Source organism: Myotis myotis, unplaced genomic scaffold (assembly GCF_014108235.1).
Source record: "Myotis myotis isolate mMyoMyo1 unplaced genomic scaffold, mMyoMyo1.p scaffold_m19_p_7, whole genome shotgun sequence".
NCBI lineage: Eukaryota > Metazoa > Chordata > Mammalia > Chiroptera > Vespertilionidae > Myotis > Myotis myotis.
In genome coordinates this window covers 21,764,043-21,824,990 of record NW_023416379.1, presented here as the reverse complement: position 1 = coordinate 21,824,990, position 60,948 = coordinate 21,764,043, and the positions used below count along the sequence as shown (strand labels likewise).

The 60,948-nt window shown below is 41.3% G+C and overlaps 3 protein-coding genes and 1 pseudogene across 10 annotated transcripts in view; 3 read left to right on the top strand and 1 right to left on the bottom strand.

The window, feature by feature from the left end:
• Window positions 1-2,213: 2,213 nt before the first annotated feature.
• Window positions 2,214-15,609, top strand: LOC118660324 (vascular non-inflammatory molecule 3-like). Its single transcript, XM_036317576.1, has 7 exons — window positions 2,214-2,502; window positions 2,614-2,744; window positions 9,024-9,216; window positions 10,574-10,865; window positions 13,204-13,577; window positions 14,167-14,340; window positions 15,132-15,609. Exons 1-7 carry the CDS (start codon window positions 2,290-2,292, stop codon window positions 15,258-15,260), a joined length of 1,506 nt encoding a protein of 501 aa, XP_036173469.1. The 5' UTR covers window positions 2,214-2,289; the 3' UTR covers window positions 15,261-15,609.
• On the bottom strand, window positions 14,727-14,846 carry LOC118660879 (annotated as a pseudogene).
• Window positions 15,610-19,648: 4,039 nt separating the features above from the next.
• Window positions 19,649-44,725, top strand: LOC118660430 (pantetheinase-like). Of its 7 annotated transcripts, XM_036317847.1 has the most exons (11): window positions 19,649-20,196; window positions 22,185-22,370; window positions 22,627-22,716; window positions 24,856-25,083; window positions 27,807-27,937; window positions 34,318-34,510; window positions 35,142-35,433; window positions 35,887-36,248; window positions 40,836-41,006; window positions 42,635-42,809; window positions 44,042-44,721. In XM_036317847.1, the coding sequence occupies exons 3-11, from the start codon at window positions 22,699-22,701 to the stop codon at window positions 44,050-44,052; spliced, it is 1,581 nt and encodes a 526-aa protein (XP_036173740.1). In that variant the 5' UTR covers window positions 19,649-20,196; window positions 22,185-22,370; window positions 22,627-22,698; the 3' UTR covers window positions 44,053-44,721. The 7 variants fall into 7 exon arrangements, with proteins under 7 accessions (XP_036173740.1, XP_036173744.1, XP_036173739.1 ...); XM_036317846.1 differs by lacking the exon at window positions 19,649-20,196 and having other exon boundaries at window positions 20,479-22,370; XM_036317851.1 differs by lacking the exons at window positions 22,185-22,370; window positions 22,627-22,716.
• Window positions 44,726-55,798: 11,073 nt separating this feature from the next.
• Window positions 55,799-60,948, top strand: part of TAAR1 (trace amine associated receptor 1) — a 7,367-nt gene continuing 2,217 nt past the window's right edge. Inside the window, exons 1-2 of one of the 2 annotated variants that reach the window (XM_036318138.1) lie at window positions 55,799-56,159; window positions 57,155-57,301. The gene's annotated coding sequence lies outside the window, so the exon portion shown is untranslated. Of the gene's footprint in view, window positions 56,160-57,154; window positions 60,322-60,948 lie in introns of both variants that reach the window. The other variant, XM_036318137.1, reaches the window with a different exon arrangement.

The window sequence follows — 60,948 nt, the reverse complement described above, 5'->3', positions numbered from 1 at the left end:
TTTGGATTTCTTTTAATCTCTTTAAGAAGACAAAACATGCATCTGCAAAACTAAATATGAGTATAAGATTTAAATTAAGGGTCAAGATAACAGCAAGCAGTGAGAGACATTCACCAGGACAAGAAAAAAGTGCTAAGAGCATTCAGAAATCTCACTTAGGATTGGAATAGATTTGAGAAAGCTCTACAAGGAACTGGAACTTAGGCAGATGGAGAAAAGGACATTTCAGGGGAAAATGAGCATATAATCATCTAGGTAGAGCAGTACATGAAATGTTCAGAGGTCAGGGAATAATTCAACATCACTGAATAAAGATGTCCAATAGGCAAGTTGTGGAAATAAATCAAGAATGATTTGGATTTGATGAGTTATACATTTCCTAGTAAACATAAGTGTTAATCTCTAACTGTTAAAATAACAAGTATTGCCCTGGCTGGTGTTGCTCAGTGGATAGAGCATCATCCTGCAGACTGAAGGGTCCCGGGTTCAATTCCGGGTCAGGGCACATGCCTGGGTTGTGGGCTCAATCCCCAATAAGGGGCATGCAGGAGGCAGCCCATCCATGATTCTCTCTCATCGTGGATGTTTCTCTCTCTCTCTCCTTTCCTCTCTGAAATCAATAAAAATATTTTAAAAAACCAAGTATTTATCTGTATATTACAAAGTCAACCTGCTTACCCCTCATGGAGCATGGACCACATTTCAGAATTAGCATTTTGAATACACTTGTCCCTCCTTACCCACAGTTTTGTTTTCTGGGGTTTCAGTTGCACACAATTAACTACAATCCAAAAAGATTAAATGAAAAACTCCCAAAAATAAACAACTCATAAGTTTAAATTTTTTTTTTTTTCCTTTTTAGAGAAAGAGGAAGGGAGAAGGAGATAGAAACATCGATGTGAGAAACATCAATCAGTTGCCTCCCTTACAAGCCCTGACCAGGGATCAAATCCATAACCTCGGTATGTGCCCTGACCAAGAATGGAACCTGTGACCCTTTGGTGCACAGGACGATGCTCCAAACATGTGAACCACATGGGCCAGGACAGCAATTCGTAAGTTTTAAATTATGTGCCGTCCTGACTAACATGAGGAAATGTCACACTGTGTTCCCCTGGAGACATTAATCTTCCCTTTAACCAGTGTGTCCATGCTGTGTACATTCTCCACCCACTAGTCACTTAAAAGCCATCTATGTTATCAGATCAACCCAGGGATCATTCACCATCATTGACTAACATGAGGAAATGTCACAATGTGTCCCCCTGGAGACATTAATCTTCCCTTTAACCAGTGTGTCCATGCTGTGTACATTCTCCACCCACTAGTCACTTAAAAGCCATCTATGTTATCAGATCAACCCAGGGATCATTCACCATCATTGACCGTGTGATAGGCTATCTACATTTTACACTGTTCAGATAAAATTCCAGTATTCTAGACTATTAGGCAGTCTTTTCAAAAGAAACTGGCAACTGTGGTTTCTGCTGATATCCTCTTATGATGCAAAAACTCAGGACCTTTGATCAGGAACAAGTGAGCCCAGCCCAGCCGGTGTGGCTCAGTGGTTGAGCATCCACCTATGATCCAGGAGGTCACGGTTCAATTCCCAGTCAGGGCATATGCCTGGGTTGCGGCTCAATCCCCATTGTGGGGCTTGCAGGAAGCAGCTGATCAATGATTCTCTCTCATCAATGTTTCTCTCTCTCCCTCTCCCTTCCTCTCTAAAATCAGTAAAAATATCTTTAAAAAAGAGAACAAGTGAGCCCAGACATTAGCACGTATAGAACTCTTCCTCCTTTTGCCATTTAGTGAGCTCTTAAAACTGGGACTTGCTTTGTACTCTGTTCAATGTCTGTCACAGTTATGAACATAAGTTTTCAACATATTGTTATTATGATGCTTGCCTACTACACTGGTCCTGATATTAGCCCTATTAATGGAAACACTGAACTACCAGGAAAATATATTTTACTAAAAGAAAAGAGCTTTAGACTGAGGTGGACTCATCTGACTGGCTCCTTCATTCCTCCTTTGGCGTTCGATCGCCCTCTGAACATTGTCAACAACAGCGCTGCACACTTGAGTCAATCCAATTGTGTAATCCTGGCCGTCAGTTTTCTTGGGCAACATCTTTTCTCAAGGCTGTCCAATGTGTTCTGTACAATTGTGTAATACATTCGTGAGAAATATAAATAGCTGGTAGCAGGCAGGGCTTTAACATAACATTTTTTCCAGTGATACACAATCTAAGAGTCTGAGTTTATCCAAGAGCACTAAATTGTAGCTATGATTACATCCTATTTCCCAAAATATGTGGCACCTTTTGCCTTCTTTGTCCTGAGTGTTGGCGCGCTGGACACGTTTATTGCTGCAGTGTATGAGCATGCGGTTATATTACCGAACAGAACAGAAACACCTGTTTCAGAAGAAGCAGCTTTGCTCCTGATGAGCAAGAATATAGATGTTCTTGAGAAAGCAGTTAAACTGGCGGCCACGCAGGTATTGCCCTTTTTATGCTGCCTGGGATATTGCAAAGGAAATTTGAAACTCGAAGAGGTGTGAGTGTTCAGAATTGATGAGAAAGTTCTTTGTTCCCTCTGGTTTGGGTAGGGTGCTCATATCATTGTGACCCCAGAAGATGGAATTTACGGCTGGGTCTTCACAAGGGAGACCATTTACCCCTATCTGGAGGATATCCCACACCCGGAAGTAAACTGGATTCCATGTACAGACCCTCAGAGGTAATGTCATTACTCTTTGATTTTTGAACAAAACATTGTGATATTGTAAAAATACCAATAGCAAATTCAGTAAGCTCGCCTAGTGTTCTTGCTGACAAATAATCCATCTATGACATCGGACCTAGATGCCTCTAATGCTTCATAAGGTGTGCCTTCTGGCACATGCCTCCTGATTGGTAAATGACTTGAAATGATGATGATTGGTTGGTTATTTATTGCAGTTTTCTTTGATGAGTAGTATAGTATGTATATGCATGGTTTTATAATAGATGAGCTTAACTGGGTTTCAACGAAGTGGGAAAATTGTGACATCTGGGATTTGTTTATGTTCCAAATTTAAGTAGATAGGTTCACCCATGAACACATGCCTCCTTTGTAAGAATGGTATAAAAGATGAATAGGCTATGCTTTCAAAGAGCTTTAAAAAATATATATTTTTATTTATTTCAGAGAGGAAGAGAGAGGGAGAAAAAGATGGAAACATCAATGATGAGAGAGAGTCATTGATCAGCTGCCTCCTGCACACCCCACACTGGGGATTGAGCCCACAACCCGGGCATGTGCCCTGACCAGGAATCTCCTGATTCATAGGTTGCCACTCAGTCACTGAGCCATGCTGGCCGGGCTCAAAGGGCTTTGGTATTGTTATCATTTGAGACGTAATCGGTATGGTGAGTGGAAACTGCAGTCTTGAAAAAGGAAGTGCTTTTTCTGAGACCACATTCTACCACCTTCTAGCTGAGTGATGTGGGGCATATCACCTAAGTGCTAGACGTCTCTGTTTCTTTATCTGTAAAACAGGGATAATAACATTTCTTCTCCTACTTCCCTTACAGAGTAGACAAGAGTGTCAAGTGAAGAAATACACATGGAACCTGTACACTCTCATGCCCAATCCACTTAGCTATCACTATTACTCTTGCCAACAGAAGGAACAGAATCTAAACGTCTTTGTTTTCTTGTCCTTTGAGAAATTCTAGCAATTATTTATAGTGGTAGTTTAGACTTAACTATCTTTTTTAAAATGGTATAAAGCATAAGAAAGATCTATGAAATAGATCATGTTAGGTGTACTTATTTTTAAAAATAGTTCATATATAATTCCTTTAAATGGCAAAACCAATGTATGAAAAAGTTATTTAATTTGCTAATTTTAAATTTACATGCATCTGTTCAGAACTATATCTATTGCACAAAAAGAGGAACTTAAATAATTTTGACTATTAGAAATTGATTAGAATTCTCCGATGCCGCAACGTGGGAGCTCTACCATGTGAGCCAAATCTCGCCCTGGGATTTCTACCTCTGGCAAAATATTCTCTGAATGTCACAGTCTGTGTTTACAGGAACCAGTAACCATGACTCAATGTTTACTTGATTTTGGAGCTTTTCCCAGAGCAGGAAGGACTCATAATTTGCAGTCATTCAAGAGGCTTATACTAAAACACGCCCTTTTTGCCTGAACTGATTAAACGGACTTTCCCAGGGGAAAGATGTCTGGAAGCCTAGTTAATATCTAACTAATTATTTTTCAGTTGAGAAGGTAGGTGACTGATGAAGCTTTAACATTATTGGTCTTGCAGACACTTATTCAAGACAAATTTGCAGCTCTGAGTTGTAAAAAGGAGAAATCTAGTACTTAATATAATGGTAATGTTGGTTAAAAAAAAAATGACACAAAAAACTATTGTTTCTTCCCTAGTAATATTTATCCTTAAAAGATATAATAGAGGGACCATGTGGTTGTTTTTTCCATGTTGAAATACTATCAATTAGAATACTGACATGTCTCATGCTTCCTTGGGCTTTTCTCATGAGGAGCTAATAGGAAATATTAAAGTACCCTAATTATTTAGCCAATAAAATAAAAATTAAACAAGTTATATAATAATTTTATTAAAGGCCTTAATAGATATGAATGTTGACAATATGCCCTATTTTTTTGAAAATAAAATAAATGGTCTAAAACAATAGTCATAAAGCTGTTCTTTCCATTAAAAGATTAGCTTAACATTAATTGCAGAAGGGCCGAGAGGTCATGGAGAAAGCCTGAATGGCCTCTAAAGGAACCAGGTCTCAGTTTCCTGGGCTGTCTTCTTGTAGTTACAAAATCTGTAATGGCCATTACTCATTTTTTTTTTTTTTACTATATTTTTTTATTGATTAAGATATTACATATGTGTCCTTGTCCCCACGTTACCCTCTACCCCCCACCCCCCCCACCCCCGCTCATGCCCTCACCCCCCCGTTGTCCATGTCCATTGATTAGGCCTATATGCTTGCATATAAGTCCTTTGGTTGATCTTTCCCCCTTACCCCCACCCTCCCCTACCTTCCCTCCAAGTCCCGACAGTCCAATCAATGCCTCTCCGTCTCTGGATCAGTCCTTGTTCATCAGCTTATGTTGTTCATTATATTCCACAAATGAGTGAGATCCTGTGGTATTTATCCGCTCTCAAGTTCCATCCATGCTGTGGCAAATGGTAAGAGTTCCTTTTTCTTCTTCCTCTTCTTAAAGAATACCTTTCAGCATTTCATATAATGCTGGTTTGGTGGTGATGAACTCCTTTAGCTTTTTCTTATCCGTGAAGCTCTTTATCTGACCTTCTATTCTGAATGATAGCTTTGCTGGATAAAGTAATCTTGGTTGCAGGTTCTTGCTATTCATCACTTTGAATATTTCTTGCCAGTCTCTTCTGGCCTGCATGGTTTCTGTTGAGAAATCAGCTGACAGTCGTATGGGTACTCCCTTGTAGGTAACTGACTGTCTTTCTCTTGCTGCTTTTAAGATTCTCTCTTTATCTTTTGCTCTTGGCATTTTAATTATGATGTGTCTTGGTGTGGTCCTCCTTGGATTCCTTTTGTTTGGGGTTCTCTGTGCTTCCTGGACTTGTAAGTCCATTTCCTTCACCAGGTAGGGGAAGTTTTCTCTCATTATTTCTTCAAAAAGGTTTTCAATATCTTGCCCTCTCTCTCCTTCTGGTACCCCTATAATTCTGATGTTGGTACGCTTGAAGTTGTCCCAGAGGTTCCTTACACTATCTTCATATTTTTGGAATCTCTTTTCTTTTTTCTTTTTCGGTTGGGTATTTTTTGTTTCTTTGTATTTCAAATCTTTGACTTGATTCTTGGGATCCTCTTTTCTGCTGCTGGATCTCTGTAAATTATTCTTTATTTCAGTCAGTGTATGCTTAATTTCTAGTTGGTCCTTTTTCATGTCCTCCATGGTCTCACTATACTTATTGAGGGATTCATTAAATTTATCGGCGGTTTCCATAAAATTCTTGAAAAACCTTATAACCGTGGCCTTAAACTCTATATCCAATCATTTGCTTTCCTCCATTTCTGCCATTTGTGACCTGTTTCTTTGTCTCCACATTTTGGCAGCTTCCCTGTGTTGATAGAGTGGCCCTGTGCGCCAGGTGTCCTGTAGGGCCCAGTAGCTCAGCCTCCCCAGTTACCTGGGGTGGACACTCTTGGTGCACTCTTGGTGCCTTGGTTGTTGTAGAATCACTGGGAGGAATTGACCTCCAGGCCAATTGGCTGTGAGAATCAGCTGTGTCTAAAGTGGGAGAACTTCTGTGCTGAAGACACCCTTCTGGGGCAAGACTTGCTTCAGTGGGGCTTTGGTGCTCACTGAGTCTGCTCCCTGAGTGTGTCCCTTATGGATCTGAGGAGTTGCAGTCTGGATGGACCCCCTCTGACCACTGGGTACAGTGGCTCCTGGATCTAAGGAGGTGCTAATTCAGCCTCTGCCTGAGGCCACACAGCAGGAGCCACGAAGAGGCTCAGCTGTGAAGCAATGCAAGCCGCTGCGGGGCCTTGGGCCTTCTCTTGGAAGTTCCAGGTCTGCCTGGTTCGGCTGCAGTTAGGTACATTCACATGCAAAAGCCTCTGCCGCAGCCTGGGTGGGGCGGGGTCTCAGGGAGTCAGAGGGCGGAGAAAGCAGCATGGCCGATTCTCCGCCCGGAGTCGCGCGTCTCAGTGTTCCGGTAACGGCTGCAAGCACCTCTGAGGGAAAGCCGCCCTCAAGTTCGCTTGCTGCCGGACAGACCAGCCTCTCCCCGTATGAGTCCTGGGTCCCCAGAGACTTCCTGGAACCGGAGTTCAGAGCAGTCAGGAGCTTGTGACTCAAAAAGTCAGCCGCGTCCTCAGGTGCTACCCACTTTCCTCGCGCGAGCTCGCGCCGCCGTACCTCTGCACTTCACCTCCGCAGCGCCTCTGGCTCTCAGCGTGCTTTTCTTTCCTTCTAGTTGTGGACTTTACACTCAGCCAGCCTTCCTGTTGTTCTGGATGATCTTTGCTCAGTCCTTTGCGGTAATTTTCAATTGTTGCGTGAGGCGACAATTTCCCGGTGTTTACCTATGCCGCCATCTTAGTTGCTCTCGGCCATTACTCATTTATTGAGCACCTAATTGGTCCCAGGAACAGTACATTATTTCATTCAATTTATGTAGCAGGAATAACTATTTCCATTTTAAATATGAGGTAAAGGGGGGCTTACAATCTCATCACTGGTAATTAGCATGGCTGGAACTCAGTGCAGCCATTTCCATTGTCCATTCTAACGGAATGTCCTCTGAGGGCCTGAACACAATCATATTATATTGGAAATTTCCAGTGACGAGTGAATCCACCTCTTTGACAGCATGTTCTGGTTGCTAAATATTTTGTATTTTATTTTCTGCTGAAATCCTCTACAACTTTTTTTGGTCTTTGTATCGCCTCTATAGTATGTTAATGTCTATGACTCATCTCCAAATTAGAGCCTTCCAAGTACATGAGGCCAGCTGTTACTCCACCTGTTTCATCATCTCAATTCCTTCTCATTTCTAGGATAAATATCCTAGATATTTAATGCTGATGTGAATGGCTTTGACATTACTTTGAAAAGCAGTTTTATAGTCTGTATTTATCTTAGGGTGTGTGTTGCATTGACAGATTGAAGGAACTGAGTCAGAATAGTGAAGTGCTGTTTTTTTCCTGGTCCTTTATTTTCTTACTTCTTAAATATATATATATATATGGTGGCCATATTATTATGACCACCTGATGTTTGTAGGCAAATTAGGTATAATTTCACGCTGAAGTTGCTAGAGGGCCAGATCATTATAAACGTTTGAATAGCACAACATACCTAAGTATCGTTGCTGATCAAATTCATCCTATCATGTTGATGGCGTATCCCAATGGAGATGGCTTCTTCCAACAAGACAATGCGCCATGCCATGGTGCTCGTATTGTGCAGGAGTGCTTTTGAGAACATGAGGGAGACTTTACCTTGCTTAGGTGGCCCCCACAATCACCAGATTTCAATCCAATTGAGCATTTGTGGGATGAAGTTGAAAGAGCCATCAGGCAGCTGGTTCCACAACCATCAAATCTCACAGAACTGGGCAGTGCCATTCATCAGGCATGGTGTCAGATTCCTCGCATCACCTTTCAACATCTCGTGGAATCGATGCCAAGAAGAATTGCCGTAGTCCTAACCGGTTTGGCTCAGTGGATAGAGCATCGGCCTGCGGACTGAAGGGTCCCAGGTTCGATTCTGGTCAAGGGCATGTACCTAGGTTTCGGGCACATCCCCAGTAGGGGGTGTGCAGAAGGCAGCTGATCGATGTTTCTCTCTCATCGATGTTTCTAACTCTCTATTCCCCTCCCTTCCTCTCTGTAAAAAAATCGATAAAATACATTTAAAAAATTGAATTTGTAACCCAGAGCTATTTACATTAAAAAAAAAAAAAAAAAAAAGAATCGCTGCAGTATTGAAGGCAAAAGGTGGCCCAACAAAGTACTGATGGGGTGGCCATAATAATCTGGCCGGTCATAATAATCTGACCACTCAGTGTATATTTCAGTACTAAATGCTGCATTTGTTCTCTGTAGAAGATGATTTATATAGGGCCAGCTATTTACAGTCTCCTAGTATGACTATGGCTTAGATGATAGAAAAGGTCCTCCCCATTAGAAGAGTCTGTTAAATTTCAAGCCCTTCGTTTGCCTTCCTGGGAGTACTTTATAAGAGAAAGTGTGCTTCTCTTTTTCCTCCACCATCTTTTCTGTGCTTCCCTCTCTCACTACAATCTGGAGTTTGGCACAATGAAATAGGTTAGCTTTGATAAAGATGACATTTATATTGCATGCGAGTTTCTTAATCTTTTCTGTTGATTCTTAACCTAGAGCTGTTGTGTTATATGTAACAGGCAAATAAAGTATCACTTTGAAAGTTCAGAAATCTCTAAAATAATAGAAAGTTTAAAGCAATATCTATTGAATTAGGTTTGGCTATGCCCCAGTGCAAGTAAGGCTCAGCTGCCTGGCCAAGGACAACTCTATCTACGTCGTGGCAAATATTGGGGACAAGAAGCCGTGCAATGACAGTGACCCTGAGTGTCCCCCTGACGGTCGATACCAATACAACACTGATGTGGTGTTTGACTCTCAAGGAAAACTGGTGGCACGCTACCATAAGGTGAGGTTTATTTGTGTCTCAGAGAAACTTGATTGACTTCTTCTGTTTGTTTGTGGAATGTATGTATACTTGTCTTTTCAGTGTAGGTGAGAGAGCTGCCTAGAAAACATTTCTTAGTTATTACATTTTAGTTGAAAAATATTTAATTTACTTTGGTTTTGTATATGGGTTTGGAGTTTAAGTTAGCTTCACAAAGTTTTTAATATTCTGGGAGGAAAGAAGGAGAAATGCTCTGTTTTATCCCTGATTTAATACTAGAGTTAGCTTTTGGGCCCAATTTGTTAACATTGAGTACTAAGCTTTAGTCATTCATTCCATTATAACTTTTTTTTATTGCATTACTAGAAAATCCTCACTGAAATTGGCTTAATTCCTCCAAAAAAAAAAAAAAAAAAGAAAAGAAAAGAAAAGAAAGAAAGAAAGAAAGAAATTTCCTTGCTATGTACCTGAAAAAACAGAAATCATAGAAAAGGTAGATCTAGTTTCAGATGTAGACTGTTCTGCAAAGGCACAAAAGATGTCATCCATCTCTCCAGCACTCTTGGTCCTTGGCTACAGTTTTATTTTTTCAGTCTTTTTGAAGCCTCATAGCTGCTCAATGTGAGGCTCACATCCTTATAGCAACAACATCCAGAGGAGAATGTATTTCTCTAAGAAACCCTGCAAAAACCCCATCATGCCTTTGGCTCCAATTAGGCCACATGCCTTCCTGAGCTGATCCCTGCGAGACGGAGGGTGGGCCGCCATACCAGGGAGGGAGCACAGGATCCTTAATGAGAGAACACGCATGTGCACAATCAGGCCACATCAAAACTTGAGCAAAACATGTGCTGCACTCTTGAGCCTAGGCGAAGTGGCATTTTGGAGCAATAATCAGGCTGAAAAAAATTATTAATGGCTTAATAACTAAGGAGGGTTAGACATTACATTGTCTAAATTAATTTTAAACCTACTTCATGTGTATAAACCTAGCAGTTTCATAGGGAGGCATGTGTCAGACTTTGCATGGACAGTGCTGTTGGTATTTAGGTAAGGAGTACAGTGGAAAGCAACAGTCTGGAATTTGTCAGATTTTAAAATTCAGCCTATGATTTTAAGACAGAAACATTCACCTTTTAAATATCATTGTTATATTTTCATTGGCTGACTTGTTGGTTGCAGGAAAATGGGCTTTTTATTAATGTCACAGTGAGAAAACTCATAGACATGGTATACTTGGTATGATTTACACATGTTTATGTGTAACAGTTTTAAATATGTACATCAGCATACATGGGAGAAAGATTTTATGAATATTGATCACCTCTATTTGGCAGTTTTCTGACTAATTTTCTCCTTGTTTGTTTATTGTTAATAGTACAATCTTTTTGCACCTGAAGTTCAATTTGATTTTCCGAAGGATTCCGAAGTTGTGACTTTTGACACTCCTTTTGGGAAGTTTGGCATTTTCACTTGCTTTGACATTTTTTCCCATGATCCGGCGGTGGTGATGGTAAATAAGTTTCAAGTTGACAGCGTCCTCTACCCCACGGCGTGGTACAACACACTGCCCCTCCTCTCGGCTGTTCCCTTCCATTCGGCGTGGGCCAGAGCCATGGGAGTCAACCTGCTTTCCGCAAACACCCACAACACCAGCATGCACATGACAGGTAACTCACACCTGTCATGCACCAAGTGGCAGTGACAGTCTTAGAAGGTCTTCATTGATTTTGCCGGGGTTCTTGTTCCAGCATCTAGAAGGGTTCAGCAATCTGGAGAAGGGCTGTGTGTAACTTAAGAAAGAGTCCAGAGACGAAGCATAATTTTGAAAGGCATTATAGGGAGTCAGAGGAGCCTAGCTAAAGAAACTAAGATCGCCTCCTCTCAGGACCCCTTGCTTTTTATTGATACAATTTGTCCTAAGGCAAGGTAGAGATATACACATCAAAGAGTAAGGTTTCCATATACACAAGCATTGTCAGATTGGGGAAATTTGCCTACGGCTGTTCAGGTGTTTGGCCAGTAGGAGGCAGTAACATGTAGATTAAGATGCCCTGAGCTGTCTGGCAGCAAGCAATCATTTTTGCATCCTTTTCAGGTTTGGGGAAATGCCCTTCAGCCATTCCAGATTCATCCCTGCTGTCTGGAATTGGCTTCAGGCAATTTTCAAGACACACTTTTCTTTAATGATTGTTTTATTAGCTCTAATGTCACAAAACTAATAATTGCACAGGTTTTCTATACCAACATCCTTAAATGGAAATTATGTCTGTGAGCAAAGAAGGATGCAAACATTATATCTCAATTTCACTTGAGGGGAAAGTGGAGCTACAGAGAAGTCAAGTCACATAAAAAACCAAAGCCAGATCTAAAGAATGTTGCAGCCAGCATCCATTAGCGATATTGAAACAAATCTTGTTCAGGTGAAAAAATTCACTGTAGACTTGATCAGGCTTTTAGAGTTTATCTTTTATACAAGGCAGGGCAAAATAGGTTTATAGTTGCTCCCATGGAAAATAATACAAACCTAGATAATAAAAAGGCTAATATGCAAATGGACTGAACAGTGGAACAACCGAACAACTGGTCACTATGACGTGTGCTGACCACCAGGGGGCGCACGCAGACCATGGTGGGCATTGGCCACGGCAGGATGGTGGAGCAGGTGAGCGGGGGCGCCAGACCAAGGTGGGGTGCTGGTCGCTGTCATCGAGGTGAGCCTCTGGTGGTTACTGAAAATCTTTGCTCCCACACACCACAGTCCCACCCAGTGCTCACGCCCGCTGCCGGTGCCCAGCGCTGGCCCCAATCTCTCAGCACCATCAGCAGGTGCGAGTGGCAGCTGCTGGCTCTGATGGCCCCTTAGGGCTTCTCCACCTCCCCCTGCTCCTGAGGGGCAATCAGAGCCTGCAGCCACCGCTTGCACCCACTGCTGGCGCTGGGCCCACTCGCACCCGCTGCCAGTGCCAGAGCCTCTGCTTGTACCTGCTGCTGGCGCCTGGCGCTGGTCCCGATCACTTGGCACCATCAGCGGGTGCGAGCAGCGGCTGCCAGCCCTCATCGCCCCTGAAGGTTTCTCCACCTCCCCCTGCTCCTGATGGGCGATTGGGGCAGCAGCTGCCACTTGCACCTGCTGATGGCACCAACCCCCACTTGCACCTGCTGCTGGCATTGGCCCCAATTGCTCTATGCTGTCAGTGGGTGCGAACAGGGCTGGCGCCATCAGCGTGTGGGAGCAGCAGCAATGGGAGCAGGACTGCCGATAGACAGGGGACCTGGGGCTGGGTGGGGGCATGGAGGATGGGCCAAGACCCGCCCCTGTGCCCACTGCAGCCTCATGGCCCACAGTTCCTTTCAAGGTGAATGAATTCGTGCACTAAGCCCCTAGTAACTAATAAATAATAATCTATAATAATCAAAACATAATATGCTAATTAGACCAGACGTCCTGCTGATGAAGCCGGGGCTGCAAGGAAGCCCAGGTCCCGGGTGCCAGAGGGAAGCCGGTGCTGGCAGCCAGGGGAAGGAAGGCCTACTCTTGCACGAATTTCGTGCATCGGGTCTCTAGTACAAGAATAAACTGTTTCACATACTCACAATTATAAACTTACTTTTGCCACACCCTGTAATTCTGTGTTCAAGGTAAGGTAGGTTTGTTACTCATTGATCCAACTAAAGAATTTCAAACAAATAAATTAGATAGGTCAGTGGAAAGCTGAACTTATTCTTCGTGTTTGGGGATTTTTCTAGTTTATTTTTAAATTGGCTAAAAAGAAAAGTAGCTTAAGTTAAAAAAAAAAAATAAAGAAGCCATCTAAGTCAAATGACAATTTCTGTGTAAGCAGTCACAGAGTCAAATTATGCCAATGTAATCGCTATCTCCTTGCCTATCTTGAAAATCCTATGCTTTCATAAGTTTGTATTTAATTTCTTATGGGAATGATTCTATTAGTTTGTCACAATGCACAATTTGAACACAATATTTGTATTTCTTTATGTCACCAATAGGGAGTGGAATCTACGCACCTGAAGCAGTCAAGGTGTATCACTATGACATGGAAACAGAGAGTGGCCAGCTGATGCTCTCAGAATTGAAGTCCAGGCCTCGAAGTGATCCCACCTTCCCTGCACCTGTTGACTGGAGTGCTTATGCCAAAGGCATCAAGCCATTCTTGTCTGAGAAGTTGGATTTTCCAGGGATGATTTATTTTGATGAGTTCACCTTCACTGAACTTAAGAGAAATGCAGGAAGTTACACAGTGTGCCAGAAAGACCTGTGTTGTCACTTAACTTACAAGATGTCTGAGAAGCGAACAGATGAGGTGTATGCACTAGGAGCCTTTGATGGACTGCACACAGTAGAAGGCCAATATTACTTACAGGTAGAGATGCTTAAATATGTTAGAATGGCTTCTTTATACATTTTTCTTCTAGGCCATCATTGCATTCAAGAACAGAGGAATTAGTTTTCAGCAGGCCAGGTTCAAGTTTTAAAAGTGCAAATTTCATGCATTCTCTTTTTTGGTCAGGTTACTTTAGGGAAGTATTTTTAAAACTGTCTTTTACTAGAGCCCAGAGTAAGAAGTTCATTTCACAACCTGACCCAGTGCAATCAAGATGTGTGACTACATGGAAATTGTTACTAAATATGAAATATTTAATTGAAACAAACATTTATGAAATAATTCAAATTAGAAAAGCTATACTTATGTGCAATTTTAAATACTCTGATTTTTAAAATTCTATTCTATTCCATTCAGCTTCACTGATTAAAAAAAAAAAAAAAAAGAGCTAATTCTGACCCACAAAGTTGATTTTAGGATTCACTAGTAGATTATGACCTATAATTTGAAAAACTGCATAAGAGGCAGCCAAACCTAACATATATTCCTCTATCCCTTGAAATTGTGCTTTTTGCTGAGAAAATACTTCCAAGATTTCTAACCACTTCTTTGTTCTTTGCCTACATAGATATGCACGTTACTGAAGTGTCAAACCACTGACCTGAGAACTTGCGGGGAGCCCGTGGGGTCAGCTTTTACCAAGTTTGAGGAATTCGCTCTCAGTGGCACATTTGGAACGAGTTATGTTTTCCCACAACTCATTCTCAGTGGGAGTCAGCTTGCCTCTGAAAGTCATTATGAGGTAGGAGGCTTTCAGGATGATAAATTTCTTTAAACAGATGGGGTAGACTGGCATAATGAAAATCTTTAAAATAATGGGTCAGTATTGCAATATTGCGGTTCCCATTATACAAGCAATGCTTTAAAAACATGTGGAAGCTATGATATGGAAAACAAGTGTGGTTCTAGATTGTCTGTAAGCTATGATGGAGAATTTGGCGTTCCTTTTTCCGCATAAATATGATTTTGAGATCCAAGGCAACCATAAGGTTATGGAGAAATAAAAATATTGATTGTGGATGGTGGCTGGCAACTAATGTCCTCCTTATTTTCATGGCGTAGAAGGTCCATTAAATAAGGCGCCCACAACTTCTTTATTTCTTTCTTTCTTTTTCTTTTTTCTTTTTCCTATGTGGGATGGTTGATATTGAGCCTGCAGGGAGGGAGTTAGCTCCAGACTTCTCCAAGTCTACATTTCTTTGCCTCCAATTTCACAACTTACTTCATGGGCGTGTTCTTTTGAGAAGTTGTAATAATGATAGTAATAATTAATACTTTCTATAGTGTTTCATGAGTTAAAAGAACTCTTTTTTATACATTACCTTATTTAACTCCTGTACAATTGATTTATTTGCTACATTTTCACCCAAGGTTCCTTTGCTATTAGACCTCTGGATCTGAAACGTGTGTCTTCTGACACCGAATCCTGCATGACTTTGCTATTTTATGCTGCTTTTAGAGTGTTGTCAGAAAGGCACGTGGGCTGGAAACCAAGCTCTGCCTGGGGATTAATCCTTTGCTTTCTTTGATCAGGTTTCAAGAGATGGACGTCTGCAGAGCAGAAGTGGAGCCCCTTTGCCTATCTTAGTCATGGCCCTGTATGGAAGAGTGTTCGAGAAGGACCCTCCACGCTTAGGGCAGGGACCAGGGAAATTACAATGATCTCCTTTTACCCGCTCCCTTTCAGGATTAGCCTGGCAAAGAAAGGGAAAAGAAAAAAAGAGAGAGACCCCTTAGTGTCTGTTTATGAGATGTCATAAATTTACTGAAACAACAAAGGAATTTTTAAAAAACAATAGATGTGTGAACAAAGCTCTTTCTTTGAAAAGTGAAGCCATTCATTTTTATAGCTTCAACTAGTATTTCTGAGGCAATAGAGTATATTTTATTGGTGTGCAAAATAAATTTTTTCTCATGAGAACCAGTTCAGGCTGCATCATAATAATTAGAGGCTTTATTTTAAAAACCAAAAGAACAAAATAAAAATAGTTGTATTGAGTCCTATGGCAAACATATGTATTGTTTATGTTGGGGATGGGGAAACTTTTCTCTTTCTCTCTTAGTTTTTCTGGCTGGTGTTACCAGACCAAAGGAGTCTGTTTGCCTACATACATCAAAGACCAATCAAAGAGGAACAGGAGTTTGCAGCCAACAAAGTAAGGGTTTATTAGTCGGGGAAATGGCTCCAAGCCATTTCCTCAACTAATAAGTAAAATAGTGCTCAAAAACCTGGCTTCCTGAGGATGGGTTATATAGGGGGAAATCATCCATCATGGTGACTAAAGGAGTTGTAGTGTAGGCTCGACTGATTGGTTGGGGCCAGGGTAGGGAGTAGTTGATCATTGTACATGTCAAGCAGGGCACGGTTCTGTCTGGTTTGGGAATATGTGATCAGCAGGGTTGGTTAGCTTTCATAGGCCTGTGGTTGAAACACAATTGAAGTTAAGATGTTATCTTTAGCGTGACAACACTGTTTCTGTGGCCAACATATCTACAGATTTGTTCCTAAGATAGTTTGATGCTGACCAGAATCTGATGTCCTAAGGCAAAGGTTGCCAACCTGTGGGTCGCGACTCCTTTGGGGGTCGAACGACCCTTTCACAGGGTCGCCTAAGACCATCAGAACACACATATATAATTACATATTGTTTTTGTGATTAATCACTATGCTTTAATTATGTTCAATTTGTAACAATGAAACTGGGGGTCACCACATGAGGAACTGTATTAAAGGGTCACGGCAATAAGAAGGTTGAGAACCACTGTAAGGGCTTAATGATTAAAGAAAGGAATGAATGTGAACAGAAAGGAAAAAGGATCATGTTAAAGAAATGAAATTTCTGAGCCCTTATACTGGTCAAATAATTTAAGACACACAGTAAATTAACAGGAGAGAATCAAGTTATTTATTTATTTATTTATTTATTTATTTATTTATTTTGATTGACTTTAGAGAGGAAGAGAGAGGGAGAGATAGAAACATCAATGATGAGAGCGATTCATTTATCAGCTGACTTCTGCACGCCCTACACTGGGGATCAAGCCTGCAACCCAGGCATTTGCCCTGACCAGGAACCAAACCGTGACCTTCTGGTTCATAGGTCAGCGTTCAACCACTGAGCCATGCTGGCTGGGCAAGAATCAAGCTTTAATAAATGCACATGGGAAATTTACATAAGTATGAAAATTTCAAAGACATAAAGCAAAATGAGATATATATGCCACTCAGAGCTAAGGAGGGAGAAGTAAGGCAATTCACGGGGAGATGAAAAGAGTTATTGTTTATGATATTGATCCATCTTGAAACAGTGGGTCACAAAGAAGACACTTTGCTAGATTCCTCCTGTCAATTACATCTAGTTTATATTAAAACTAGAGGACTGGTGCATGAATTCGTGCACCAGTGGGGTCCCTCGGCCTGGCCTGAGGGATTGGGCCAAAACTGGCTCTCTGACATCCTGTGAGGGGTCCCAGATTGCGAGAGGGCACAGGCCAGGCTGAGGGACCCCACCGGTGCACAATCAGGCCAGAGAGGGATGCGGGAGGTTGGCGGGACCGTGGGAGGGCTCCAGGGCATGTCCAGCCCATCTTGCTCAGTTCCAATCGGCCGGACCCCAGCAGCAAGCTAACCTACTGGTCAGAGCTTCTGCCCCCTGGTGGTCAGTGCACATCATAGGGAGCAGTTGAGTGGCCTTAGCATATCATTAGCATATTACACTTTGATTGGTTGAACTGTCTACTGGATGACCAGACACTTAGCATATTAGGCTTTTATTATATAGGATATAGTCATCTGTGATGATAGCTCTCTTCCTGGAGCAAGTCCTTGGACTAAATTATTTTAGGAAATAAGGGGGAATGTTGTAGGTGGTGGGAAAGGCACCAAGTGTCTGACCAGTGGGGTCAGATCAAATTGGGTTCAGCAACCTTAGTACTTGGGTTTGTCAAGGAAGATTTCAAAGTCCAGCCCAAACTGTAAGGTTTTAAGGCAGAGATTTTTGGGGAGGTCCTAGGGAAAGATCCTAATGGACTATTCAGCAGTTTCCCAGGTGTGTCCTTTCAGGATTGTGGTTTCCAATTGAGAGGAGTTAGTTTAAAACGCAGGCAGATAGGGCAGGGGTCCAGTGGAAAACAAAGGTAGGTGGAACATAGGCAGGGGCAGACATGGCAGTTTGAGCCAGCCTAACCACAGGAACCAACCAAGCAGAAATAATAAAATGTTTCTGGACTCAAGGTGAGAGGCATGTGAAACTAGGGAGGGCCTGCAGCAACAAGGTGTATGAAAGCATAGAAACAGAGAAAGTTCAGCATAGGAACAGAGGAAGAACACATAGAAACGGGAAGTTCAGGTTCATTGCTGGGCAAAAACAATTGAGGGAATCAATCAGGTGACGACACGGATGGCTATAGAAGCAGGCTTGTAGCAAATATATACCCCTGGACGACAAGGGTTTAATGGGAAGCCATAATTGGTTCCCATCCCCTTGTGGGGAGTTTGAATCTGCTTATAATAAGTTTTCCACGCTTAAATCTTCTGGTCCTGTTGTGGACGAACATTCGTGAGAATAAGACCACCGACTCCAATTAGGTCTTAAACAGCAAGCGAGGATTTATTGAGCTGGCCAGTGACTACAGTTACAGCACCCTGCTGAAGCAGAGGCTGAACTGCAGTGCAGACTACAAGAGTTACATTTTATTATTAAATTCTGTGGGGGCCCAGAGAAAAATGTGTCTTTCAAATTCTGGGTCCCCAATAGGGAGGAAACTCTCTTTATTTATACTTTTCCCAGTTCTTTATTTCCAGTCCTTTGGAATGAGACTTCCGGGCCTTCTGAGAAAGAAGGCCTGTGTGCTGGGAAGGGGCCATGAGACCATATCTCAAGGCCTGGCCTGATGTCAGTACCTTCCTATCTATGTGTTCTAGGACAGAGAGTACAGCATGACCCGTCTGGCCAAAGCACCAGATATGCAGCCCAGCACAGCCCTCATAGGTCATTCTTCAGCGTCACAAGACACAACCCCGGGAAAACACCTTGGCTCACCGTTCTGCTTATCACACTGACTGATTGGCCTGCACCAGGGCAGTGGGTCATTATTCAATGCAGCTGGTCTTAATGTCAGCCATGGCTGGTTTTGTTGCTTATCTTGGCCTGGAGCAGAAATACAGAGACATAGGGAGGAAAGGTCAGGGGGTCCAAACCACATGACCAGTGATAGGGGAGGAAAAGTCACCCTGGAGGCAAGGTCCCACCCTACAATTGATTGTCCGTTGCTAGGCACATGGGGCTTTCCACCCCATGACCTTCTGTACCTGGCCCAGCATCCTTGCTCTGCTCCCAACTGTCTAACTGCCTACAGCAGGAAGATCAAAAGTTTTTCCTGAGCTGTCCGAGTTTTAATAGTTTTCAGCTTGAAATAATCTGTGTGCCAGAGTGACACATCTTGGAGTGACTCATTCTGAACCCCTACAGTTAGAATGTAAACAGCTTTATCAAGTAGATGAATGTCAATAAAAAATTGATGCTGTTCTAGCCATTAAATATTAACACTGTGGACCCAGAGAATTAACATTCGTTTGATGTGAACCCTGGAAAGGAATTTATTTGCTGAGATTGGACTTCCTTTGGTCAACTGAGGGCCCCAATTTTTTTTACAAAAAATATGTCTTTATTGATTTTTAGAGAGAGAGGAAGGGAGAGGGACAGAGTGAAAGAGACATCAATGATGAGAGAGAATAATTGATTGGCTGCCTCCTGCATGCCCCCTATTAGGAATTGAGCCAGAAACCCAGGCATGTGCCCTGACAAGGAATCCAACCATGACCTCCTGGTTCCTGGGTCGAAGCTCAATCATTGAGCAACACTGACCAGGCCGAGGGTCCAAATTTTATAAATAGTAAGAGCCAGAGGGAAGACAGGGGAGGGTGGGTGGAAAGTGATCAACCAAAGAATTTGTATGCATATATGATAACCTATGGACACAGGCAATAAGGTGGTGAAGACCTGGGGTGGGGTGGGCTAGAAGAGGTCAGTGGGGGGAGGGACATATGCAATACTTTCAACAATAAAGATTTAATTAAAAAAAAAAAAGAGCCAGTGATTTGCTGACAGGAGCACCTCACATACTCTGTATACACAGAAGAACCTCAGACTGAACTCTCAGCTTCCCATACTATGCCCACTGTTTACAGGTCTGAGTCAACCACTGCAGGGAAACCCTGGTTTTAACTTTTTATCAACAGATTGAGACCTGCCCTGTTCAATAAAAGCTGCACGATTTGAATATCTCATTTACATAAAACAGATGTAATTGGCAACATGGGCTGGAATGTAGAAAAGGAGTCCTCCCCTACATCTTGGGGAATGCAATTTAGGTTGCTACCTGAGTCCGTGTCTCCCAGTGGCAGCTGCTTTCGAGATAGGCTAGTAAACCAGGGCAAATGGAATAGGGAAACTGAAACAGTTAAACAGCAGTTTGCAGCCATGTAGAAAATCTAGGTGCCAAGCAGTTTGCACCCATCCAGGAAATCCTATCTCCCCTAAACCAAGGACACTGAAGAGTAAATGGTTTGCACTCCCCCCCACTTCCCAACCAGAAGGTAAGTAACTTAAATCACCCTACTCAAGGGAGAAAGCAGAAATCCAGTTAGTGCCATTTACCAACCACACCCAAGGACGGATGAAGTTAAGAGAATAAATCTAACTTTGGTACATCAGCACAAAGCTGATGAATATTCTATTGAGATCCTCCCCTAAACATCTAGCCTTTTTATCATTTTTAAAAATATATTTTTATTGATTTCAGAGAGGAAGAGATATAGAAATGTCAATGATGAGAGCAAGTCATTGATCGGTTGCCTCCTGCACACCCCACACTGGGGATTGAACCTGCAACTGGGCCATGTGCCCTGACTGGGAATTGAACCGTGACCTCCTGGTTCAGTGCATAGGTCGACGCTCCACCACTCAGCCAGGCCAGCTGGGTTAAACGTCCAGGCTATAAACCCCCCCCACAATGAAGGTCCCAACGTTTGCTATCCCTCCCATGAGTACACCTGCATCTTACCCCTCCCCCTCACCTTCATGCATCTCCTAAGGGACCCCACGAGGCTTGCAACCAGGGCAGCAACCAACAGTGGCATTTCATCCCAAGCAAACTCCCTGATTCTGTCCCCAAGGCCCCCCTTTCTCTGACTCAGTGAGTCAAAGCATCTCAGTTTAGAGCCATTTTCTCACAGAATCCCCCTCCTGATGAGGGGAAGTGGGAGGGGGGGACGTAGACCAACGATTAACACCAAAAGTGCCGGGAGCGCTATCAAAGCTTCGAAATGGCCTCCAGTTCTAAGTCTGCTTTTATTAGTGATGATGATATTGCTAAATATGTCAATGCAGTAAAGGTTTCCTTAAGTTTTTGAAAATGTAACTTCATTTATTTGTGATTCATAATTTGTTTCCTAAACTGCTGTAAAATCAGCAAAAATGCCTTGGCAATTTTAGCAATTTTAGCATAGTTCCTAGGATATTGATTGGCATTCAAAGGGTTAAGGCTGTTCTGTAGTGAGCCAGTGCCCCTGGGCTGTGACCTTCACAAGTCCTACTTTCCTCTTGAGACAGGAAGGCCAGGAGGTTTCAAATTTTAAGCTATTCCCTCCCCCCCCCCCCTAAACCCCGTAAATAGTTTCCCTAGAGGGCAGGCTTTTGATAAGGAGAACAAATGCTCAGGGTGTTGCAGAAGACAAAAGAAATACCAAGCATGAGTCCTAGAGAAAGGGAGGGACCCCATTTATTAACACTAGTGGACTCCGGGAATACTTTCCAAATCAGAGTGAAGTAACAAGCAGAGGCTTCGCTTTTTATAACCTTCTGGGGTCTTTGTCCTGCAGATATGGTTCTGCCCCCTTTCATATGGTTCCTCCCCCTTTCATGGGCTTACAGGAAGGCCCCCCGCCCCATGATGATCTGTTCTGGGGCCAGCGATAATGACCTCCCCCCCCCACCCCAGGGCAGTGCATTGTTCACAGTTTTTATGGCCTGACAGGCCTTGCAAAGACCAGTTTCCTCCTCAAGGTCTTATTTCAAAGTGGGTTAATTTCTGTTCTTTTAGGAAGTATGAGGCCAGAGGTGTTTTGTTTTGTTTTTCTCAATTGTTTGCCCAGAGAATCTGTTGGGGTTCTGGAGGTAAAACTCACAAAAGTGTGAGCGTTTTCCTAACACTAAATTCCCCTCGTTTTTTAATTCTGAAGTTTATCCACACTGAGCCTCTAGCAATTCATCAAGGACAGTTGAAGTGGTCATACCACTGTGGATGAAAAGGGGTTCTATGGAAAGTAACCTCCCGGGATGATCTTAAATTCCTAACTGGGCAGGTCCCGGTGAGTAGTCACACCCTACCTTAAGCAAGACCTGCCCACTGTTTCTGTGAATCTAGGTTAGCATACCTTTGAAATGCCTCCTTTCAGACTCAGCTAGTACATGCCCAGAAGGCCATAAGTAAAACCGCCCTCCAGAGAGCACATGATCTCATGAACTATCCTGTAATCCAATCCCTGCCTTGCTTTCTCCTGCCTTCATGTAATCTTCCTTTTAGTTCCTCCTAATTCCAAATGCGTGAAAGGAAAACCACAAAGCTGTCATTCATCGAAGCATTTGAGATCTTGCTTCCTGGCAATTGTCCTCAGTTTTGGCTCAAATAAACGCAGAAAAAATTCCCTACAGGTTTGGACATGTTTATGTCAACATCAGTACTGGCTCCAAAAGTGGACTTTTGCTCCAGGTAAGCCTGTCTCTCTAATTTTGGGGCCATGGTTTGTCTTGTGACCTCAGTTCTCTGCTGGATCTAAGAAAAATGATTGATTTTTTTCGGTTCAGCTTTTTTCTTGTTGTGAAGATGGGAGAGGCAACTTTCAAGCTCTTTGTATGTCAGACTGGATACCAATGGGAGCTTCTTACTATAATTTTTAACTTACTAACATTAAACAAATAATTTTTAAACCTTTTGTAGCTCATGGCAGTTTTAACTTTTATTTCAGAACTTCCTTCTATAAATTCTTATGTACACATTCATCTCACTGTGAAGTATATGGATCCCCAACCACCTGGGAATGGAAAACCAAAAGGAGGTCAGCAAGTAGAGTCAGCTAGGGTTTGCCATAGACTGAGGGGGGCGGAGCAGTCACAGCCTCTTGGTTACCTTGGTAACCACAGAATAAATTTATTATAGCACTGAAGCAAAAAACTCAGACATATCCATTTGCAAATTGAACTATAATAACACCATCCAAAATAAAATATAAAAATAAAAGGGGTAAGCATAAATAGTTCTGTAAATATAAAAATATTATACTTAATTTGCACTGAAACAAAATTTGCCTACTTATTCTATATCAAAATCTTTAAGCTCCCCCCCCCCCCATTTTCTATTATGCTCTCTTCCAACTACTTCTATTTCTCTCTTTAGTTCTTACTCTTATTCTCCCTGTCATTGTTTCTCCTTCCCTATTAACCCTATGGTCAGCCGCCTCTAAGATGGTCCCCAATGATCTCTGCCTCATTCATGCATGACCTTGTGTCAAGTGTGGGCTGGACCACCTACTGACTTGCTTTTTCAGAATACAACTGAAGTGATGAGGTGACACTCCGCGTTAGATTAACTAAGAGACTGCGGCTTCTATCCTGGGAGGGTTCTCTTGCTCTCTGGCTCTTAGGGCAGCCAGAAACAAGAGTGTGAGCAAGACCTGAAGCAAGGAACTCATATCTCTGGGCAACAGTCAATGGGGACCTGAGGCTTGCCATCAGCCACATATATGAGCCTGGAGCTAGGAAATTAATCCTTCCCAGCTGAGCTTTGAGATAACTGCAGCCCAGGCCACCAGCCTGACTGCAGTCTCGCGAAAGAGGCACCCAGCTACATCACCCCAGATTCTGGACCCACAGGAAATAGGAGATCAGACATGTTTGCTGTCCAAAGCCACTTTTATATAGCAATGACCCTTTTGTATCCCTCTTTGTCCTGGCTTCCCCATTTTGAGGAAACTAAAGTGAACAAAGTGTAGCATTTAGGTATTCATATTCTGCTAGTGATACTGCTATCAAAATTGCAAAGTAATTTAGTCTTCAAATTATTTACACCTATAAAGTTCTAAAACATGAATTCTAAGAATTCCATGCCGAAACCGGTTTGGCTCAGTGGATGGAGCGTTGGCCTGCGGACTGAGGGGTCCCGGGTTCGATTCCGGTCAAGGGCATGTGCCTGGGTTGTGGGCACATCCCCAGTGGGGAGTGTGCAGGAGGCAGCTGATCGATGTTTCTCTCTCATCGATGTTTCTGGCTCTCTGTCCCTCTCCCTTCCTCTCTGTAAAAAATCAATAAAATATAAAAAAATAAATAAAAAGAATTCCTATGTGGAAGTCCTAACCACCTGTACTTTAGAATGTGACCTTATTTGGACATAGGATAGTTTTAGATGAAATTAGTTAAGATGAAGTCATTCTATAGTGGGCTGGGCACTAAAACCGGTGACCACAGTTTTTACAAACAGAAAATTTGGACTCTGGTGCACACACACGGGGAGAAGACAGCTGCCTACACAGCGAGAAGCCCAAGTAATCCTGTCCTCACAGCCCTCAGGAGTGCAATAAGGAGTGTTTTATAGAGTGTGTTTACATTATGTCTATGATGTGAAGCCATCATGTTTTTTTAACTCTAGATATGGGGCACGGCTACAGTGTTTTGGCCAGGTTCAAGTCTTGGACTAATGAAAAAACAGGGTCCTCTCATTGCCATGTGCAAGTCCCAGCTGGAGGGCAGGGTCCTCCCAGCACAATTATAGCTAACAGCTACAGCTGTGAGCTTGAACCTATGGTCTGAACACGTGGCCCATGTGCCTTGTGATAGAGTTCAGGTGCATGTAGTTGAGTGAGGGTGAAATTCACGAGAATGCTGTAAACAACTTGATCACGCCCCTACTCTGCCTCGTGGCATCTGCTATAAAATAAAGACACAGCTTGTGGGCGCTGGCGCTGTCTCCTCATCAGGGAGCAGCGTCCCACCAAGACCCAGCTTTCATTCTCTTGTCTGTCTTTTCTCAATCCTTTCACAACCCGCCCGCCCCCCCCCCCCCCCCCCCCCGCCGCCCCAGGATCACCTTTGGCCGTAACAGCTAGATGTTGTGATTTGTCTTTAAAGCACTAAGTTCTGAGAACCATGTGCTTCCTTGTAATTTCTCTGTATAAACAAGGGCTTGCTCTGTTTTTCAACAGTCCTTGGACTTCAGCATGATTACTTCTCAGCTGCTGACTTGTGTGGCAATTTCAATTTTCTGTGCCTTAAAAGCCAGCTCCCTGGACACCTTTATTGCAGCTGTTTATGAGCATGCAGTGATTTTGCCGAATGCCACCCTGGCACCAGTGTCCCGTGAATTGGCATTGGGGTTAATGAACAGAAATCTGGACCTTTTGGAGGGAGCGATCACATCAGCAGCAAAACAGGTACCTCCTCTTGAGTGTGCTGGCTTCTATGTAGAGAGTGGGGTCCCAAGAGACAGAGTCAATTACCAGGGTCAATTAAATATGTGTCCGAGTATGTATTTGCATATGTGTTAATGAAACCGGACAACTAATGGGTCCGGGCTGCCTGTCACTACTTGAGCCAATTAAGCAGACACAGGTTTTGTTAATGGCAGAAATCAGGTGAGCGGGAAGCGACAAACCATACGCACTCGGAGATTCAAAAAAGGACTGTTCATTCCAATACTGCCGGCAGATGGGGGAGCAGCCGGTCATTCCCCAAAATCTGCTCTGCTGCCCCCCATAGGCCAGCTGCTTATATAGGGTAGGACAAAGATTACACAGGGAAATTGGACTATAGGCATGGGGATGTAGGAAGCTGGGGGGTTGTGGGGTGGGGGTGGGGAGGACTCCATTGTTTGGGTAACAAGGTTGTTAATCTTTCCCTGAGAATAGACGGCATTCCAAGGTTGACTCCCAGGTCCCAAGGGCCTACAATTCCCAGCCAGGTCAGAATGTCCTTTCTTTAACCAACACAAGGCAATCATGGCTAACAGAGCATGATCACTATGTCCCACAACCATAGCCAGTCCCCAGTATTCCTTTCTTGCCCCTAACAGGTTGAGTCATATGAGCATTTATTCCACAACAAGCTGGCAGTATGGGAGAACAGTAGGTCACCCACAAAAGTCTGCTTTGCACCCTTCCATAAACCAGCTGCTTCTATGGGGTAGAAGGACAAAGATTACATGGGGAAGTGGGCAAAAGGAATAAGAATGGGTATGCAAAAGGAACAAAATTGGGTATTACAGGCGTGGGGAAGTAGGCAAATAGAATAAAAATGGGTAAAATGATTACAGATTACTGGCAATGTGGACTAGGGGGTGGGGTGCTTCCAGGATCCCATTGTTTCACAATAAGGCTGTTAATCTTTCCATGATGATAGGCAGTTCTCAGTAAAAGGAGAATGGGTTCCATTTCTAAATTAACTCCCATGTCCCAGGGTTTACTACTCTCAGCCTGGTTAGAATGTGCTTTCTCTGTCCGAACAGACCAATCACAGATAACAGAGCATGGTTAATAGTACTGCCCCTAACATTAAAGTAGGTGAAGACATATATGTCAGGGTAGCCAAGAACTTTTGTTTTCCCCAAATTATTAGAAAAAGGACATTATTAGTTCCCTAATAGTGAGACAAACTTAAGAAAAGAACAGCTTGGTTATCATTCAGGGGCAGCACTCCTTTGAGAAACTTGCTGTAAGTTCAACAACTTTGTTGCTCTTTTCTGCTACAGATGGAGGGTGGGGGATAAATGGGTCAGGGGTCACGTGCTATTTTTAGAGTATTAGCCGCCTTGGTGCACTTTGTTCTCTTAAGAGTGTGCAGGGTTTTAGGTGAGTTTATAACACCAAAACAAACTTAAGTTGCAAACTACTTAACTGTATGTATTATATACTTCAAACTTCATTCTAATTACAAGATACTTCATACTTCATAATACTAACACATGCTAATGTATGTTTTACATATGTATACAATCCATATAAAGCTATCTATTATATACTTCATATTTCATTTTAATTAGATAAAAGTATATGTGCTTTCTATCTATTATATACTTCATATTTCATTTTAATTAGATAAAAGTATATGTGTTTTATTATTGTATTTTTTATTCTGTATTAGTTTCAGGTGTACAGCATAGTTGTTAGGAAATAATGTTCTTTACAGAGTGGTCCCCCCAATATTTCAAGTTCCCATACATAGTTATTATGATTTCGTTGACTATATTCTCTATGCTATAATTTGCATCTTTGAGACTATTCTGTAACTACCAATTTGTAAAAAGTATACTAGTATATGCTAATGCATAGTAAGTCCTTGAGTTAAATGAAAGGTTTAAGGTTAAGTATGTGGTTTAAATAAGATATTCATAACTCAGGTATAGACAGATATGTGAAATGTCATGAAAGTCAAGGATATATACATATAACATATCTATCAATACACATTCTTATGCATACAAAAATCAGCTTCCAAGATGACTCTCCCACCCGAAGGTGCCCAGGTTGTACCTCTAGCCCCCCCCCTGAGAAGCAGGAATCATGTTTGCAGGGTATACAGCAGGGAAGGCTGGAGCAGAGGAAAAGAATTTGAATTATAAATCAATTCCATACACTCAGGTACAAGAGTTGGTCTAAGTTCAGGGAGGGAGTGATTTGGGGAAGAGCTAGGTTTATAGTTAACAACTGCAATGGGTGTCAACTTGTGAGTAGCCTGGAAAGCTATTCATGCTTAGGAAAAAAAAAAAGAAAACATCTATAATAATAAAAGCATAATATGCTAATTAGACCGATGTCCTTCCAGAAGAAGTTGGGGCTGTGAGGGAGGCCCAGGGCCCAGGTGCCAGAGGAAAGCTGGTGCCAGCAGCTGGGGGAAGGAAGGCCTACTCTTGCACAAATTTTGTGCATCGGGCCTCTAGTTATAAATAGAGAATGATGTCAGAATTGGAAAATGCAAGTAGTTGGGCAAAGAAAATAAATTATAAGAGTATAGAAAACAAAGGAATAAGATTGAAAGGGAAAAACATACACCTGAAGGTGGTTTGTCAGCCACTCACTTCCTCAAGTCCTCTTGCAGGCAGGCCCCTTTTTGGTTGTTTGCTTATTTGAGAAATATTTTAATTAAGCTGCATGTTTAACAGGGTGCACATATTATTGTGACTCCAGAAGATGGCCTTTATGGCTGGAACTTCAATAGAGAATCTATCTACCCATACCTGGAAGATATCCCAGACCCTCAAGTGAACTGGATCCCTTGTAATCATCCCAACAGGTAAACAGACAGACTTAATAAATGCAATCATGAACATGAGCTTACTTCACTTGGGAAAATTTTGCAGAAGATCATTGCATAAGATCCACTATCAATTCTAAGTTTCAAGACAGCTTTATTATTTTTCATCTCATTTGGAAATATTTAATAGAAAAGTAACTATGTATTATAAAATCACAGAAATCAGTGCTGGAAGGTAACATAGAAACCATCAAATCCACTGAGGGGCTGGATCTGGTCATGGGGTAGGCAGCTGGTTAGTGGGAGAATCAGATCCAAACTCTAGTCTTCTGACTTCTTACTAGTGAACAGAAAAATTGTTTCCCTGTTGTGTCTATAATTTGAAAAATATGTGAATAAATAGCAAAATAGTCATGTGTCAGTTGAGAATTTCAAAATTTTCTTTCTCATCCATCAGATAGTTAGTTGATGTGGTTAATGCATACAGAATCCTTAAAGCCTAAGCTAATTGTCAATCTAGTAGGTGATGTAGCAGAATGTTTAAGTGGTTTAAATCAAGTCTAGTCCAAAGAAATATGAAGTGTGATGAAAGTAGCACTGTTACTTTTAATATAAGCAAAACAATATCTGATGCACCTAAGAGATTCATGTCAGTTAACTCACTTATTTCCAAATGCTAAAATTCTAGGAATTTCTCTTTTGGAATTGCTCTCAAAACTACACAAACTACTGTAACTGCTTATAGAGCCATCTTGATTTTGACCAAGTTTAATATTATTTATCATAATTATCTACTCACATTTCATTGTATCATAACTATTTCATATTTTTCCATTTCTAATGCTAGAAATTCAGTTTCTAAAAGCCCCTCTGTTATCACTTCCATTATAAAGTAACTTTATTTGGTTCTTTTTCTTAATCCTCACCCCAGGATATTTTTTCCATTGATTTTTAGAGAGAGTGGAAGAGAGAGGGAAAGACAGAAACATTGATGTGAGAGAAACATATTGATTGGTTGTCTTCTGCACAAGCCCCGACCAGGACTCAGGCTGGGGAGGAGCCTGCAACTGAGATATGTGCCCTTGACCAGAATCGAACCCGGGACCCTTCGGTCCGCAGGCTGATGCGAGGCTAAGCCAAACCAACAAGGGCTTCACTTGGTTTTTAATGGCTCTTCCCTAGAACCAAATTTCCAAGAGCCTCCAGAAAATCCCCATTTCAAAAAGTCTTGTTTTCTATTTATATTTTTCACCAATTACATCTCCGTTCCTTGCCTTCATTCAGTTATTGAACAAATTTTTTGAGAACCTATTATTTACAGCAAGCATGTCAAACTCACGGCCCACGGGCTGCATGCGGCCCACAATGAATGTTTTTGTAGCCCAGCCAATATAACGGTATGTAAGAAACGTTTTAATAAAAATTTCGTAACTGAATTTTTATAATATCCTGTTACACATAATTATTAATAATGAACTACACATTCACTAATGACTGATTACTATAATCGTGTTGCATCCATTTCCCTTACATGCCTTATGCGCAGGCACACCATTTCTCTCCACTAATACTAGCAGCGAATATTTCAGCAGCTGATGGCCATGTCATTAGTCTTGGACTAACTTGTTTGGTGCCCGCAAAAGGAAATATTTCACTTGTGGAGAACAAGAAAAATAGATTAATTTGCATTATGCTTATTAATTTGTGCAGTTATTCAGTGTTTGGTAAGTTAATGTTCAAGAAAAAATAATTTTTATTAAAATGTTCTATTATTTTATGTAAATGATTACTCATTTATTTCAGCCCTTTGTTTTCAGCATGTCTCTATTGAAATACAGCTATGTTCCTATGAAAATTGAAGCTTTTGTTTTTTTGCGGCCCATATAAACTTAAACCTTGTTTATTTGGCCCATGTTAGCTCTTGAGTTTGACATGCTTCATGTACAGGTACTATTCTGAAAAATGGGGTGACAAAAACAGATTAAAAATATATTGACCTGGAAAGATTTGATCAATATGTTTCAAGTGGTTCAATGTGTTATATTTATTCCTGTGCATTTCCTATAGAATTGAAGCAAATGATGGGAAAAACTATCAAATGGTCACATATAAATGCATTAAAATAAGTTTTTAAATGTGTCCTTGTATCCGTGATCTTTTACAAGGATATATTTTCAGGTGATTGCTACGGTTTTGTACTAATTTATAAATTTAATGGTCTAGATTTGATACTCAAAGAAAGCTTTTGTTACTATTGCCAGCAGATGGCACCACGTTTTCATTCATTCAACAGCTCTCCTAGTCTTAGCTACTCTTCAATAACCTAGTAGTAACCATTTTTAAGCTATTTTTGTGTGGTGCCAATACAAAATAAATATGGATAGATATTACATATTCTGAGATCTCACTTTTCAAAATTGCATTTTAATTCCTTTTCTGGGACAACTGGTAATATGATAAAAGTAAAGAAATTAAGCATTAACAAATGTTCTTGTATTCCCATCTTTCCATACTGGCTGGCACCATTCTAGCCCAACTCGTGTTGTCTCTAATCTCAACCATTGAAATAACTTCCTAATGGTTTCCCTACACTTAGTCTCTAACCATTCTAGTCCATTTGATACTGTGATGTCCTATTAAAGAAAATTCAGATCCTGTTACTAGTCCTCAAAGCATTGAATGGTACCTCCTTGTCTATTAAATTTGGAACAAGTTTCTTAGCCTCTTGTGCAGAGTTCTATCCCTTATGACTCCAAATAGGCAAAGGGTCTAAACAGACAGTTTAAAAAAAAAAAAAGAAATTATCTTTATTGTTGAAAGTTATACAGATGTACCCTTTTTGCCCCCATTCACCCTTCTAGCCCACTCCTTCCCCCGATGCCAGGCCTTTACCAGACTATTGTCTGTGTCAATGGGTTATGCATATATGCATATAAGTTCTTTGGTTGATCTCTTGCCACCCACCCACCCTGCCTTCCCTCTGGTTATTTGTATGCCTTATGATTTTTTTTGATAAGTGGACATTTGAATCTTACAATGTGATAACTGGAAATCAAAACTTCTTCCTTCCCCGGGGTTTTGCATCTCTTGTTTGTTTGTTTTGATTGTTACAAGCTGTTTCTGTGCTGGGCATAAGCTTGAGGTGTAACTTAAGGTCTTCTGAGGTCTTTTGTTAGCCTGTGCCTTTCCCTGGGCATGTACGGTGACTTTTTAAATTCTCCTATACATGCGATTGCTTTTTTATGTCCTAGTCCTTAAATGTCTGGTGCCCAAAAGGGGGAAAAAAAATAAAGACTGTATAAATTCCCTAGAAGTCACTAGCAACAATGCATGAGGGGTGCAGCAAAGGCTGCCTGCCCCCGAGTCTGCATCTCTGAGATCAGAAGCAGTTATCGATGCTCAGAACACAGATTCCCAATATTTGGAGGAAAGGGGCCTTATTGCTCACCTTGCTCCCACAAGCTGCCTGCAAGGTGCTCCGGGGACACCTGCATGGCTGCCTGCCCTGGGGGCTGGGGGAAAGATGGGTCATGGGTAGTCACTGCTGAACCAGTGTTAAAATAGACTGAAATTAACTGCAATTTACCCTGGAAGTTTCAAGCCTTCAAATAAACTGCAGAGTTCCCAAGTATTATGTCAGACCAATTCTGCAATTGTTATCTAAGTAGAGGAATAGATTCTTGGTGCTTCCAACTTTGCCATCTTCCTAGAATCCTCGCTCTAAGTTGACCTTCTTTCATTCAAAATACTTTTTTTTTAAAATATATTTTTTATTGATTAAGATATTACATATGTGTCCTTGTCCCCACGTTACCCTCTACCCCCCAACCCCCCACCCCCGCTCATGCCCTCACCCCCCCGTTGTCCATGTCCATTGATTAGGCCTATATGCTTGCATATAAGCCCTTTGGTTGATCTTTCCCCCTTACCCCCACCCTCCCCTACCTTCCCTCCAAGTCCCGACAGTCCAATCAATGCCTCTCCGTCTCTGGATCAGTCCTTGTTCATCAGCTTATGTTGTTCATTATATTCCACAAATGAGTAAGATCATGTGGTATTTATCCGCTCTCCAGTTCCATCTATGCTGTGGCAAATGGTAAGAGTTCCTTTTTCTTCTTCCTCTTCTTAAAGAATACCTTTCAGCATTTCATATAATGCTGGTTTGGTGGTGATGAACTCCTTTAGCTTTTTCTTATCCGTGAAGCTCTTTATCTGACCTTCTATTCTGAATGATAGCTTTGCTGGATAAAGTAATCTTGGTTGCAGGTTCTTGCTATTCATCCCTTTGAATATTTCTTGCCAGTCTCTTCTGGCCTGCATGGTTTCTGTTGAGAAATCAGCTGACAGTCGTATGGGTACTCCCTTGTAGGTAACTGACTGTCTTTCTCTTGCTGCTTTTAAGATTCTCTCTTTATCTTTTGCTCTTGGCATTTTAATTATGATGTGTCTTGGTGTGGTCCTCCTTGGATTCCTTTTGTTTGGGGTTCTCTGCGCTTCCTGGACTTGTAAGTCCATTTCTTTCACCAGGTAGGGGAAGTTTTCTGTCATTATTTCTTCAAAAAGGTTTTCAATATCTTGCCCTCTCTCTCCTTCTGGTACCCCTATAATTCTGATGTTGTTATGCTTGAAGTTGTCCCAGAGGTTCCTTACACTATCTTCATATTTTTGGAATCTCTTTTCTTTTTTCTTTTTCGGTTGGGTATTTTTTGTTTCTTTGTATTTCAAATCTTTGACTTGATTCTTGGGATCCTCTTTTCTGCTGCTGGATCTCTGTAAATTATTCTTTATTTCAGTCAGTGTATGCTTAATTTCTAGTTGGTCCTTTTTCATGTCCTCCATGGTCTCACTATACTTATTGAGGGATTCATTAAATTTATCGGCGGTTTCCATAAAATTCTTGAAAAACCTTATAAACGTGGCCTTGAACTCTATATCCAATCGTTTGCTTTCCTCCATTTCTGCCATTTGTGACCTGTTTCTTTGTCTCCGCATTTTGGCAGCTTCCCTGTGTTGATAGAGTGGCCCTGTGCGCCAGGTGTCCTGTAGGGCCCAGTAGCTCAGCCTCCCCAGTTACCTGGGGTGGACACTCTTGGTGCCTTGGTTGTTGTAGAATCACTGGGAGGAATTGACCTCCAGGCCAATTGGCTGTGAGAATCAGCTGTGTCTAAAGTGGGAGAACTTCTGTGCTGAAGACACCCTTCTGGGGCAAGACTTGCTTCAGTGGGGCTTTGGTGCTCACTGAGTCTGCTCCCTGAGTGTGTCCCTTATGGATCTGAGGAGTTGCAGTCTGGATGGACCCCCTCTGACCACTGGGTACAGTGGCTCCTGGATCTAAGGAGGTGCTAATTCAGCCTCTGCCTGAGGCCACACAGCAGGAGCCACGAAGAGGCTCAGCTGTGAAGCAATGCAAGCCGCTGCGGGGCCTTGGGCCTTCTCTTGGAAGTTCAGGGTCTGCCTGGTTCGGCTGCAGTTAGGTACATTCACATGCAAAAGCCTCTGCCGCAGCCTGGGTGGGGCGGGGTCTCAGGGAGTCAAAGGGCGGAGAAAGCAGCCATGGCCGATTCTCCGCCCTGAGTCGCGCGTCTCAGTGTCCAGGTAACGGCTTCAAGCACCTCTGAGGGAAAGCCGCCCTCAAGTTCGCTCGCTGCCGGACAGACCAGCCTCTCCCCGTATGAGTCCTGGGTCCCCAGAGACTTCCCGGAACCGGAGTTCAGAGCAGTCGGGAGTTTGTGACTCAAAAAGTCAGCCGCGTCCTCAGGTGCCACCCCCTTTCCTCGCGCGCGCGCGCGAGCCGCTGTACCTCTGCACTTCACCTCCGCAGCGCCTCTGGCTCTCAGCGTGCTTTTCTTTCCTTCTAGTTGTAGACTTTACACTCAGCCAGCCTTCCTGTTGTTCTGGATGATGTTTGCTCAGTCCTTTGCGGTAATTTTCAATTGTTGTGTGAGGCGACAATTTCCCGGTGTTTACCTATGCCGCCATCTTAGTTGCTCTCCGCAAGGGATCCAAAATACTTTTTTAATGCCTGTTTTCTGTCAGGCATGGGTTCAGTGAATAGGAGATGTGTGTGTATTTGCCCCATAATAGCTATAAGATGTAACATACAATATATGATTAACACGTGAATGCATACATGATTATGAATGATGATAAATGCTATGAAGAAAAAAATACATGGCCTGGAGTGTTACTCTAGAATCATTTTCTACAGATGAATTCCCCACAAGCATGTACTTCCTCTGAAGTCTCTTTTTGTTTTAATCTTTCCCTTCTACCTATGTCATTTAGAATTTATTGTGTGTGTGTGTGTGTGTGTGTGTGTGTGTGTGTGTGTTGCATAGTAGGTTCAGGCCGCTATCATCCTGAGTTTTATTAAAAGCTAAGCTTGATTTTTGTTTTCCTCTTCCAATAACACATACCAGATTTGGCCACACCCCAGTGCAAGAAAGACTCAGCTGCCTGGCCAAGGAAAACTCTATCTATGTTGTGGCAAATATTGGGGACAAGAAGCCGTGCAATGCCAGCGACCCCCAGTGTCCTTCTGATGGCCGTTACCAATACAACACTGATGTGGTGTTTGACTCTCAAGGAAAACTGGTGGCACGCTACCATAAGGTAGAATTTAATGCAAGTAGTTAGTAAATGCATAACAAATTAAAGTGGACAATAGGGGGAAATCCTTATTATTGATAAGAAGCATACTTTAGAAGCTGAGTAGAGACAAAGAAGAGAAAGTAAAGATTAGGTGTGTGTGCATTTAGGAACAGGAGTGTGTTGTTGGGAGTGTGTGAGAATCAGTAGGACCTACCTGCATTGAAATATATGTCATCTTTTGGACTTTCTCCTTTTAAAGACATGCTTTGGCAATGGCTCAAGGCTAGAATGAAAAAACACTTACCAGATAGACTTGGTTTTAACAAGAAGGAAGCAAAGAAAGTCCTTTATCCTCAGAAAATCCTCATTCTTGGCAAATATGTGTTATCTATTTCACTCCTACCTCTTGTAAGATTCAAGGTCTTAAGAGATAAGGATTTCCTTGTACATATCTAAAAATGTGGAGATTGAACCAAAAGCTCCTATTAGCCGTAGTAGTCTCAAGTTCTGCACTCTTTCCCTATGAAGCTGATGGTCATAGATGAAATTAACACTGCCGAATCAATGTGCACTTGTACTTTTTCAGACACAGTGACATCCAAGCAACTTCTAAAAAGAGATTTACCCCGTCTTTGTCTTCTGTTCATTGCAGCAAAACCTTTTCTTGGGTGAAGATCAATTCAATGTACCCAAGGAGCCTGAGGTTGTGACTTTCGACACCACCTTTGGAAGGTTTGGCATTTTCACATGCTTCGATATACTCTTCCACGACCCTGCTGTGGCCCTGGTGAAAGACTTCCATGTGGACACCATACTGTTTCCCACAGCGTGGATGAATGTTTTGCCACATCTGTCAGCTATTGAATTCCACTCAGCTTGGGCTATGGGCATGAAGGTCAATTTCCTTGCATCAAATATACATCACCCCTCAAAGAAAATGACAGGTAATGTATAATTGTTAAGATTCACAAGCTTAATGGAATCCAAAAATAAAAAAAAAAAAAAAGAAAAAATTCTTTTTTAACTAATATGTACTCCTTAAACACAGTGTTTTTCAACTCCTAATTTTTGTGTATCTAGCTGGTGACATGCTGTAGAATTAATCTTCATATAAATTGTTTTCAGATTTATTTAGTTTTATTCAACTTGAATAACACCCTTTTTCATTTTTCCCCCAAATTCACCACTTCTTATGTGACAACTCTTCTTGGCTTCTTGGTGTCAGACTCTATTGGATTTTTATCATCTGTTGTCCTTGGCATATTTCACTGAAGTTAGTAAAAATACTAGTATATAACTTAGAGGAAGTAAAATGTTAGTGTGAGTTTAAAATAGTAACAACTGTTATTATTTTCACTTTTCTGTTTCAAATGTGATTTCCAACTTATCGCTTCCAGGAAGTGGCATCTATGCACCTGATTCTCCAAGAGCATTTCATTATGATATGAAGACAGAGAAGGGAAAACTCCTTCTCTCACGATTAGATTCCCACCCAAAGCACCCAGTCATGGTGAATTGGACTTCTTATGCTAGTGGAATAGAAGCATTCTCAATGAGAAACAAGGAGTTTAAGGGCACTGTCTTTTTTGATGAATACACCTTCTTGGAGCTCAGAGGAGTCACAGGAAATTATACAGTTTGTCAGAAAGATCTCTGTTGTCATCTAAGCTACAAGATGTCTGAGAAGAGAGCAGATGAAGTGTATGCCCTAGGGGCATTTGATGGACTACATACTGTTGAAGGGAACTACCATTTACAGGTAACGTTTATTTGGGTGGCAGTGGAGTTACCAGATAAAATATAAGATACCCAGTTCAATTTGAATTTCAGGTAAACAATGAATTGGTTTTGGTATAAGTGTGTCCAACTTTGGAGGATATGTGTACCAAAAATTTTGTTGTTTGTCTGAAATTCAAATTTAGTTAAGCATTGCCAACTTGCAATTGTCAATGTCAGTCTAATATTAAACTGGTTGGAAAAAGGCAGAACATTTATTTTGCAGTACCAATGTTTGAAATGATATAATAGTCACATTGGAGACAATTTTAATGGGTAAGTAATGTCTGATATTTCTTACCTGAACAAAGTTAGCCATTTTCCCAATATGTTCACTAATGCCTATTTTGTTGAATACAGCTTAACAGTAAGTATGTCCTGGAGACATATGAAGTTGATCTCTGAGATGTACAGTGAAATAGTTTATTGCTGAAAAGATTCAGCTATGAAGGAGGAACTATAATAGTCTTACGTGATGGGACTCATAAAAAAATCAGACTTTTTGTTCTTCCCATTCTGGTCTTATCATTCGTGATCTGGTCTCCAATCCTTTTTTGCCCAGATTATTGCAATATCCTGAGACTGAAAGCCCTTTGAGTGATGGAACTGCCCCCATGGTGTAACATTTTGTTTGCTATGTGATAGGCACTCTACAATGTTTGTTCATTTTGACAAAAAATTATCAAGTGCCTACTACATACCAGGTATATATTCTGTGTTTATTATATGAAAACTAGAGGCCTGGTGCATGAAATTCGTGCACAGGTAGGGTCCCTAGGCCTGGCCGGCAATCAGGGCCAATTGCTGGCCTGGGCCTTCTTTCATTCCATGATGCCCCCTGGTGGTCAGCGCACATTATAGTGAGCAGTTGAACTCCCGAGGGGACAATTTGCATATTAGCCTTTTATTATATAGGATGAATAAGTCTAGACCAGTGGTTCTCAACCTTTCTAATGCCGTGACCCTTTAATACAGTCCCTCATGTTATGGTGACCCCCAACCATAAAATTATTTTCATTGCTACTTCATAACTGTAATTTTGCTACTGTTATGAATCGTAATGTAAATATCTGATATGCAGGATGTATTTTCATTGTTACAAATTGAACATAATTAAAGCATAGTGATTCATCACAAAAACAATATGTAATTCTATATGTGTTTTCCGATGGTCTTAGGCGACCCCTGTGAAAGGGTCGTTCGACGCCCAAAGGGGTCACGACCCACAAGTTGAGAACCGCTGGTCTAGACCCTCCTCATGAGGAATCTTCCCTGGATCCCCAATTCAGGCTAAGTACAGCTCCTTAGTATTTCTACAGCAAAATGTGCATTCTCTGTTCTATCAGATGCCAATCTGTACTGAAGTTATCTGTTCATTTCTAGGTAAAAAAGTGTGGGAGGGAACTCTAGGTGGAGTGGAGAGCATGATCAAGGGTGTAAATTTGTGAGAGAACAAGGTATGCAAGGAAGAGCAAGCAGTTTGGTGTTACTAAGGCATAACCTAACAAGTCAGGACCGATGGAAGAAGAACCTAGAGCAGTGGTTCTCTACCTGTGGGTCACGACCCCTTTGGGGGCCGAACGACCCTTTCACAGGGGTCGTCTAAGACCATCAGAAAACATTAGGAAGGTTGAGAACCACTGGTCTAGAATGTGCCAGGTTCTGGCAAGAGTGGCTGGTTGAATGTGATGCTCTGACAGAACAGAATGCATGAGGAGGAGCAAATTGGGTAGCAGTGGGCACTGCTCAGTTTTGCTTGGGCCTTGTTGGTTTTGGAGTACTTAAGGTACATTCAGCTGGGGCCATCCATGAGGTTGTTGAATATATGGGTCTGATGCTTATGGCAGACACTGTATTTAGAACTATTGTTTTGAGAATCAGCAGGATAAAGGTCTTGGTTAAACCCACAAGGCTGAATGGTGTGAAAAGGTGACTTACATAGCCTGTAAAGAACCGTGGTCTAGGGGTGGAACCTTCAGAGCTCCAGTGTTTGAGCAGAAAATGGATAGAGAATTAGGACCTGCAAATAGGATTTAAACATAAAGGAAAACTTAGAAAGAGAACAATCATGGACAGGAAGGAAGTAGAGACCTAGGAGGAGAAAATTGTTAAGTGTGTTAATGCAATATGTTTAACATTACTGACATAAATAAGTGCAATTTTGGTAGAATTTCCTGGGCTTATAATGACACAGTGAAAGACAGATTACAGTAGGTTGAATAGTTGAAGGGAAGTAAAAATTTTGCAAGAATGAGTGACTGGTTTCCTCTTCAAAACTCTTTTTTAAAGTACATATATTTTAATTGATTTCAGAGAGGAAGGGAGAAAGAGAGAGAGATAGAAACATTGATTGGCTCCCTCCTACACGCCCCCTACTGGGGATCAAGCCTGCAATCCAGGCATGTGCCATGACCTCCTGGTTCATAGGATGACGCTCAACCACTGAGCCACGCTGGTGGGGCCCTTTTCAAAACCCTTGTCTGAGACAGGAGGAAGAGAAATGAGACAAGAACTAGACAGACACTGGCCGCAAACGCTGTTTTTGGTCTTTGTTTTTCCATAAGATGAGAGAACCTTGATTATTATTAGGTCTAAAAGAAAGAGCAACAAAAAAGTTTGAAAATGTAGGACATCAGTGTTCCAAGGTACTGGAGAAAGGAGGGAAAATGGTATCGAGAAAATGCCCAACAATTAAAAATTAAACAAGTTGTTTTGTAGAAAATTTATTGACATATAAATATTACCATATATTCTGTGACATTTTGACATTAATTGCACTTATGTATATGGGACATATATGATATTACATTGCCATATTTTTAAAATTCAAAGCTTATGAGACATAATTTTTTCTTTTTTTGTGATAGATTTTTTAAGTTGGTTGTAAAACAAGATAGCCATCTATTGGCGCTCTCTCTCTCTCTCTCTCTTTCTCTCTCTTTTCCTTTCCCCCCTCAATCTTGTCCTGCCTTTCTGTCTCCCCCAGAGTCTTGGCTCCACTGGAGAGAGAAGTGGTAAGTCCCTTCTCGGTGTGAGGACTGTCAAGTAAACAGAGCCCGCTGTTATTTTGCTGGGCCGTGTGCCCTTGACAAAACCACTGGTGCCTGACAGGTTTTGGAATTTAAAATTCTCAATTTAGTAGTTTTTTCAGATATAGGGTGACACGTTAGGATTACTGAAAACTGACTGAGAGCTCTGAGCACGTGGGTAATCCTTGCCTTTCCAAGCTGCACAGTAGGGTGATTTAACTCAGCCTTTGGTTAGGGGAATCCCTCAGGTGAGTATCTGTAGAGACTTCCTGCTGGGTTGGTCAGGTTTTTCAAGCTTTAAAACCCTTCTAACGCAGGATGACCAAGTAAATGTAAAGTTCAGGTAAGCAAGGAATCTTGTTTTTTTTAAAAAAAATGTATTTTATTGATTTTTTACAGAGAGGAAGGGAGAGGGATAGAGAGTTAGAAACATCGATGAGAGAGAAACACCGATCAGCTGCCTCCTGCACACCCCCCCTGGGGATGTGCCTGCAACCAAAGTACATGCCCTTGACTGGAATCGAGCCTGGGACTCTTCAGTCCGCAGGCCGACACTCTATCCACTGAGCCAAACCGGTTAGGAATCTGATTTTTAAAATGTAAGTATGTCCCTTGTGATATTTGGGACATTCTCATGTTAAAAACTATTTTTACTGTTTTTAACTTATCTGAAATTAATTTAACTGGAACTCCTGTCTAGCACCTGTATTCCTGAAGGGTAAATGCCTTGCTGGCAGTGCTTAGTCAAGTGGGAGAAATGACCGCACGGGGTGGGGTTGTGGTAAAGTCAGATGATCCCAACATTTGGCATGATTAATTCATGCAATCCCCTTCACCCACGTCATTTAAAACCTCCATATAAAGGTCATCTGCGTTACCCCCTCTGAAAATAAATGCCCGTCTTTCACTGGAATAGGGGAGGGGCAGTTGCCCATCCGTGGTGGGGACTCAGTATCTGTGGCACCTTTAACAACTTCCCACCAATTTTCCTTACTTTAGCCACCACATCTTTAATAGCTGCTGAGGTACTGAGGCAGCAGGAGTGGAATCTCTCGAGTATTCTGCAGTGTAGTCAGGGTTGATTCTTGGCTTTCCTCACTACCAATTTAGGACTTGGTGTTCTTAGATCAGCTAACTCAGTTACGACTTTGGCATTAACATCCCTTCTTCTAAAATTGCGCCATGGTCTATCCTCCTGGACCCCTATCCTTCTAGACTTATATCTTAAAAACATTAATGTTAGTTTTAATAGGATTTCAAGGGAACAAAAAGAAGCATGTATTCTACCTTTATCAGAAAGTTATTTGTATCCCATCTTAACACACTGCCTTAAATGCTTTCTGTTTAACTTCAAAAGAAGACATCCTTTTTTTTTTCCCCCATTGCTAGTTGTATTAGCTATTCAGCAGTGAACTGGATTAATCAATTGAGGAAATAATATTATTTTTCCAAACAAAGGAACCCGGGCATTTTTTTTTCAGGGTCAGGAGAGTGTTTCTATTGGCTTGCCTAGGAATTAATGGTTTGCCTTTACTTTCTAGATTTGCACTCTGCTGAAGTGTAAAACAACGAGCTTACACACTTGTGGTCACGCAGTTGAAACTGCTTCTACCAGGTTTGAAATGTTCTCCCTCAGTGGCACATTTGGAACCCAGTATGTCTTTCCTGAGGTGCTGCTGAGTGAAATTCAGCTTGCACCTGGAGAATTTCAGGTAAGAATCTTTGCTTAATATTGACAACTCATTTCATGTAAGAGGAAGCACTTTTTGAGTACAAAACCTATCCAAGTGCTTACAATCATAAAAATCTCTATTTGAAAAGGGTAAAATTGTCCTTAGGGCTAAGGAAAGACACTGAGCAGGCTGTGTTTTTAAAAATATATATTTTTTATTGATTTCAGAGAGGAAGAGAGAGGGAGAGAGAGATAGAAACATCAATGATGAGAGAGATTCATTGATAGGCTCACCTCACACTGGGGATCGAGCCCGCAACCAGGGCATGTGCCCTGACTGGGAATCAATCCATGACCTGCTGGTTCATAGGTCGATGCTCAACCACTGCAGGCACATCCCACTGAGGATGTGCCTGCAACCAAGATACATGCCCTTGACTGGAATCGAGCCTGGGACTCTTCAGTCCGCAGGCCGACACTCTATCCACCGAGCCAAACCGGTCAGGAATCTGTTTTTTAAAATGTAAGTATGTCCCTTGTGATATTTGGGACATTCTCATGTTAAAAACTATTTTTACTGTTTTTAACTTATCTGAAATTAATTTAACTGGAACTCCTGTCTAGCACCTGTATTCCTGAAGGGTAAATGCCTTGCTGGCAGTGCTTAGTCAAGTGGGAGAAATGACCGCACGGGGTGGGGTTGTGGTAAAGTCAGATGATCCCAACATTTGGCATGATTAATTCATGCAATCCCCTTCAACCACATCATTTAAAACCTCCAACCACGGCCAGGCTGCATTTTTTATCTGGAAAGCCTTAATATAATAATTAGTGTGTTCTTAAGATTAAAGAAACATACTGTTGTGGGAACTGCAGGGACAAGGCTGGGCTGTGTAAGGTAGAAAGAAGATTTGAAGAGTTTCAGGACTAATCCCACCAGAAAAAAGCCCCTTGGCATCACTGAGCAGTGATGGCTGAGGGTAGTTAAAAGGAATCCCTCTCATGATGTGGGCGAAGGTCCCATGTGATCATAGGAGAAAAGGAAAGAATGGAAAGCCAAGGAGAGAGAATGGCAGTGGCTGATGTTGGTAAGAAAGTAGAGTCGTTTTTTTTTTAATGTGTTTTTAGAGGCTAGAAATAATCCATATTGCCCAAGCACTCTGCCCAGCCCCATTTTTCTACTGGCTTTTCCTGCAAGTTCTGTTCTCACTCCTTTCTCCTGGTAGAAACAGCTACTGTGGGGAGTTGGGGGAAATGGGCAGGTTAGGGAGCCGTGGTGAGTGATTGACAGGCTTGATAGAGATTCAGCTGAAATCCCTCAGTCAGTCAATCCCTTCTAATCCTTCATGGAGTCTTTATCTTGTCTGAGAGGACTAGCTTTCTCTTATAGATTCCCAAATCCACTGTTTTATGTCTATTAACTTATGGGATGTTTCCTCAGGTAAATAAATGATAAGTTATTGATTATAGGCATTTCAATAATAAATGAATCAGTGCCAGTTCCCATGGCTTCAACTTTTCTTCTGTATCATTTCAAATATTTCTGATAGAACAGAATCTGGCCATTATATTTATTGTTCCCTTGTCCAGTTGTACTGATGTTAAAAGTGTGTTGTGGGTTGTAGAACTTAAAGTTAGACCCAGTCAACTTCTTTGTGTTTTAATTAGGTGTTGAGTGATGGACGCTTGCTGAGCCTGAAGCCACCACCTGGACCTGTCTTGACAGTAACTCTGTTTGGGAGGGTGTATGAGAAGGACCACACATCCAATGCTTCATCAGGCTTCATGGCATACACACTAACAATAATGCTCATAGTTATAACATCTATACTATACTCATTAAGTAGGTAGAATTTTTACATTTTCTTTATTTTATCTTGAATAATTTAAAAAATGATGGATGGATGCATGGATGGATGGATGGATAGAAAAGAAAGATGGGTCTGGTATACCTAAATATATATATATTTAGATACCACCCCCAAATCCATTCCAGACCGTATAGATTATATATATAATGACAGCATTTTAGAAAGGTAAATTCTATAAAATGAGGATAACAGTTATACCGACCTTTTAGGTTTTTTTTGGTGAGATTGTTTCAATGGTTCAGCCAACCTGCATATTTCAATTAGAAAATTAATGAATTCAACATCAGCTAATTGTCTTTGACCTGGTATCTAGCACTGAAGCATCCCAAAAGGCAGCTGAGCTTACATCTAGTGGGCCTTCATGTTTTTGTTTTTCATTGGTGACTTACTGCCTATTTACTGCTTATCTTGTCAGCCCACAAGCATATTAATAGGGTGGCGCTAGTGCAGACATTTACCAAATCTGACCTGCTACCTGTTTTCGTGTGGCCTGTGAGCTATGAAAGGTTTTTATGTTTCTAAATGGTTGAAAAAGAAAATCAAAAGAAGAAGACTATTTTGTGACACGTGATAATTATGTGAAATTCCAATTTTATTCTCCATAGCTAAACTTTTGTTGAATACTAGAGGCCCCATACACGAAATTTGTAGGTCGTCTGGAAGGTCATTCAGCTGTCCAGTCTAATTAGCATATTATGCTTTTATTATTATAGAGCGTCTCGTTCATTTGTTTAGGTGTTGTTGATGGTTGTTTTCATGTTACAATGGTGGAATTGAATAATTGTGACAAAGGCCATAGAGCCAGAAAAGCTAAAAATATTTGTTGCCTGGTTCTTTACAGAAAAAGTTTGCTGCCTCCTGCTCTAAAGCATTAAATAACAATGGATTTTAGTATTAAAAACCTGTAGTACAAGTCAGTGGGAAATTGCCCTTGAGTGTTTTTTTCACAATTCTTTCACACAAGGAGAAATAAAATATTTTTATCTGCTTTGTATTGAACTACCCTCACAAAAATTACCGTGATGAACATATGAACAAATATGCTAAATAAACTAATACCCCAAACAAGTGAACATAATTTTTATAAGCATAATTGGTATTTATTTCCTACATGATGTCATCTCATAAAGTCTTTTGTTGCATTTGGTAAGTTCTAAAATTCTTGTGAGAAATCATACTATTTTCATTTTCAATTTTTTCCTAGAGATCAACTAAGAACTGCTCATCTGAATATACAACCTGATATTTTTTCTGTGACTAACTTATTAGCTTTTCTTAGAATGAATTTACTTAAAATTCACTTCTTCAAATGAATTTTATTAAATATTGCAGCAGTGAATTTACTATTAAAAGTGGCACTGCCCTAGTCAGTTTGGCTCAGTGGATAGAGTGTCGGCCTGCAGACTGAAGGGTCCCAGGTTCCATTCCGGTCAAGGGCACATGCCTGGGTTGCAGGCTTGATCCCCAGTAGGGGGCATGCAGGAAGCAGCTAATCAATGATTCTCTTTCATCATTGATGTTTCTCTCCCTCTCCCTTCCTCTCTGATATCAATAAAATTTTTTTTTTAAAAAAGTGGCACTTACTACACTCAAACCCAGCTCGATTACTTTCTCAGTCTGGATTTTTTAATGCGTATATTTGTATTTTATGATAATCTTGATGTGCTTTTTAACTGTAATTTTAATTTCTTCTGCTTAAATCATTTGTGATGCTCATTTATACAAACAACACAATTCAAAGAAAGACCAATGCTCAAATACAATTGTTAAATCAATCTTTTTATACTTTGATGAATCAAATCATCCAGAGAGCAATTTTGACACTTCCACCTTTCTTTTTTTAATTATTAAATCTTTATTGTTCAGATTATTACATGTGTTCCTCTCTTTTCTCCCCATAACTCCCCTCCACCCAGTTCCCACCCCACCCTCCGCCCTCACTCCCCACCCACTGTCCTCATTCATAAGTGCGCGATTTTTGTCCAGTCTCTTCTTGCATCCCCCACACCCCTTTCCCCCCCAAGAATAGTCAGTCCACTCCCTTTCTATGCCCCTGATTCTATTATAATCACCCGTTCATTCTGTTCATCAGATTATTCACTTGATTTTCAGATTCACTTGTTGATAGATGTGTATTTGTTGTTCCTAATTTCTATCTTTACCTTTTTCTTCTTCTTCCTCTTCTTAAAGGATACCTTTCAGCATTTCATATAATACTGGTTTGGTGGTGATGAAGTCCTTCAGCTTTTTCTTATCTGTGAAGCTCTTTATCTGAGCTTCAATTCTGAATGATAGCTTTACTGGATAAAATAATCTTGGTTGTAGGTTCTTGGTATTCATCACTTTGAATATTTCTTGCCATTCCCTTCTGGCCTGCAAAGTTTCTGTTGAGAAATCAGCTGTTGAGAAATCAGCTGACAGTCGTATGGGTACCTCCTTGTAGGTAACTGACTTTCTTTCTCTTGCTGCTTTTAAGAGTCTCTCTTTGTCTTTTGCTCTTGGCATTTTAATTATGATGTGTCTTGGTGTGGTCCTCTTTGGATTCCTTTTGTTTGCGCTTCCTGGTGTAAGTCTATTTCTTTCACCAGGTAGGGGAAGTTTTCTGTCATTATTTCTTTAAATAGGTTTTCAATATCTTGCTCTCTCTCTCTTCTTCTGGCACCCCTGTTATTCGGATGTTGGTACGCTTGAAGCTGTCCCAGAGGCTCCTTACGCTATCTTCGTATTTTTGGATTCCTTTTTCATTTTGCTTTTCCGGTTGGGTGTTTTTTGCTTCTTTGTATTTCAAATCATTGACTTGATTCTTGTGATCCTCTAGTCTGCTGTTGGGAGTCTGTATAATATTCGTTATTTCAGTCATTGTATGCTTAATTTCCAGTTGGTCCTTTATCATAACCTTGAGGGTCTGACTAGATTTCTTGAGGACCTTACTACATTTATCTGCGGTCTCACCAGTTTTTTCGAGGGTCTTACTAAATTTATCAGTGGCTTCTAGTAAGTTCTTGAAACACCTTAAAAGTGTGGTTTTGAACTCTATATCCAGCAGTTTTCTTTCCTCCATTTCTGTCATTTGTATCCTGTTTCTTTGTCTCCGCATTTTTTATGCTTCCCTGTGTTGATAAGTGGTTTTCTGTGCTAAGTGATCTCTAGGGCCCAGTGGTTCAGCCTTCCCAATTACCTGAGGAAGACACTCTTGGTGCACCCCCTTGTGGTCTTTGTGCACAGTCTTGTAGTTAAGCCTTGATTGTTGTAGGTAAAACTGGGAGGGATTGACCTCCAGGCCAATTGGCTGTGAGAATCAGCTGTGTCTGCAGTGGGAGAACTTCTATCCTGGATCTCTAGGGAGGTGCTAATCTAGCCTCTGCCTAAGGCTATCCAGCAAACGCCTCCTTGCAAGGCTTGGGCAGGGCGGGTCCCAGGGGATCAACAGGGCAGGCAGATCGAGCAGTTATGGTTGCTACAAGTACCTCTGAGAGAAAGCTGCCCTCGAGTTCCGACCGATGCCAGACAGTCCGCTTCTCCCGTATGAGTCTGGGTCCCCAGAGACTAGCCCACAACTGGAACTCAGAGTCTGAAACTCCCTCCCGATTGAAAAAGACAACTGCGCCCTCAGCCGCCAGCCTGCTTCGCGTGTGCCTCTGTACCTTAGTATTTTACTTCCCAACTGCACCTCCTCTGAGTCTCGGTATGCTTTTCTCTTTCCTTCTAGTTGTGGAATTTCCACTCAGCCAGCCTTCCTGTGGTTCTGGGTGATGTCTGTTCCGTCTTTTAGTTGTATTTTTGAAGTGGTTGTGCCAGGCAGCAAACTCCGGTGTTTACCTATGCCGCCATCTTGGTTTCTCCCACTTACACCTTTAAAGATTACAACTTTTGTTATCAATTTCTTGATGATGTAACACACACACACACACACACACACACACACACACACACAGGCATATGCATTGGTAACCAGCTTCCAAGATGACCCCTAGTTATCCTCACCTCCAGGCTCCATGACTAGAGTATGTTTAAATATTCTGCTATTAGCCTTGTAAATTACAATAAGTCTGAATTCATTACCACTTTTATTACAACACATATCTCTAAAGTAGTTCTTCTTAAAAGTTTTCAGTGATTTTGTTTGCTCTGTTATCCTATGTAATAAAAGGCTAATATGCAAATTGTCCCCTCTACAAGGAGTTCAACGGGGAGTTTGACCAGGGGACAGGGCTAGCCAGCCAACTGCCCACAGCCCTTCCCCCTGGCTGGCCCAATTGGCCCCGATCAGGGAGGTCTGGCCAGATCCCACCTGTGCACAAATTCATGCACCAGGCCTCTAGTAAGACAATCACTTGGCTCTTTTTTTTTTCTTTATGTAGTTTATTTATTCTAAACAGCAACACTGACAAAATGCCATATAAACACAAAGGAAGTGATGCAGAAACAAAAGTCTGGTTGACTTTGGATCTGAGGATCACAGCAACACAACCCAGGTTCTGCGGAGAGAAGGACAGAGGTGTGAGGGAAGGGGACAGGCTGGTTTCTTTTTCAGACAGCCAGCTGGAGGGTATGTGTAGCTCTGCCAGTGGGAAGCATGCCTGCACCCGTGAGCAAAGGGAACTAGCTCCTCAGGGACTGATAGAAGTATAAAAGTTCATAATTTTACAGCAGTTGAAATCCTGATCTCAATCCTATCTAATAATAGAGAAACATGGTAATTAACCATAACTTTGCTACCCTTCCCATTGGCTAATCAGCAAGATATGCAAATTAACTGCCAACCAAGATGGCGGCCAGCAGCCATGCAGCTGAAGCGAACAGGAGGCTTGCTTGCTCCTGTGACAGAGGAAGCCAAGGTTCCCCGCCTGCCTCAGCCCAGCTCTGAGCTCCAGATGCAACAATGTTGCAATTTAGAAGCTAAACAAACCCAGAAACCTGCTTTCAGCTGCCAGCGGGCTCAGAGCTTAGAGCGCCAGTGATGGCAACAGAGTTTCAATTATAGAAGCTAAACAAACCCAGATACCTGCTTTCAGCCAGCTATAGCCTCAGAGCTGGAGCCAGCTCTCAGCTCCAGTGACAGCTATAGAAGGTAAATAAATCCCAGAATAAGAAAAAAAAAAGGCTGGGAGCTTCAGTCGCCCACCAGCCTGAAAACAGCCCTCAGCCCCTCACCCAGACTGGCCAGGCACCCCAGTGGTGACCCGCACCCTGAATGGTGTGTGACCAGCTGCAAACAGCCATAAGCCCCTCACCCAGGCTGGCCAGGCACCCAAGTGGGACCCCCACCCTGATCCGGGACACCCTTCAGGGCATACCAGCCAGCTCCCACCCCTGCACCAGGCCTCTATTCTATATAATAAAAGGGTAATATGCAAACTGACCCTAACAGCAGAAAGACTGGGAATGACTGGTCACTATGACACACACTGACCACAAGGGAGCAGACGCTTAATGCAGGAGCTGCCGTCTGGTGGTCAGTTGCTCTCACAGCAGGGAGTTCTGCTCAGTCACAAGCCAGGCTGATGGCTGCCAGTACAGCGGTGGTGGTTGGGAGCCTCTCTTGCCTCCTCCGCAGCGCTAAGGATGTCCAACTGCAGCTTAGGTCTGCTCCCTACTGGCAAGTGGGCATCCCCCAAGGGGTCCCAGACTGCGAGAGGGCACAGGCCGGGCAAATTTTTGTGCACCGGGCCTCTAGTATTAAAATAAAAGCAAGTTTTACATAACAATCAAAATACAAAAGACTGAAGGAAGCGACCCTATATGAAAAACTGAGCATTCAGCAAGTGGAGAATTGTGTATAGTGGTGGGAATGGGAAATTGCACCCGCCCACCTCTCCTTGGTGACTAGTAATTGTAAAGAGCAACATTAGATCTGCAAATCACTTGGCTCTTTACCTAATATTGTAATTTTAGGTGTGTGTATTTTTTTTCCTTCTTTCAAGATTTTATTTTTAAGTTTGTCTAGGATTTTATTTAGGTTGATGAATTTACATAAAATAGTTTGTCTATAATCCCTGGGTTTTGCTGAATAAAATAAATGCATCACTTTATTAAAAAAGATTCTCTCTTTGTCTTTAATCTTTTGCATTTTAATCACTATTTGTCTTGTTTGGGACTCTGCACTTTCTGGGCTTGTATGTTTATTTTCTTCACCAGTTTAGGAAAGTTTTCTGTCATTATTTTTTCAAATAGGTTTTTAATTTCTTGCTCTGTTTTTTCATTTGGGACATGTTTCTCTTTCTCCTCATTTTGGCAGCCTCCCTGGTTTGTTTTTATGTATTATGCAGGCCTGGTGCCTCTCCCAAGCTTGGTAAAGTGGCCGAATGTAGTAGATGTCAGAGTCTAAGACATCTATTCACCTGAGCTGGGCCCTCAGGTGCCCCCTCCCTGCATGGGCTGTGTAAACTCTCCTATTGTGTTTGAAACTTGATTACTGTTGGCATGTTAATGGGAGGGATTTATCCCCAGGCCACTCAGCTGCAAAAACTGACTGAGACCACCATGGAGGACCAGCTGTGCAGGGACCAACCATCGGGAGCAGGACTGACTTCAGTGGGGCTCTGGTGTCTGCTGAGTTTGCCTTTTGAGTGTGTCACTTGTGGAGGTGTTTGGGTGGTGCTTCGACACGGTCTGAAACATGGTCCACTTGGTGAGCTGGATCTGGAGCTTCCTAGTAGGTGCAGACCAAGGTCAGCATCTGTGCCTTGCCTCGGGCTACCCAGCATGAGTTACAAAGTGATCTGCAGATGACTGGTACTTATGCTGGGCTTACCAGTGCAGGTGCCTAGCAGAGGCCAAGCTGCAAACAAATGCCAGCTGGCGCTTGTGTCGGGCCTGGGGTCACTGAGTGAGAGGTATGGGCTCTCCGAGGCCAGATGCTGTTTGAGAGATTTTAGTAAAGTCTGAAGCATGAGCCAAGACAGGCCACTCATATAGAAAAGCCACTGGAAGCATCTTGGGTGGGCCTGCAAGTTGGGAGAGGCAGGGTCTCAGGGAATCACCAGGGCAGGGCAAACAGTGATAGCCAGGTTGATGGGGACAACTCAGACATGGCACCCGCCTGCCTGCTCTATGGGGAAAGGGCTCAGAAAAGGAACAATGGCTTCTGGTAGCACTTCTCTATGGGTGAACGCTGCACCCCAGCTCTCTGCCTGGAATCAGACAGTTCAGTTCTCCCCTGTATGCACCTTTCAAGCTGCTGCCCCAGTGCTGGAGCTCAGAGCAGCTGAGTCCCTCAGTGATGATTAAAGCCAGATTTTAATTGCATCCTTGCCTTTGTAAGAGCAATATGCCACATTCCTTATAGTCAATACTAGAGGCTCAGTGCGCACGAAATCATGCATGAGTAGCTCGCTTCAGCTTGCCTCAGCTGGCTGCCCTGCCCGTTGCCACTTGTAGCTTGCTGCCCCGCCCTCCACCACTCTGTAGCTCTCCACCACTAGTAGCTCTCTGCTGCTAGTAGCTGGCGCCCCGCCCCGCCCACTGCTAGAGCCCCGCCCCGCCCACTGCTAGAGCCATTGCTCGTTTGATGGTGATGGCATTACAGCGTGACGACCACAGGCCTTTTATTAATATAGATTGTAGCTTTAATAGTCACAGTCTTTGATAGAATGCAGGGTGAGGGCTAAGGTGTAAGTAAATGATCAATATTAAAATATATATCATTCTGGAACAAAGATTGAAGTTAGTTGGTCGTATCTGTTGATGTGGCATAGAGAATAAAAGTTTCCCTTGAGACGTTGGGAGAAGACTGTCATCATAAAAAATGGGAAAATTTCAGACTTAGGAGGTAAATTTAGACGAATCAATGAAAATGTGTCAACAGAAGAGTAAGCTCTTTTAATCTTTCTATTTTGAAATCAGTTCCATATGGTGGTCCAGCCACTGAAATACAGCAAGAGCTCTTATCAGGGTAAATAGCTATTTCACCACCAAACCTAGAAACTTTGAACTCCTGCCAAAGCAAGGTGGTAGATTACCTGATAAATAGTTAATGTTTGGGTAATGTGCTTTGTAGACATGTTGAATGGATAAACTTTGAATTGAGTTATGGAAATATGAGTATCACAAGATACTGTTTTTACAGATTACAATGTTGATTTAACTGAAATTGATTGTGAACCAGCTCATTTTTTTCTTTCCTTTTATGACAAAATCTCATATTGCTCCATCAAAGACAATTAACTGAGGGTTTATTTGCGATCACGACATGAGTGAAAATTAATTGAAAAGCCTGTCATTGTGTGTATTCAGTTTTAGCTGTAGAGATGGATTATAAAAGCATTGTAGTGAGAAAATAAAATCTGATGGCCTGAAAATGTCCCTAAGTACATATATAATTTATTTTTAACTGAATATAAAAGTTATCTTCAGCCCAGCCGGTGTGGCTCAGTGGTTGAGCATTGACCTATGAGCCAGGCGGTCATGGTTTGATTCCCAGCCAGGGCACACACTCAGGTGGCAGGCTCGATCCCCAGTGTGGAGTGTGCAGGAGGCAGCCGATCAATGGTTCTCTCTCATCATTGGTGTTTCTATCTCCCTCTCCCTCTCTGAAATCAATAAAAATATATTTTAAAAATAAATAAATAAAAGTTATCTTTGGAGATTATTGATAAAATATACTGTAATATTTTTAGTGATTAAGACAATTACAAATACTAATTTTTAAATGTTTTTAAATTACTGTTAATATGTATCTCATTTGCTTAGCTTGTAATTAATAATGTTCCCTTGGTCAACTATGTATGCATAGATAGATATTAAGTCAAGTTCTCAATAATGTAGTTACCTCATTTTTTCCTACCCAGCTGTTTGGAGGGTCTAAGGCAGAAATAAGCTATAAAGAAGGAACACACTTCATTTTAACTTTTTTCACCAGAATTCTTTTTAGTCATTAGAAGCTTGGAACTCTAGGGTCAGACAAATCTAGAATCAAATTCTACTGCTGGCCCTCAGTAGTAACCTAACACCCAATTCTCAGTTTTCTCCTTTGTAAAGCAATGATGAAAATAGCATCTGTTATTTAGAGTCCTTATGTGAATAAACTAGAGATTTTATGTATTGCCTTCTGCCCAGTGACTGGCTACAGATTTATTAAAAGTTGTTCCTCTTCCCTGTTCTCCCTTCTCTTCCTTGTTCTCCTCTTACTCCTCTTCCTTTCATGTTTGACCCTCTTCCTTCTTTTCCTCCATCTTTCTTCTTTCACCTCCTTTTCTTCCTTATTATTCTCCTTTATTGTTATTATTGACAGTAACCTGGCTTACTTGAGCAGTAAATTCAGGTTCTGTCTTCAAGAGTTCCTAAGATGCAAGACAAGCTCTGAGTAGCACACTGTGGGAGATCCACTATTACAAATCCCTGCTACTCCCTTCCATGGTGGGGAATAGTGAGAGGGAAGTTACTTCTTACTGGGTCTTTCCATTCTAGGGCACTTGGGAGGAGGAAGAAGGAATCCAGAAAGAAACTCACATCCTACAAAAGTTTGTAGAATGCTGCCCTCTCTATGTCCATGTAAATATAGTACCTAGATCAGAAATTCAAGTTCAATAAGAAATAAATATTCCAGGCCCATGGACAGCTTCTTGTCTTTTGCAAAGCTGACAATAAAAGGCATCATTGTCATGTTCTGTACTAATATACTCTTCTAATCATGAGCCACTTTAACTAAACTCGCCAGAAACAGTTTATAGACCAGAGTGAGTTTAGTTTACACAACAGGAGAAATAAAATGGCAGAACAGAGAGATGGAACTTCAGTGTTAGGCCTGACTTTGATTCCTGGCTTTGCTACTTGCCTTGAGCATCAATCTATGTTTCCACAGTCTCAGGGTTGGCATGAAGATTAAATGTGACAGCACAGTATAGGGGCTGGGATACTGGAGGTGCTCCGTAAGTGATTGATTGCTTATTACTCAGCTAGTTGGATATTCATTTCAGAACAGCTATAGCTTCATGACATAAGCTTGTTTGGGAAATCAAAATAATACATATAGTTCTATTTGCTAAAAATCATTTAAGGAGGAGAATAAAATAATTTATCTTTTTAGGAGTGCCTTTCAGGAGGCCATGACAGTTGTATCAGCATTTTCCACACTAGGAATGGTGCTGCCCAATTGTCCATATGCAAGTGCCATGTCAGGAAAGACCCAGTTGCACACAATGCCAGGGGCTAAGCCATGATTTCAGGGACTTAAACCAATATCCTTCTTGCCAAGACCTTTTTCCCACCTACCTTAAATTTCACAAGCTGAGCCATTTTTTAATATATTGCACACCTGATTTACTAAAGTCCTTTTAATGGCAAATATTTCTGATGTGGTCATATTTATTTTGTAATTGAAATCTTGACAACCATTTACTCTGTATTCCGACAATGGAATGAATTGGGAGAGCATCTGAGAAAAAGGAGAGGTGAGCTGTGGCCGGTTTGGCTCGTTGGATAGAGCGTCGGCCTGCGGACTGAGGGGTCCCGGGTTCGATTCCGGTCAAGGGCATGTGCCTTGGTTGTGGGCACATTCCCAGTGGGGGGTGTGCAGGAGGCAGCTGATCGATGTTTCTCTCTCATCGATGTTTCTAACTCTCTATTCCCTCTTCCTTCCTCTCTGTAAAAAATCAATAAAATATATTAAAAAAAAAGGAGAGGTGAAAAGATGTCAGAGAAAATTTCTGATCCCATCACCCTCAATCTCCCTGAGCCTGTGTCCCCATGAATACCTCTCCATAGTGTTAACTCTTTCTTTACCAATGGTTTGTCCCAGTGGCTGACAAGTTCTTCCACAGTTATTCTAATCATACTAACAGATGCTTCTGGTTGGGGAATATAAATAAAAACAAAATCTCCTCCGAACCCAGAAAACCACTCCACTCAGGGATGGCTAATGGAGAAAGAGAAAGAAGGTAGAGAAAGAAGAAGATAATTTTAGTATTGAATTAAGCATTGAACCAGAAAGTGATGCACATCACAGGTAATCGAAGATACTGCAAAGACAAAAAGAAACCTCACCCTTTTCTATAACCAACCAGATGCAAACCATTCCATACATTGTGATGGCTAGTTTTAGGTGTCAACTTGACTGAGCTATGTGGTAGTCAAATTTTTGGTCAAACATTATTTTGGGTGTTTCTGTGAGAATATTTTTGGTTGAGAGTAACACTGAAACTCATAGAGTGAATAAAGCAGAATGCCCTCACTAATATGGGTGGGCCTCATCCAGTCTATTGAGGGACTGAACAGAGCAAAGCACTAGCCATCCCGAGTAAGAGAGAATGCCCTTGAACTGGAACATTGACTTTGTTCTGCCTGTGGATTCAAACTGGCACATTGGCTCTTCTTGGGTCTCGAATCTGCTGTCCTTGGGACTGGAACCATGCCGTTGGCTTTCCTGGAGACCTAGCTCACCCTGCAGGTCTGAGATTTGTCAGCCTCCATAACCACACGAGTCATTTTTGCTATAGTAAATCTCTTCCTGTGTCTATATACAACCTGCTGGTCCTGTTTTTCCTGGAGAACACTGACTCATACATATATGTGTTCTCAAGATAAACAATAGTCCTAAAGTAAGAGGACTGACAACACCATTTGTCACGCACAGTTCATCCTACATTCACTTGGTTAAATAAATTTTCAGGTTAAAAAAAAATGACATCATAAAGAGAAAGGAAAATTGACTTGCACTGTAGTTTTGTAATTACACAAATGGAACTATGAAAATTCCAGATCAATGTAATACTTTGATTTAAAAAGCTTTAGCCCTAGCCAGTTTGGCTCAGTGGATAGAGCCTTGGCCTAAGGACTGAAAGGTCACAGGTTCGATTCTAGTCAAGGGCACATGCCTGGGTTGCAGGCTCAATCCCCAGTAGGGGGCATGCAGGAGGCAGCCAATCAATGATTCTCTCTCATCATTGTTGTTTCTATCTCCTTTTCCCTTTCCCTTCCTCTCTGAAATAAATCAATACATATATATACACACACACACACACACATATATATATATATCTTTAAAAAATGAGCAATTAATTTAATCAGTAATTCAACATTATTCAATCAACAAGTATGTATTGAGCATTTATGGTTTTCAGACACTATTTTAGGTGATGGTGAGACAGTAATGAACAAAGCCGATAAGGACTCTGATTTCCTAGAACTCTCATACATGAGGCATTATGCTTGTTTGCAAAGAAAACTCATTCACAAAATGAAAAGTATTTATGGAATCTAATGAACAAAATAAAGTGGCCAACAAAATAGAACCAGAAGCATAGAAACATAGACCAGATTGGCAGGTCCCCGAGGAGAGGAAGAAGAAGGTGACTAGACAAAGAAAGTGAAGGGATTTGCTAAAGAACATACATACAGCCCTAGCCAGTTTGGCTCAGTGGATAGAGCATCAGCCTGCGGACTCAAGGGTCCCAGGTTCGATCCCGGTCAAGGGCATGTACCTTGGTTGTGGGCACATCCCCAGTGGGGAGTGTGCAGGAGGCAGCTGATTGATCTTTCTAACTCTCTATCCCTCTCCCTTCCTCTCTGTAAAAAATCAATAAAATATATATATATATTTTAAAAAGAATATATATACATACCCCACGGACCCAGGCAGCATTGTGGTGATGCCCAAGGGAGGGGGAGAGGGGAAAATGGGGCATACCTACAGTAGTGTCAACATCAAACATTTTTAATAAAGAAAAGTACTTATATGATTCAGGCACATAGGAAACTCATTTTCAGAAAGATGAATGATATTTTCTATGTACTGTTAAGAAGTGAACTTGGGAGTTATTTCTAGAACCAACCTTAACATCCAGCAATTTCTGAAGCAGGAGTTATATTCATCCAGGAAAAGGTCAGCTTCATTTAGTAAAGTGTACTTTTTATTTTATGCTTTCTTTTTGCTTTTGCTATTGCAACTTTTGTTAATGGCCATTTATTTTTCTTTTTTAAATATATATTTTTTATTTTTTTCAGAGAGAGGAAGGAGAGGGAGAGAGGGATAGAAACATTAATGATGAGAGAGAATCATCCACTGAGCCACACTGGCTGGGCTGTCAATGGTTATTTAGACCATAGGTGACCTGTTGTGTGGTATCAGCATTTTCCTTGTGGCAGTGTTACGACAAAGCAGGAAAACAGGGTAATAGATATCAAGGGTTTCTTTCAGAAATTCAGTTAATCCAGGTAGTTATTGCCAAAATTCGGTAACTTAGAATAACAGCAACTTCTGCTCATGAATCTACAGAGGCAGCTAATGTAGCTTCGCATGTACTGTGTATCAGTATGCCCTGGACTGTTTCACATGCCTCTCACCCTCTGTGGACAAGGATGGCACGGACGACATTCATAAACATGTGAGTTCTCCCAATGCCTAGGCTTGGAACTGACACCTTTTGTTCTGTCTACATTCTTTTGGCCAAAACAAGTCAAATGGCAAAGCTCAAGTTCAAAGAACAAGGAAATACCTCCCACTCCCAATAGAGCAAAGACAAAGGTAAAGATGCTAGGAGAGTGAAGAATTGAAACCAAAAATCAATCTATCATAATGACCTTATGATTTCCTGTGTCAGCATGAGAAACAGATAGAAATAGAGGAGAAACTGCACTTGTTCAGCTATCCATTTCGCTACATTGAAGGCCCTGGCTCCATGTATAAGATGGTCATTTTGGAAGTTTCATATATAGGAATTCAAAAGAGGATGGACTAAATATGTGTGAGCATATAACCTTTCCTAATTGTGTTTAGTAACATTATGGGGTGTGAATCCCACTAATTAAAAATAGCAAATATCAGAGTGAATTAACTGAACGAGGTAAGGGTATTTTTAAATGAAAACATTTGTTCCTGTTACAGATGCACACCTACATGTGTATTGAGTCATATTATAAAAGGCGTTTCTTCCTAGTGATTAAAAAAAGTTTGAAAGCCACTGTTTTAAATTAGTTTCTAACTATAAGATGTCATTGAGTCTAGGGCATTCTCCTTTTTAGAAATATTCCTTTTTAGAAATGGTACAAATCATCTGATTTGAAAAAAGAACAATTTTTCTAGTGCTAGTTGCTTCCTTTGTACCAGGTCTAACACAGGAGCAGTTTGTTTTCAAATCCATCAGCAATTAAGGCAGTTTTAATGGACAGGTGCGTCCATTTATATGCTGTTAACACCCATGACGGTGGTGACCGGTGGCCCATGCTTGAGGTTATTTTTAAAGTATTTACCTTCTCCATTTAGCTTGCTCACTGCTAGCTTCCTGATGCTGGTTTAGAATAAAAGCAACTCCCCGGTATATTTCTCAATAATACTGTTACCTTGTGTCAGAAAGATTTATCATCAGCTTATCTTTTTCAGATTTCAATGTTTGCGTCATGCTGTCAGTTCCCTGTGGCCTATCTGAGAGCAGCAGTGGCTCCGGCCAGCAGCAGCTGTGCGGCCTCTCCCAAAGGCAGCGTTTCTGCTGTCGGCTCATCCGCTTGCTCTGTACACTCACCTGAGCAGGTAGGTCTGCACGCACTCACCCGACAGCCACGCAAACTGCAAAGACAGGGAGAATGCTCAGGAGCATAAGACTTATCAACGGTTTGGTACTTATTCACATATTAATTTTAGGATTATTTAATGCGAATACTAACGAAGGTTCTTTAAGTTTAGTTAGTTAATACCTGCTTTAGTAAGAGAAGCTAAAAAATGGTTAAATATTTTAAATAGCTTGCTTTACACATGCTTTTTAAGATGTCAGGCTTTTATGAAAACTTTACCTATGGAAAGTTGGGAAATTTGGTAAGCTGAAATACGATTTTTTAAAAAAATTATCTTTATTGTTGAAAGTATTGCAGATGTCCCCTTTTGAAATATGATTTTTAAAACCTCCTTTTCTTGTACATGAAAAAGGAAATTCCATGTTGTGTACTTGGCTAGTTTTAGCGTAATAAAAGGAGTCTTCCTAGAGATTTTTGTAGGTTTTGAAATTAAAATGTATCGTGTTGTTACTATATTCTAAATTACAAAACTAAAATCTGGTTTGCACAACTATTATTTGGTAATAATCTTGGCACATTTCTGAATGACTTCACACGTTAGTGTGCGTGTGTCTATACATGCCACATATTAGATGAATTAACTTAAGAATCTTTCAGTTACGATTATTGAAATCTGATACGTATTATCTTATCACGTACACACAGAAACACGTGCAGGCATAGTCTATTGACCACAATACTGCTGTGGATTGTTTCCCTCTTATCCATGGGACTATGGTGATGGATAAGCAAACAAATGGATTTTCCACGTTTCCTGTTTCTTCAGGATGGAAACAGTTTGCTTCCAGGGATGTCTTACCCCGAGAATCACGACCTAAACATTTGGAAATTCTGTCTTCCCTGCTTCTTGTCTCTTTCTTTCTCTTACAATTAGTATTTTAATAAAAATTATTGGATAAATTTCAGAGCTACAAACATATTTTAGGAATAAAATTATTACCAAGTCCTAATTTGTTTCCAAATTTATAGGGTAGAACAAATTTGTGTGGGCTTAGCTCAGAAATTTAACAAAAGTATGATTTTAATATGAAGGTAAAAATAACTCATAGAAAGAATTATATAAGCAAAAGAAGCACAAATAATATAAGTATATTAATAATTATTTAACAATACTTTTTAAAAGTTTCACTTGAAACAATTCATATACAATACAATTGATTTTATTAAATATATTTTTTCTGATTATGAAAGTGAAACATTCTCATAGTAGAAAATGTGGAAGATGTAGAAATGATAGAGAAGAAAGCAAAACTCGCACATTATTTCACCACCCAGGAAAAATTATTGCAAAAATTTGATATTATCTTTGTTGTAATTTTTTGTTTTAATCTCAGTATCTCTGAGTAAACAATATTGAGAATTTGGAGCATGCCATTCCATACCTATTTTCTATGTGTGCATGTGTATGTGTGTTTGTGTGTTGCTAGAGAACTTTACAAAATTAAATTTTTGCTAGGCATCATGTGATCTAGTTGGGAAGTTGAACTCATAAGTCCCTTACCAACCCTGATAACAACTGGGATTTAGTGAGATAGTTGAGAATTTAAATTCCAGGTTAAAATTTAGTGTTTTGTCAAAAATGTATTATTTTTATTTCAAAAATCCTTATTTAACAAGCATTGCATCGTGTCATATGATTATAATCATTTTTTAATTTAAACTAAAATTTTAATTCACTGATGTTCCTTTTATTCACCTCTTACTACCTAAAAAACGTTGGTTTGATTTTTTTTTATTGTTAGAGTATTTCCTAGTGTTTCTCAGAAGATGGTCATCAATATATATTTGTTGTCTTTTTTTTTTTTACCTTCATTTGGTTACTGTTTGGCTAAATATAGGATTGTTGAATTGCTATACAATTTCCTTAATTGTTTCTAAGCTCCTTAGAGCCCCCTGGCTTCCATAATTACAGATGCAAAGTCCTTTGCTAACCTGACCCTTTTTCCTTTTTCCTTTTTAAACTGTCTTGTTGAGGCATAATTGATATGCAAAGAACTGCCCGTATTTAATGTGTACAATGTGATGAGTTGGACCTATGCAAACACCACCACCACCACAATCAAGGAATTTATATCCAGATGCCCATGAGGATTTATCCTTTATCTTTGGAATTTAGAGCCAGGCAAAGTGTATGTACCCCAATTTTTATTGATCCCAAGGAGAACAGAAATGAGCTCATGAATTCCTCAGTTCATTTGTTCATTCAATCCATCTTTTATTCAATTTTGAATGTTCTAGACATTTTCCAGGCCCTGAGGCTATAGCAGTGAATAAAAGACAGTTCATTTCCTTATAACTTACTACCTCTGTTTAATTTTTATCGTATTGTTTTTTTCCTTGTTCCCCTTTCCCCTCTCCTTTCCCTCGGCCTATAGTGACACTCAAGAACGCATCTTTTTATATTAATTTAAACATGTGTGTATTCTTGAAAAAGCTTTGTGATGTTTCTTATACATTCCTTTAATATGCCCTTAACATTCCCAATGGATGTTTACTTATTTGATTAACACGCATATAAGGTGCTATTTTACAAATATTAACTTATTCCAGCCTCAGAAAAGCCCAGGAAATAGCTTATTTTTCCACATGAGGAAACTACAGCCTCAAGAGGTGGGCAGCATGTCCAAGGCCGCAGAATTAGCGAGTGGCCCAGCCCAGACTGGAACAGAGGCAGCTGGGCACAAGGGCCGTACTGTTCAGCACACAGCTCCAACCTGCAAGTTCAAAACTGAACTCCTGACTTCCTCCTGCTTCTTGTCCTTCTCCAACCACCATCTTTCCCATCTCAGTAAATGGGACGCCACCGTACAAGCTGTTCAAACCAAAAGCCTTGCTATTTCCCTTGACAACATTCTCCCAACCCACGTTCAATCTATCGTCAAAATCCAGCCTGCTGTGTATCAGAACATATCCCACCTGACCGCCACGCTCCACGGCCACAGCTGCTGCCCTGGCCCAAACCACCATCTTCACCCCCAGGTCAGTGCCTTGGCTTCCTCATCTTCGCTTCACTTTTGTCCTTGCCTTCAGCCTCTGATCTCAGCACAGCAGACACAATGAATCCGTTAGAATAGGTCAGATCATGTGGCTGGATTCAAAGTGCTTTGGTACCTTCCCTTTTCACACAAAGGCAAAACTAAAATTCTTACTGTGGCTTCTAAGGCCCTATTCAGTGCAGCCTTGTGCAGCGTCTCTGGCGTCCCCATCTATTTTTCTCTGTGTTGCTCACTTTGCTCCAGCCACACTAACTGCTATTTTGCAAACACACTAGGCATGCTCCCACTTCAGAACCGGTGCTCTCTGTACCCTCTAGCTAAAAAGAAACTGTACTAGTAATCGAGACGTCAGGTCATGTTCCAGCTTTAATGGTTTTATGAACTAAGCCTCAATTTCTTGCTAATAAAATTGTCATGTCTTCCTTATAAAGAATCATGTTGCTATTATCGATGTCAAAATGTTAAACGAAATAATGCATGGAATATATCTGTAAGTGCTTTCAAAGTGGAAGTAAAGGTATATATATTTCTTTCCACTATAATCAATTATAAAATAAAAAAATTTTTTTAAATGTGATCAAATGCAAAAACAGGCATTAGTGGATATTAT

What these genes read in the sequence shown, in the direction of transcription:
- LOC118660430 (XM_036317847.1), top strand. An exon ending in CCTTGTAATCATCCCAACAG is followed by an intron (nt 27,938 to 34,317) that starts GTAAACAGACAG and finishes AACACATACCAG; the next exon opens with ATTTGGCCACACCCCAGTGC. An exon ending in CCCCTCAAAGAAAATGACAG is followed by an intron (nt 35,434 to 35,886) that starts GTAATGTATAAT and finishes TATCGCTTCCAG; the next exon opens with GAAGTGGCATCTATGCACCT.
- LOC118660324 (XM_036317576.1), top strand. Translation starts at nt 2,290, where the DNA reads ATGATTACATCCTATTTCCCAAAATATGTGGCACCTTTTGCCTTCTTT. An exon ending in CACCAGCATGCACATGACAG is followed by an intron (nt 10,866 to 13,203) that starts GTAACTCACACC and finishes TGTCACCAATAG; the next exon opens with GGAGTGGAATCTACGCACCT. An exon ending in AAGGCCAATATTACTTACAG is followed by an intron (nt 13,578 to 14,166) that starts GTAGAGATGCTT and finishes TTGCCTACATAG; the next exon opens with ATATGCACGTTACTGAAGTG.